The following is a 72,089-nucleotide window of genomic DNA, read 5'->3' as shown; positions in this document are numbered from 1 at the left end:
TATTAGGTGTTAAATAGATAAGAACTGTAAACTCAATTAACAGACTTTTCACTGCTTTTGTGTTTCTGCATAATAAAATATGGATAAGACAGCTCGCATATATTGCTTATGCGACTGCGGAATTTGTTTTGAAGAGTTATTTTTATATGTCGTTCAGTTAAAGCCAATTACAAACTGTTCACTTGCTGTCAAAGATACTAAAAATACTGCGTGATATAGCACTTGAACGCGTTTCATCAGTTTCTTTGTTAACGTTATTTTCAGTCATAATTCATCCATCACTCCTTACGTTTCGCTTGCTAAAATAACACTTTCAGGCGTATTTGTGTTGATAAACTCCTGGATATTTCGACCTTTCTAATACCTTCGTTTATCGCTACTCTTCAGTTATAAATCATCTTTTCAAAACTATAATTAACAAATTTATCCGAGCCTCTTAATTCTTTGGCTAGCCCGAGGTGCTGTAGACTATCAAGGTAGAAAACACTCCGCGAAAGGCGGTATGTGTTAGCCACAATTTTCCCAAGCATTAGACCAATATCAATATCAAGGCAATATCAAGAGATGTTTTTATGGACTGTTTCTTGACTGAGTTTCCGGTGAATAGACCTGACTTTATACTGTGAGACAAACGAAAGTCGCGGCGGCGAAAACGTTGGCGTGTGATTGATTACACCCTATCGAACTTTCGAATGTATGTATGAAAAAACTGAAACTTGAATGGGAACTATCAAAGTCAAACCTGAGCTTTCTTCTTCTGGCATTTTTTGTTATGAAGTTTTTTATCACCGTACTGTTAGGTTAGTTGGTAAAGCTCTTGGCTGCAGAGCGGGAGGTCGCGCGCTCGCTTCTTCATCGCACCAATACCTAGCAGGGGGGAATGTTGCGAGGGATTTTTAAGATAGATAGTAGAAGTTCCTGAAGTTCTAAAATATTGCCAGCTTTTGTAGCCGTAAAGCAAATCGTGTAAGGTTTTTTTCATCTTTTTTAGAACAAAACCTTCTGGAATATAAATGAGCTTAGGCTGTATAGGCGTGAAGATCCGCTTATTTAGAATTTCCTTTTTGTTAGTCTTACGCAAAGCAAATTGAGTTGCCTAAATACAATTGGCTGGAACTCGTATATGACAGTAGGTCTTTCTGAAAATTGTCTGAGCTCTGCCGGCAAACTAAATTAATGAAGAACACAAAAAGAAGGGAAAAACCGACATGTTGCTGAACAAAGTATTGATCAACCTGTTCTAAAGAGTAGCATACCACCTTTTGCTTAATTCCGGCATAAAACGGTTCCTTTTACAATACGTAGGGTTTGAGAAAACTACGCATGAATCCTGTAGCTGTCCTACAAACGGTCAGGGATCATCACGTTTCTGGGAAACTGCCCACCTACCCCTCCCCTAAGCCAACATTTTGCCGTAAGTGAGTAGTAAGTGTTAATTTTGGCTCTATAGGGGAGGGGCAGGTGGTCAGTTACCCAGAAACGTGTAATGATACATGGGACGGAACACCGAATGGGTGGACTTTCTACAATCGGCGATCCAGAGACTGTGTGTAAGATAATTATTTGCCTCTGAAACTTTAATATCTGTGAAGGAAATCCTATGATGTTCCATTCATTGCTATTGATTTCTTCAGATTTTTCTAAAAGATTATCTTTTTTTTATATCTGGAGTTTATTCTCTGCTCACCATAGGTTTAACGACGCATTAGTTGAAACCGTAAAGAGTCAACGCTACTGAGCAGTGCTTTCCTTGGTGTCTGTGCATATAATCATATATTTTGACATATACTTAATAAAAGCTACTGAGTTGTAGTTTCCTGGTGGCTATTTTTTATACTGCACAAGGTGGTTCTAACATTTGAGTGAATGGATGAAATTATGTGGTGTGATCATTCAAATGAAAGCTACTGAGCAGTACTTTTCTTTGGTACTGTTAATTATGTTGTACAAGGTGGTTCAAACTTTTGCGTCTGTGTATGAAATCCTATGGTGTGACCATTCAAATGAAAGCTACTGAGCAGTACTTTACTGTGGTACTGTTAATTATGTTGTACAAGGTGGTTCAAACTTTTGCGTCTGTGGATGAAATCCTATGGTGTGATCATTCAAATGAAAGCTACTGAGCAGTACTTTTCTTTGGTACTGTCCATTATATACTATGCAAAGTGGTTTTAAAGTGTTAGTTTGGGGATGAAATCCGGCCTAAATTGGGTGCATTCATGTGAAACTGCTGAGCAGTTTCATTTTCTGTTACCCTTTACGGATCATGCTACACAAGCTGGTTCTGCCTTTTGAGTGTCTTAAAAAGAATGTCCAACATACTCCACTGGATTCCAGACGTTACCTACTAGACCCTAGTGGAGTTATCAGAAGTCTTTTCGTGAAATGCCTCGTTCTTTAAGCTATGTTAATAATTAACCACTTCTGTGAATTTTAAATTCAAATTTTAGGTAGCCGTTAAAAGATATTTTCTTCTCGGTATAGTTCTGGCCCTTAGGAAGGCTAATATTGGCCGATAATATATCAGCCCTTTGCCGTAGTGCCAGCCTTGCATTCAGTTTTATTTTATGTGATTGATAGTTCAGGAGCGTGTATAACGGTATATCGGATGTATCAAAGGTTCGCTATTTCTTGTCAATCAGGAGAACTATATTTAACTGTTTCTGTTATTTCTGTGCCGAAGGATGTGACCTGAACAAAATATTTATTTGCATAGCATCAGGGGAAATGTTACTGTGTAAAATATCACCCACAAACTGAAAATAATTCATGAAGAAATAAATAAATCGAAGAGGGTTTGGGGCGAGCTGCGATTTTTGTTATTACAACATTTTGCAGACTTTTGCTTGGAGGTTCTGCACAAAGAACTTGTAAGAAGAGAACACCTTAATTCAGTGTTCATTTAGACAGAGTTATCAGCTATCCGGACACAAAGTTGGTTGAAAGATAGAGGCACACTTCTCGGTGTTAGGTTAGCAGATGAAACACTTCGGTGCTGTCACGAAACTCATCAAATTTCAAACAGTGGCAGTTTCCACTAAACTGAGTGAAACATAAAAATAACAGCTCAGAACATTAAAAGAAGGTGTAAATAACACTTCAAATATAAAAGAAGGCACGGATGGACAAACTTGATGAGGACTGAAACGGATTAAACATTGTGATTTTTGAAAACTTCATAGCCTAACTGTTTTTCAAAGTTTAGTTTTGTTCAGTGTCTGTAACGTTTGATTTAATGCTTGGGAGACACTTTCAGTTTGACATGAAGCTTTTATTTTATAATTTGCCAGTAATTTCGTCGCTATCGTTAAATTCCTTTCCAAATAAGGACTTGTATATAATTGGCAATATTAGCAAAATGAACTAGAAAGCCGTGTCAAAGCCCCTTTAAATTTGGGACCAACGTTCTTGCTGGCTTTAATTTGTTCTAATTGATTGAAATCTAGCTTATAAGAAAGCAACTGAAATGGACTAAAATTAGTCGTTGCACTTGATGCCGGATATTGACGTTTGGAATTCTAGTTGTTCGTTTCCTTAAACAAGATATAAGAAACTTGCTGCATTGAAAATTTTAAATTGCAGGCAATAACAAAATTCAAAATTCATTTGGTAAAAGTGCTGGAGAACAATTTTGTGAAAGTATTACTGACGAGATTTTCAGTACTGAAGTACTGAAGGATTTGGGTCACAGATTCAAAAGTTAGAATACAGTTCAAATAGACTTTTCAAGTTCAAAAAGAGAAAGAAATTTAGGGTGATGTTTCACCTCGTAGTCATGCAGTGGACGTCAAAGAAATGTACCAAGTTTATCAAGTTTAAAATGAGAAACGAAGTTAGGAAGATTTTTCGTGTCGTAGTCCTACAGTAGAGGTCAAAGAAATGTTCCAAGTGTCAGGGGCACCCAACGAGAATATAGTTCAAAACCACTTAAACATAGCATTGTTAAACGTATTTTAGTATTTAAACGGTAGATATAGGCATATTTTTATCTCCTAAAAATTTTTCATCTGTTCGGATTTCCTAGGTGAAAGTCTAGTGATCCGAAAGTTATAGGGATCAAAACTTACCTTTTCGAAAATTTCAGCCAGAAAAAAGGCTTCCGAAAATTCTAGGCGACCTTTTTAGGGTAAAAATCCGTTAAAAATAGGCAAATATACCATTTTTGGGTGTTCGAAAATCCTAGGAGAGGCAGGCAAGCAAGAAATTTTACAATAAATGTTTCGAAAATTCTAGATCTCAAATCGTCTTCCGAACAGATATTCTTCCGAAAATTGTCGTTGGGTGCCCCTGAAGTGTGATGCCCGTTCAGTAGTGTTGTTTTGCTCGTAAATCCAATTGCTTGCTTTGTTTTTGTTTTTGCTTTTTGTTCTGTTGTTGTTATTTTCCTTTTTTACGTTCTTGTTGTAACCAACGTCGTCTTGATAGGGGTTAAGCTTCCTAGTATCGTTCGTTATACAGGGGTTTTCGTTATAACGGGGTTCGTTTATCTCGGGTCAAATACCCCACTATTTTATGTCAATCAAGCCTTTAAATTCGTTGTCTAATTTTTTTTTTAGTTCATCTGTATTAAATGACTCTCAATAAGGATTACAATTAAATGTTGTTCAGTAATGTCAAGAATTTAAATACCTTCCTAAGTTTGCGTCACTGACTGTATCAAGAGATTTTAGTGTCATTCTATCATATTATGTTATTGTTTACTCGAATCAAGTAGCTTCATTCTTTTTGTTTTTGATATAAAATGCTTATGGGTATTACTCAAGTAGAAAACACTTGTAAGAGGTTATCGAATCCACATCAGTTAATAATATTTTTTCTATATTGCTACAAGCGGTTTTTTCTTTGCTGAAAATAAATGGTTATTTTCGATTTCTTTTTTTTTGTTATTAATAATGTGAGCTCTATAAAAAAACACGCATGCATGCATATGCAATACGAGTCATTTGTCTGTACAATATACTTAAAGAAATTACTTGCAAACGTCGTATTTTTAATATTTGCTGTCAACGGAAGAGATCAAAATATGTACCTTTAACACATATAGGAGCTTTTCACCGACAGGAAATGCCATTGCCTCGTTAACCCTTTCGTTTCTAGACCAGGTTATGGCGAGATTATCTGTCAATCCAACGTTAAATATGTGGAAGAAATCCTGTGGTATTGCCATTCAAATAAAACCTCTTTAGAATAAATTTTATTTGTTATGATTTTTAAAAAAAACTAAATAATTTTTTTGTTTATTGTTTCGTTTCTTTTAGTCACCATTGGAACTTAAAGGGTTAATCAATATCTGGATTTCCCGCACACTGTATTCCTACATAGTTGGACAAATTATTTCCTTTGTTCAAATTTTTACCTCCCAGAGTCAGCCAAGGGCTTGTCTTCATATATCCGGATATTTTTGAAAACGGATAATTTTTTTACTGCTATAGCGTTCCTTTCACACGTAAATGTAAACGATGTATTCGGGCACCCAAACGAATGTTTTTGACAACGCTTCCCAGAGTGGAGTCCTTTCGAAAGCGTCGGCTTATCGTTTTTGTGTGGACGGATGAAAACGGAGGTTTTCGAACATTTCATAAATCATACAGCGCATGCTCTGTAAGGGAAACTATCGTATTTCCATCTTTTTAGCACTTTTGAGTGAACACAGGTGAAGACCAGAATACGCTAAGAGTGGAACTTTTTTTTCATTTCATTTTTTTTAGACGGAGAAAAATAGTATCTGTTTTCGAAAGTATCTGGATTCGAGTCCAAAGAAGCCGAGTCTCTGGGTGAAAGCTTAATTATTGTGGGACCACTGATTCATATTAAACTTATTTGGCTGTATTCTCGCATTTTACTGTTATTTGTTTGAATTCTAATCGTAAAAGTGAACGTTCGTGAATTTTTATTTGGGGCTTTCATGGATTACGCCCTTCGAAGCGGGTTTCCTTAATTTGGCGTTGTGTTCCAAGGACTTAAGTTATACCTCGAGTGAACACATTGTTAGCAACTCCTTTCACTTCCCGATTTTAAAAATAAGAACATATAACGGCTCTTCTAACTCTAAGCCTGTGGACGAAATCGTATGGTATGACCATTTATATGAAAGACGGCTACTGAGCAATACTTTCCTGTGGTACTATTCCTTATATGCTGTACAAGGTGGTTCTAACTTTTGCGTCTGAGGATGAAATCATATAGTGTGACCATTCAAATGAAAGCTACTGACTGTGGTACTGTTTATTATGCTGTATACAAGGTGCTTCGTGCTTTCGTGTATGTGGATGAAATCCTATAGTCAAGTGTGACCATTCAATTGTGACCTCTTTAGTAGCACTCTTGCAAGGCACAATTTGCTGTTCTAGGATTTGACAGAGTAAAATTTATTGAATTTAAATTTAAGCCACTCGTACATGACAGGGTCAAACCGTTTCCTAGGATGTCAGGTATTTACTCAATTCCAGGATATCAAACGCGAAATCCATCTAAACTTGAGGATTCAAGACTAGATTACAAGTTCAACGCTCTTTCCCACAAGGACGTCGATTTTAGCGCTCTTCGAGCACTTCAGCAGGTGTAACAGTGGGTTCAGGAACGCTAAGCATCTGTGTAAAACCAAAGCTCACGTACAACATTAAGTAATGCTTAAAACAAACACAGGATTCGCGAAACCACTTGAACTCTACAACTAAATCTCATGGCCTCTCATAATGGGGGAGATATGTTTTGATATTACAGACATAATTGGGGGAATTATGTTTCGATGGGAAGAAATGTGCCTCGAAACGAAACTGAAAGTTTCCGTTAAGGTTATTTCAAGTGTTTTAATTATGTGGCATGATTAAACATCAGCATACGATAAGTTTGGCGTTTTCAGCAGTCATGACTTTCTTTCATTTCAGGTTCTGCAATTTAAGAATGTCTGCTGGAAATTCCTCTTTACCCCTTTAGAAAACAACAACCGAAGATTAAGCCTTCTAAATCGGATTAAAGCTATGAGGATTTTGCGTAGAAAATAGCTAATCTGCTTCATAAACTATGACAAAAATTGCAAGAAATTGGCAATCCAATTAAGGGAGCATTGTGACTGCCGATAAATCGTGTAACTTTGTAAAAAGGAGAAGGGAGAAAAATAGATTAAGACTCAACTGACAATAAATACTGCTTAAAAGTCCGAATCCAGCAAATTTGTTTCTTAATCGCCTTTTAGGAAATCAAAAATTGATAACTCGCTGTAATCTAACAGCACAACCCAACTTCTAACGTTTGAGTCTGTGGATGAAATCCTATGTTGTGACCATTCAAGTGAAAGCTACTGAGTAGTACTTTCCTGTGGTACTGTTTATTATGCTGTGCAAGGTGCTTCTAACTTTTGAGTCTCTGGATGGAATCCTATGGTGTGATCATCCAGATGAAAGCTCCTGAGCAGTACTTTACTTTGGTGCTGTTTATTATGTTTGCAAGAAAGTTCTAACTTTTGTGTCTGTGAATAAAACCATATGGTGTGATTATTTGAATTAGAGCTAATGACCAATACTTTTCTCTTCTGTGGTACTTTTCCCATTACACTGCACTGGGTGAGGGTGGTTCTAGTTTTATGGTGCACTTTTTTCTCAGTCAGAGGCTTAAGGTACAAGATTAGTTCAATATTTATTTGCCAAACTAGCGTGCAAATATGGAGAGCGATATTTTAGTACTTCCAGTAAGACGCTTTCCAACTACGTAATTCGTACCCCACTGCTGGGGCTCTGACGTAATTACTGAAAACAAATACCTATTAGTTTTGGCTAGGAGAACCGTGTAAGCCCGGCTTAGTGGTGATGTTATGTGTTTATGTACTAGAACTCTTACACCTTTTTTTAGAATACGGCCGGCTCCAAATTGCCCTCAGCGGGGGTTACGGGGGGTACTCCCTTTTATAAGCCATAGAGCTATGTCTCGCCCCATCCCAAAGGGTATGTTTTTTGCGCCGTTTTGGTCTTGAAAACGGGAATGGCTTTCGATGGAACAACGGGAGTGTATGAAGGTATTTGCCGTTTCAATTCCAAATGATTAAGAAAGAAAGAGTAATATGCGAATTCGAATGGATTTTAAGAAACCTTTTTGTTGGCATTTCTAAATAATAAATAAATAAATAATGATTTGGAGGTAGCACATCCACAAAGTGGTTCTTCGTCTACCTGATTCCTGGTCGAATTGGAATTGTTGGTTTTTGAGGAGAGGGAAAAACCCGGAGTACCCGGAGAAAAGCCTCTCGGAGCAAAGGAGAGAACCAACAACAAATTCAACCCACATATGGCCGTCGACGCCGGGATTTGAACCCGGGCCACATTGGTAGGAGGCGAGCGCTTTCACCACTACGCCATCCCTTTCTGATCTAAGTAATGAGGTTATAATTTCATAGAGGCCAGATCTAAAAACGAGTGTGGTTTTTAAAGCAAACGGGGTGTGAAAAATGTGGTCTGAAGTAGAGTCAGGAGACCTATAAAGTGCATATCTGTTTTTTTTTTTGTTTTTTTTTTTGTTTTTTTTTTAACTTTCTTAGCTTGATCAAAGAAATGGAGTGTCAGATGTAGAAATAGAGAGCTTTAGATTCGAGGACAAGGACGGCGACTACGAGTACGAGATTTGACTTGAAGTTTTTTCGCGTCGTCTCAAAATATAGACTTCCCGGAAAGTTTTGCCTGCGTCGCAGACGCTCTAAACCTTCTGGAAATGGTTTAGACGAGTGCGTGGGCCGGCTGCAACGCAGCCTAGGAAAGTTTCATTTTACCGCTTTTCACTAGAAAAGGTTACGCGCTTTCCCAAGCGCAAAATCATAAAACTTCCAACATTTTATGTCTTGTTTTTGCCATCACGACGTTCGCGCGAAAACTCGTGGTAGAATGACGACGGCTACAACGTTTTCCCGCTAAAATGACGCTGGCTCACGCGCCTACACTACTTAGTATTGAGAAAATCGCGTACTCGTGGTCGTGCTCATCTTAGAATCTAAAGGTCTCTAATGAGTCTCAGAAATGGTTCAGTTTTATTGATACACACGAAACACGAAACTTGAATTTCAAAATTTTTAAGCAGCCAGTCCCGGGCTCTGAGATAATCAAGACAAGATCCCTTTAGAGATGTTCCCTTCCCGCACCTATCTAGTAGAAATACCCATCACACAAACAATCACAGACAGCCATGATAATGTGTTGGTTCATTGGATTTCCTTTACTATGATAGTCGTGTTCTCTCGAAGGAAAACGTTTCCCCTGTAACTTGAGATGTTGACATTCAAGTATTAAACAGCTTAAATGATTTCAAAGGTTTTCTTTTTGTCTGACTATGAAACTCACACATGGAAAATCTCCTTTCTAGACTGGTGTTTGCATTGCGCCTTTAACCCTTCACTCCCACAAGTGACCAAAGTCAGAATATGACAAAATTTCTAAATTTTATTTTGCAAGGAGCTGAAAAACAACTAGTACCATGTGAAAGTACTGCGAAAGAGGTTTCATTTGAATGGTCACACCACAGGAATTCATCCACAGATTCAAAAGTTAGAACTACCTTGTACAGCATAATAAACAGTACCGCAGGAAAGTACTGCTCAGTAGCTTTTATTTGAATGGTCACAGCATAGATTCAAAAGTTAGAGCCACCTTACAAGTCTCCATCATTCAAAAGGTTTAAAAAGGTCTTTTTAATAAGGTCATGGTATTCTCAAAATACATATAACAACCCCTTAACGTTTAATACCATCCTAGGTTGTATGCCAGTGCAAAAAACTGATGTGTTGATTAGATTCGGGTTTTTGAGCACATATTGAGTTAAATGTAACCTTTATGCGTCCCTTCGTCTGCCCCTTGTCGTTTTTACTTAGAAACACTGTTAGTTTGACCTAAATCCAAACATGCAAGGTATTATCCCAGGGCATTAAAGATTTAGCTATCATTCAGTGACATAACTATAACAATGAATTATATGTAGACGTATACTTAACACTGTAGTCCGCCACTTTTTTACTGTGCACTGATAAATACTAATCTAAAAAAAGGCTGCTTTTTAGTGTTGTTTGCGGATATTTTACAAAATAGTTCTACTGCTATTGACTGTGGAAAGGTGCAACTCCATTTCTAAAGATCAAAATGTCTGACAAGTGTAAAGTGATATTCAATTAGGATCAGCCAACAGACAAACAGACAAACAAGGACAATTCTAAGCTGATAATGAGGCTTTAAGCTGATGTCCACCATACATAGAACTGTGAGGGAGTGCAGACACAGACAGGCAGACAAGTGAAACTCAGTTGAGAGAAATAGGGAGCTGAAAATACCACGGCGACGACTGCCACGAGAACGTAAAACAAACCGTGGAGTAATGAACAAAACACCATCTTTGCACGTGAAAAAGACTTGTTTTGTATATTTCTTTGACGTCCATTGCACGACTAGGCCCCAATGCGACGATTTTTGGAGGCCTTGAATAAAAGACGAGGACTTTTTCTTTTTCTTTTTCTGAATATCACTTTACACTTGTCAGACATTTTTTGGATTTGAATTTGACTCGGTAACTCTAGGAAAATTCAACCACATTTGACATATCTAGCAAGGTTAAATAAACGCTATTACAGCCTAACCTCGCTTTGCGAACGCCCGCTTAATACACTGAGACACCTCGTTTGATTAAGGACATTTTCTATGGTCCCCTTAGGGACGGACCATTAGAAAAGATATGGGGGGGGGTGGGGAATTTTCGCGGAATTTTTTTCGTTATCAGATTCCTTGTATGAATTTTTTTAGGCCGTAGCGTGAATATTTTTTAGGGTTAATTGGCGTGCAGGAATTTTTTTCATCTAATTTTCCCTTGCGCGAATATTTTTTTTGTACTTAGGCCGCCCCACCCCCGATAAGTTTTCTAATGATCCGTCCCTTAGAGTCCGTGCTAACGGGGTTTGACTGTAATTTGTACGAAAGCAAATTCATCTTTTTAGTGACGTATTCATTGCCCAGTCGTCGTCGTCATTGCTTAAGCTTTCGAATAACAAATAATACACTTCTCAGTCTACGGATTTCCATTGTATTTATGATATTTAACTGTACGCAATTAGACTAGCCAATCTCCCATGTTGGCCTCGGGGAGTTGCTTGTCCTATAGAAAGGTTTCCATCGAGTTGACTGCATACTGATAACTTTTGTACACCATATAACGCTGTCTCTCTAGCTTTATTATGCTAGTATCGGGCCTGTGCAGAGTGCACAGTTGACTTCATTAATTTTCAAACTAGTCGATGAGTTAAGACAAATAGAGACTAAAATTTAAACAGTTTATCATCATATTATCTTCATATTTTGATTCGACAAAAGCTTAAATCTTCTTTGGGCTAACGTTGACTAAGTCCACTTTTTATGAAACCGGCTTCTTTTAGTCCAATTTAGATCTCTTCGCACATACATTTTATTAGGGACCCGTAAAACATATATTCTATTATGGACTCAATAATTCATTCGCCTCTACATTATAACCTTATGCAACTGGTCAATGAGAAAACCCTTTAATAAAATGAGATGGTGTTACCATGTGGAATTGCTGGCAGCGACGTTTCTTTCGAATGGTCACACCATATGATTTCGTCCATAGACTCAAATGTTAGAAACCACCTCACACAGCATAACAAACAGTACCACTGGAAAGTACTGCTCAGAAGCTTTCATTTGAATGGTCACACCATAGGATTTCATCCACAGACTCAAAAGTTAGAACCACCTCACACAGCATAACAAACAGTACCACTGGAAAGTACTGCTCAGTGAAAGGTCACACTATAGGATTTCGTCCACAGACTGAAAAGCTAGAACCATTCTGTACAACATGATAAACAGTAAAAAAGGAAAGTAAAGCTCAGTAGCTTTCATGTTAATGGTCACACCATCAGATTTCATCCATAAACTCGAAAGACTGCATAATTCACCCTGGGAGTGAAGGGTTAATAGTTTGCTAAAACAGTTAACCACATTTGAAAGGATTATCATGGCCAATAAAAGCACTGCTCACTATAGCTGAAAAGGATCTTCTGAATCACTTATAAAATACTAAGCCTTCGAGTTTTTTTTTTAATTCTTGTTGTTTATTTACACTTTAAACTTTTTTGCGGGATTTTTATTTCTTGAAACAACTCCCATTTTATCGGGTTTGAAGGGCAATTTAAATCTGACAGAATCGCATTAAAATGTCTTGACCTTAATAAAAGAAGTTTATAAATTTTGCGCGTTTTCGGAATGCTTCGCTCAATCCTCAATCTGTGGCGAAAATTATGGCACACATCTTTCCGCTTTTTTTGCACATTCTGTGGTTTTGAGCTGGTGGAAAGAAGATAATCAGAGATCACCAAAAATATCTTCTACCCTTCTAGCAGAGGCTTCTTCCGGCGGCGTTGTTTTTACAATAGGGACCTCACGAAAACACAATTGTGACGGCAACGGGAACGTCAAGCAATAGGTTAAATGAGCAAAACAACAACTCTGCACGTGCAACACGCTTTTTTGTGCATTTCGTTGCTGTCCCTGCGCAACTACGACGTGAAATGACCAGATTTTAAGTTTATCTGAGTACGGGAACGGCAAGCCGATATATTCCATCATCTCTGTCTGAATTCGGTGGCGGTCCCCTCTTTTCATCTCCAACGTAAATGCCCTTTTTTTTTAAGTAACTGGGCGACTTGGGATAATGGCGAAAAAAAAAGTGAAAGGATGCGAAGTCTATGTTTCAGGGACGTTTTCATGGACCTCGCCGTTGTCGGATCGTAAGGTCCCTAGTAGGGAGTTAAGGCAACGACGTTTTTGATTTGAGCGACGTACGTTAACCGGAAGTGAGCCTTTTTCTCTTTGACGCCACCAACTTTGTATTGCTAAGTGTCTTTACTCTTATAGAGACGATTTGCCCAAGAATTTGTTTGAAATCACGGCTGAATAGTTCAAAAAGACCACTTCCGGTTGAAGTGCGTAGCTCAAAATCGTCTTTGCTTAAGCTCACTATTACGTCAGTGGCGAGAACGCCTTCGTACATGCTAAAAAAAACCCGTGACGTCGAAAAGAAAGCCCTACCGGTAGGGTTGAAACTTCAGATTATGTCCGTTAATAACTGCAATTTTGATCTGCCCTAACATGTATTAAAACAGCGGTCAGCTTACTTAGTATTTTAAACACAAGAAATGTGTGTTTCGTCTGATTATAGCACGGGCGCTACGAAGTGGGAAAAAAAATGAGAAGTCCGTCCAAAAAACAAGAGTCCAGACTCTCTTTGATATACAGTTAACTCTCTCTAAGACGGAGACCTTTGAACTGGTACAAGAAGTATCTGTCTTAGAGGGATGTCCGTCTTATAAAGAGTGAAATAAAGGATGTAAAGAAAGGCAGAGACCAACTCTAAGTGTCCGTTTTACAGAGGAGTCCGTCTTATACAGATACTACAACGTTTCCGTCGAGGCAGAAATGGATGGATTCGACTTGAATCCTTGCACTCTAGGATTTTCCTTACATCCGCAAATCTAACTCTTTGAAAAATTGACGAACAACACTAACCCAGACGATTAAAAGTGACACCTTGCTGAGCGGCCAAAACAAATGCCTCATGTTTTCTCGTAACTCATTACGAAGTGCGACGAATACCAGGCAAAATAGATAAATGAATTTTAAGGAGGCACAACCAAAGAGGTTACTATACAGAATTGTATGGATGGAATCACTTGAAGAAGAACTCTTTGGTTCATCTTGCATTGCTTTGGGCGACCGGCAGATGAACGCGGAGAAATGTAGATTGTCCCCTTGATCAACTGTTAATTTTCTTAAGGCTTATTACGACTCATTTTTTCGTGTTTGTTTTTGCGAATCATCTCCTTTGGTGTTATTTTATTCCTGTTACAAGAGGGCTTGGGGCATTCTCTTTGATGTTTAATCTTAAAAATCTATCCTTTTTATCTTTAATAGTGACCAAACTCTAAGTTCTAGAAAATCTTAAACCTATTTTATACAATACTAAAGCTCTGTTGTTAAAATGGTCTTTCCATCCATATCGAATGTAATCTCAAAAGTTAGAAACACCTTGCAACATGATACTGCTCAAAGGCTATCGTTCCGATGGTTCACATTTCTACTCCGGGCAAATTCAAAAGTTAAAGCGACCTTCTACAGTATAATAGACAACACCACAGTAGCTTTCATTTGAATGGTCACACCACAAGATTTCATCCAGACTCAAAAGTTAGAACCACCTTGTACAGCATGATAAAGAGTACCACTGGAAAGTACTACTCAATGGTTTTCATTTTGATGTGAAGTATATGAAATAATTCATTTCTGAACTGCGGTTGTAGATGAAAGTGAAGAATGATCATCGCAGTAATTTTTTTTTTTTTTTTTTTTCATTTTAATGGTCACACCATAGGATTTTATTCACAGGCTCAAAAGCCCGGAGCCACCGTATATAGCATAATAAACAGTACCACAGGAAAGTATTGCTCAGTGGCTTTCATTTGAATTGTCACTCTACAGGATTTCGTTCACAGACTCAAAAGTTAGTCGAACATTTTGTCTCCCGGAGTGAATGGTTTGCACGCAAAAAGATCATCAAAGAATGTCTATATCATAAGCTGTCAGTAATTATACCCAGACAGGTATTTCTCGACAAGTCAGTTCGGGGAGACACGTATTTGCCTTTCTGAATGGCCCTAGTCGAACTCTATCACCGAATTTTGAATCAAAACAAAGAGAAAGCCTTCCTATAAACTCCTAGCCTTCTAAGAAGATACATGCACCTTGTTATGTTTTCATGTTTGGATTTTCATTTGCGTGTGGCCCAACACAGCGGAAATGAACTTCCTTCATGATAGACTAATAAAACATCGACGATAAAAGAGAAATGTCGCTATAAAAGTCTAAAAAATTCATTAATGCCATCATGGTAATTGATATTGTTATGAGCCATTGCTTTGTGTTATCGACAGGGAAGACGCAGTTGTCTTGTTCTAGTTCTATTGCGTTTGTTCTGTCGTATATTGTCTGGACGTCCAAGCTGTCTAGTTTTTTAGGGTTTTAAGGCGACATTTCTCTTTTATCGTCGATGTTTTATTAGTCACGTTTTATTTCTTTGGAGGGTTGGGTATAAGGTTTGAGTGATCTTTTACCGTATAGATACGACACCTGAAGCTATTTTCCGAAAAAAAAAATTAGAGTTTTTTCTGAATCTTCAAGCGTATTTACAAAGGATTGAGAAATTGGTAGCGCGGGCATCGAAGGATAGAAAGAAATGACGGCCAATGAGAAAATGAGATAATCTTTTAGGTTTACTTATGTACTCGGTTATGTACTCGGTTGCTGTTTAAGGGGTATAATCAGGTTTTCACGAAGCACAAACAGAGATTTATTTCGTAAAGCGCAGCACCATATAGGACAATTATTCAACATTTCGATGATACAATCAAACTTTATTCTCAAACGACAAGTTCGCGATAGCGAAAGTTTTCTTGTTTCGACTGCATTGAAAACCTGTATTAAACAGTCGAGGTACCCCGTACCCGACTGTTGGTTCTTCGCTCCACAGAGGTGTCCATTACCTGCGAATGTTTAGGGTTTCTGCCCACCTACCCCTCCCCTAAGGTAACATTAACACCTACCTCTCACATAGGGCAAAATGTTGGCTTGGTGGAGGGGTAGGTGGGCAGTTTCTCAGAAACCTTAATTGATCCAATGTAGCTGCCTTCCATCGCTTCCTAGAGCAGGGGAAGTCCTCGGGTTTGTTTTTCAGAAAATATGTATAAGAAAATGTTAGCTTACTGACTGTTTTACTTTGTACGTTCTACAACTACAAACGTCGAGCCTGGGGTCTACTTTTTGTTTGTTTGTTTTTCGTTTGCTTTTGAATAAAAATCCTAAAAGAATACAAGAATTGCTGCTTCGGCACATAACTGAGGGGAAAAACTAAACTGAATCGGTGAGTAGCAGACTATCACATTCAGTGCTGAGTTGATTATTAGTTTGCTCCAACTCCGGCAAAGTTCTTCATCAGATTCAGTATCTTGAGAGCCGAGGTGATAAGAACAATTTTCTCCTTGTGGATTTTATCTATGCTTCATGAATCATAGCGGTCATGAGAGTTTAGGAATAGATTAAACAAGATGAAATGAGACTTTCTAGTGCCCGCAGGAAGTTGTAATTTATTATGGCTCTGGAGCATACCGGACCTTCTATAATATAAGAGTATCGTATATCGTCTGTAGTAACATCTGTAAACCTGAAGAAGGCTGGAACGGCCAGCCGAAATGTTGTTATGAAAAAACAATACACGTTGTTCTGAATCAGCTTTGCAGTAGTCTTTGGACTTCTCGTTTTTGATCGTCTATAGTGCATTGTTTCACATTTGCTCAAATGCGAACTGATACACTAGAAGGTAATCCTGGTGGATTCCAAGGCCAATGTGATGACGCCAAAGTGTGTTTCTTTTAGTGTCATTTGATCGGTACGCAAACTGTGGACGCGGACGTTAAAAAAAAATGCACATCGTAGAACGCGGCAAAAAAAAAGAAAACCAAGGATGTATTTACTTGGTCACTTGGCGACTTCCGTACCGGCGAGAGTTCACCCTGGTTCAATCTCGTTACACTTTCATTACGGAACGAGCCATACGGCTGAGAGGTCATCCCGGTGGGATGTTGTACCGGAGGGAGATTCTCATTCCGATACAAAATGGCGCAGTCGCATCATGAAATCTACCTCCCGGTGGACTGGAACGGGTATAGCGCATGCGTAATTTTTGTCAATCCAAGATGGCGTCGTCACATTGGACTTAGAATGCAGTGAAAACAGAAAAACACGTATAAAAGTGAAGCAAAATCAAGTACGGTAGTCATCCCTGTATCGAACCCGCGCCCTTGTGGGTTTTCTCACGTAAACATCTTCTTAAAGAAAATGAACTTTGATATTAGAACTTTTGTTAATTGATTTCACCTCTTTTTAAAATGTGTTTACTCTACCACGCTTAGGCCATTTGCTAGACAACGTTTTTCTCACCCCCGTAATCCTTCCTATATATAGTTATGGTAATTCCAATTTACTAATGTAAATACCAGCACCTTCATGTTTCCTCTATGTTTTCCTACACATTTTATAAATAGCAAACTCCGTTGTCAAATGTTCCGTTCGGCAGTCTACAGTGGAGACGAAAGATTTGCCGGGATTATTAACTAATTTTCAGTAATGGTAATGCGCTTAAGACAAAGATAGTCTATAGTTAATCGACTGGACAGTTTGACCATTAACATCTTTACCAGAAGTCTCTTTCACAAAGTGCGGCTTCCATGAAAGCGTTTCTGGATTAAATAACATAAAATTGAATTACTCTGAGCCTGACATCAAAACAGATTATTAATCGCTTATAATATTTGTTCTTTTCCGACGTGGTAAATTAATCAAGTAATTGATAATTTGTCGGAAGCCTTATCACTTGCTGTCTGTCAGTAGCGATCTATGTGGCTTAGCACTTTTGTCACGTCCACGAAGAAGTTGACACGCTTATCTGTGCAATATTTGCAATATTTCCCACCCTTGCTATCTGACATTGCTGTCTTTTTTTTTGTTGTTGTTATTGTTACAAAAGTGTCTCATTCCTTTTACATGACAACAAAGTCAGGGAGCCTTAATTAGACTACCGGTACATTCCAAAATTTTTATTTGGCCTTTGGGTGCGCTACAGCTACTTAGTTTAGCAACAATACGGTAAAATTTCGAAAATAAGCCCTGGGGATTATATTTCTCAAAGGCCCCTTTTGAGGGGCTTATTTTTGGAGGGTCTTATATTCGGAGGGGCTTATCTATGGAGGGAAATTTGCGTTTCAAAATCGATTGGGCTAGCCTTATACTTGGAAGGAAATTTACGGTTTTTGCTCTGTTTTACTTTGTATTTGAGGGCAATTTCCAAGTACAAGACGCCCCCCCCCCCCGGGGGGGGGGGGCTTATATTTGGAGGGGCGATTTAACGGAGGGATTTTTGCGTTACGAGTTTGGGGGCTTATATTTGGAGGGGCTTATTTTCGGAATTTTACGGTATTTTTTTTTAAAGAAAGTATAACAACCAACTTACAGCACTACAACTACTACTTAGTCGCTTTCATATGAATGGTCTCACCAAGAGTTTCATCCACATACTCAAAATTTAGAACCACCTTGTGCAGCATGATAAACAGTACCACAGGAAAGTACTGCTTAGTAGCTTTCATTTGAATGGTCATACTATTGGCGTTTGGTGTTTTATTCAAAGTCTTAGAACCACCTGGTCAAAGATATTCAGCACCAAAAGAAGGCATTGCTTAATTTTTCTAACTTGTACTATCGCACACAAGAATTCAATCAAAATAAGTTCAATCAGTTATCCTAAAATTACGAGTAGTAATTTTGCCGGGCTGTTTAACGACTGATGAACACCGAGTCCGGAGATCCTTTGATACTTGTTTTCCCGTGTGTTGTAAAATATGATTTATATTAGACACAAGATGACTGTTTCAGTCTGTTGATGTGTTCTAATGTTTAACCATTATGAATGAGTTCAGCTTTCCGTTGGTGTTGTTATTAATTAGGCCGTACGCGGTGCCTCTTCAAGTTTTTAATGTGTGCACGAAACCAAAGTTGCAAGCATCTTAATGTTGAAGCCATGCCACAATTTTATTTGTTAGATTTGTTCTCGGCTTTCGCCATTTTCGCTGGTCAATTTCTCTCGGATCAGTTAATTAAGATACCTGTACTCTCTTGCAATTTTTGGAGCAAAATATTCAAAAAATTTACCTTGGCAATCGTCTGACAAGTTTAATGGGTTAAATAGGAGACCGTTTGTCTTCGCAGATAACTATGCAGGTACCTTGCCTGCTTTCACGAAAAATTCTTATTTTTTTGGCAAAATCGTCGAGAACAAATTTCACGACCCAAAACCCCAAGAGAGGTTTCATATGAACGTTGACACCAAGGAAGCAGTCCATTGACTCAAAGGTTAGAAGCCAATTGGGGAGGGGGGGGGGGGGTCCTTCCTTATATAAGTCGCATAGATATGTGTCGCCTCAAAGGATATCATTGATTTACAAAATTTTTCTGTTGGCTTTCTAATCTAAGTAATAATGACATCATTGGTGCCTATGCCAGGTGTGAAAATGGGTGTGGAAGATTACGTTTTTTGGTCTGAAATAGGGTCAGGATTTGCAGGACCGCGGGCGGCGCAGTCCCACCAAGAATTCCCATGAGCATCCCCCCCTCCCCCCTGCCGCTTCTGGGCTAGAAGTATAATATATCTCATCATGGCGCGATTCAGGAAGGTTAAAATATGTAAACCAACTTTCCGTCTTTATGACGTCCGCAGACGGTTTATCTCACGAAAAAAAAGAAGAAAATACCTTTGCGTGGCTGATGTCACGAATTGTCAACCCGTGTAGTCTGACAATTGAGAATGAAGTAGAAAAGGTGTTGTAACATGTCAAATGTACTTAACCAGATAATTTTAACAGTCTGTTCCAAGTGCAGAAAGGTAATTCTAACTATAGAATCTCAAAACCTCGTCTATTGTTTTTAAAATCGCTCATAAGAAGTGAAAGAGGTCTTTGAAATAACGCTCTTTGAAAAATCCAATCAGAGTGGACGGACCATGTTTATTATGTCAGATAATTTTTCTTGTTCCTTTCTTTTCGCTGCGACATGGAGATTCGCGTGGAGAAAGCGGAAATTTCAATAAAAACAATGATAAATTCTCGCGCTATTTTGTTGAAAGCTTTAGAAAATATGGGCAGTTAGATATTGGGGAGGGCGAGGGCGCAGCGGAACACTGCGAAATGAGAAGCATGGTGTACTACTGGGCACGGCCCATCGCCGTTCTTTTCTCCTCCTTGCTTTCTTCTACTTTCCCGGCCCCACCTATATTTTGAATGCCTGCGAAAGACTGTCGTTTTTGGTGATGCGTTTTTCCTACTCTGTAATGTCAGGAGTGATTTGGCCTCACTAAATCAAACTGTTATGCACGATATTTTCACTCGGATGGTTTTGTGCAAACGGCAATTTAACCATCTTAGTTTGTAACTGGCTACTCATGCAACCGTTTTCTGTGCAGGCGACATATTGTCTTCTTACCTCTCACGCCGCCGCCCCCACCCCCTCAAAATTAACCCCTTTGTTTAATCCTTGTTATTCTAATCAAGCCCCTGTGCTAGACAAGTTGTTTTGTATTATTCACACAGCACTAAGAGTTCGTTTAATATTTCTCTATATTTTTTCCCAAATGGTAAATCAACGTGATATTTATCTCGGCAACCAGCTTTAGGAAGACAAGAGGATCTGTCCAAGTACAAATGGGTGTGCAGTCGACTCTGTCTGCTAAAAATTCGCTTTGTTAGAGAGACAGAACTCTCGAGATGTCTGGCGGGGATTTAGATGCTTTCTACAATAGAACCTTTAAGTAGCTAATGATCTGTTCTTCTATATGACACCACATGCCTTTTGTATCATATGTGTTTCAATTTGGTGCGTTTTACGTTGTGGGTGTGAATCGCGCATCATCATTTAAAGTACATCCATTTTTTTTTTTACATACAAACAGTTCAAACAAGATCGTTAATTCCACAGGCTCAAGCAAACCATGTGCTGTACACTTAAAAAAGAATGTGAGCAATTTCTGTTACAATGTTTTTGCTACACTTAAATCGGTGATTTATAGATATTTTTGGACTATGATTACACCCCAAAATAGGGCGAAGGATATTAAGTTATTAGAACTATAAATCTTACACAGACGTATCTCCAAGCGTATCATGGAAATTTTTTTCAGTGAAGTATTGTACAACTTGCGAAACAGTAGAAGACCTTGCAGCAAAAATTGATTAAATTAAAATAAAATAACATCATGTTGTAAGTGTAAACTGTATTTCACGTAAACTAAACTATGGAATGAAACTTTTAATACTGCATGGGATTATTGTAAAAAAATCCCAAAAATGAACCGCTCTTTTATCACAGAAGCATGTTCCATACTTCACACAACACAACTGAATTGTTGATGTATTTACTTAGAACGGGATCAACAAATTATTAGGGACGCTATCTGTAAACATTTACTCCCATTAACAATAATAGAGCTCTGCTACATCCCACATCCCATTATTTTGCTTCTTCTCTGGGCAGCTTTCTTTTGCGTACCGCGGACTCGGGTGCCGTCTATTGAACGCGCTTTCAAGTTCTGAAACTGTGCATAGATAAAACGTATTTAATTTGCTTTAACGTATACATTCTCAAAAAGTCCTGTATTTCTTTTTATAAGTAGTTATAATATTGGTTTTACTAGTGGGTAACTTCGAAAAATCCGGGGTAAAATTTTAGTGTTTGACTGGGAAGGGAAGATTTTTGGTGTTTCGAGTAATCAAAGGGGTTGGGGCTTTAGAAACCGATGACTTGCGATCAGGCTTTTTTTGTTTTTTCTTTTTGAGAAGAGAGGGGAAGTATAAAGAACGCCCTCCTTCCCACGACAGACGTGATGGAGTTGTAGGGAGAGCATGATGTCAGACTAAGAAAGCGAGGGATCGACTGACAAAACGCCTTATTTTGTAACCTTGTGTACGATAACCCAAAATATCACACCCTGTAAAGTACTACTGTAGGTATATTAACCCTTAGATGGGTAAGTGAACGCGCTGTGTGACAGGTTTTAACACTTTGTCTCGCGGTTTAGGTGAATCGGGTTTATAAACTCCACACTGATAGCCTATGTTAGTGAAAAACATTTGCCCTGTTAATGACGAAAGGCCTTGAAAACTATTTGGCGGCACATCTCTGTTTAGGCTGTAATCCCCCCAGGGTGCAACACACATTGACTATTGAGGTAAATGCTAGTGTTATAATATATAGATTTACCCAAGGCCAAAAGCGAAGCTCTCGTTAATGAATTTATAATTTTCTTTAAACAATAAACTTGTCACAATCTCAAAGAAATACACTCAGAGCTGAGCCTGGGATCAGTTGAAAACTGGTAACTTGTCAGCGGATAACTTTAAAACACACCTGAGCCTGCGATATGGTCATGTGATACCGGTCAGCGGATACCCTGTTTTGTCAGCTGTCAATTGACCACAACATCTATGTGCAGTATCAGGTCGCAGGCTCCCAAACTAGCTAGAAGGAATGACATTTTACAATAGCTTCCCTGTGGTGCAGGCGGACGGATGTACGGTCAGGTGACTACTAGTATTTCGCGGATGGATAAGTAACCAAATTTTCGTCGCTTTGAGACTGCGTTCCCGCGCGCGTGGAAATCGCAATAAGATGTGGTTGATTAAGCTATTAAGACGGCCTCGTGAGGACTTATTTGGTAAAATGTAGGCGAGCCTTTCACAGTGATAATGTACTTTGTTTTTTCTTCACATCGTGTTTGCAAAGATCATTTTTAGTTCTCGGCATGGAACTCCAGTTAACATTGCTGGATCACTTTAAAAACCTTTTTAAACAGAAGTTGCAGTTGCTGCCTGGAGATGTTGGTTACGTTTTTCCATTTGGGTCCCTAGAGTGATCAACATCAATTTCCTCTTAACGATATCAATACATAATCAAGAGAAAAGCTTATGAGAATCAATAATGTGATCACCTAAGGAAACCTTCCTATGATCTCTAGGCAAATTCTCTCAAATATTTCACTAAGACATGTAAGAAGATAAGTTCGGAGACTTTTTATTTGGATTAACTGATTAAATTTTAAAGCTGGCCTAAACAGGTCCATAAGTATCAAACACGTTTTACAGAATATTAGCCTGTACAAAGACGTTGGGTATTTTTTTTCTTTTCCACAATTGGCAAACGCGCGAGCGAGAATGACTCGGGGCACCTTCTTGCACTCGTGGTTAATCAATCCCCGCAAATTTACATTTTATGCACCACTCGACGGTTCCTTAAGAGAAAATAGAGGGTCTGTGAACAGGCTAACTGTATACTCCCCTTGTTCGTTTCCTGTGAGCTCCCCACCATATATGAGATTAACCGAAGATAATGTTACATAAATAGGTTGGAATACGCGTTGTTATGATGTACACAGATCACAGTAACTTATTCAGAAATGAATAAATGTTTGAAATAAGCCTTAGTTTGGTTTCATTATTTGTCAATACCTAATCAAGGGAAAAAAATCTGTAGGCCCACACCCAAATTAAAAAAACCATAATGGCTCAATATGGGGCTGAATCGGCTACTTTTGGAGGGGTAGTTTTTAAGAGGGCCAAAATTTGAGGGGGCTGTTTTGGCTACTGGAAAATCCAAAGTGGCCCTAGCGTTTTCCATATTGACCCTTTACATGGTCTAATTTGGCACCGATGCAAGGGTCAATTTAGCCCCAAATTTTGGTACCAAAACAGCCCCATCTCAGTGGGCCTGAATTGGCCCCCAAAACAGTACCATTCTGGACTCACCCGTTTCGACCCCATTTTTGGGGTCAAATTGGCTCTTTTCAGTTTACTGTGTAACAATCCCAATTTCTCTCAAACCTTATATGTTGATTATTACAACCTTATCTGCGTGTCTTGCGTGGTCAGTTAATGAATAAGTTTTTCTGTTTTCAGTATTCGCGTATGCGTGATACAGACAGTCCAAGGACAGAAACACCGTCCGGTAAATGCCCAAGAGAAAAAGGACACCCAGCACGTATTCAGCTACTTCATTGTTGCCAGAATCGTCCAGGGTAATTGCTATGGCCTGTATTATCGCCCTCGAGAGAACACAGGATGCTGCGTTGAAGAGGACGAGATGAAGGTAGGAGTTTCGCTTGGGTGAGCTGAATTTTGATAGGTCTGTGTTGATTTGGATTATGGCGAGGTTCAGAATGAAAATGCCTGTGAAGAAGAGATCACTGTTACCTTAAATTGTTTGTTTAGTTTTGGGGAAGTGGTAGAGTACATTTGTAGCATTCCTGTCGCTTCAAGTCGACCTAACAAAATCTTAGAGATGGAAAATATCTTCCATTTCTCCTTTTTCTTTTATCAGTTAGTGGCAAAAAATGTTTTAAACATCGGTGTGAAAATAATTCTTTTCCCCACCAAACACCTCGATAGCCCTTCTACCGAGTCGTTCAAACACGTGTTCGAAAGTTCCAAATCGAATTGGAGTTTGGAAATGTTAGTTTTTGGGAGAAAGGTTGGCCAAAAATCCCAGAGAAAAACCTATCGGAGCAGGAACGACGAAATTTAACTATAAAGAATTCCACCCGCAAATGGCGTCGATTCTGGGTTATCAACTCGGACCATGCTGCTGGGAGGTTCAACGCGGTCAAAAGGGAAAACATTGCTAGAGTTAAGCAAAGAACTTCAAAGTTAAGATTATCACTTTCAGTGTTTGAGAAGTTTCGAATTTGCTATTAACTTACTAAACTTTTCGAAAGTTTACAAAAACAAAAGTTCTTCTAACCAAGACTGGTTAGTTCAGTTGGGAGAGAGCCGGTCTGCTGAGCGGGAGGTCACGGGTTCAAATCCCGGCCGGACCAACACTCAGAGTCGTTTTCAGAAAAGGGAACTTAAGCAACAGCGTTTTTGAGCGACGGACGTCAACCGGAAGTGGACTTTCTGAATCATAGCATGGCCAATGGTTTGGTTTAAACTCTCAGGCAAATCATCTTTTTAAAGGTGGATTTGCACAGTCGCGTAATTTTAACTTCTTACTTATATTGTATTGTTTTTAGTTCGGAGTTTTTTGTAATCCCAAATTGTCCTTTAACTTTTGATTACAATCGAATATGGCTTAAAACCAGAAGAAGTGTTTCGGCGTTTCGACTTCTGAAAGACTAGAAGAAATCACATTAGCGACAAATAAACTGAATCACTTTGAGTTCATTTTCGAAATCTGATTCGGAATCAACAGTGCAACGTTTAAAAAATCTTCTGTGCGAAATGCGTTACATAGTTAGTGTACGCAAAAACAAGAACTTCTACAATTTTCCGATAAACAAACTTTGTATTGCTAAAATACTTAAGGGAGCACCTTTCTATTGTAACTGATAACGGCCTGGTAGTCGCCCGCTGATCGTTATTAATCCACTCCTGAAATATGGCTAAATCAGCTATCCACAAATTATTGACAGAAATTCTCTACGGCATCGAGAAACTAATTGACATCCGATTTATAGACAAACACTAAATAAAGAACATTTTTTTCAATATCTACCCATCAACAATGTATTCTATGCCAAACTTTGCGGTTCGTGAAGGGGAATCAAGACACGAGTCGAGCGCCAAACAACAACAAGCAGCCATGTTCGTATCAGCCATCCTTGAGAAACTTACTCTTTCACCTCGTTCAGCGCATCAGTTTCCACTTTAAATCACCAGATCTTTACTTATTTTGTACAAAGAAGGTCTTTTTTAAGTTCCTGCTACCATTTGAATCTTAAGCAAGCTTTCAAAGAGAGGAATTTGGTTCCTATGACTATTTACCACGGTCGCTGTCACTGGTCGCTTGCTCTTTATCAAGTCTTAGTGCGCATGCTCATACAAAAAAAGAACCTTGTTTGAAAAATGTAAAAAAGAATGCAATATGCTTTAAATTATTCTGGTACAAGGTTTTTGTCCACTGAAAATTAAAATTACTCAATTTCCTGGTGGATTCTGTCTTAAGGCTTTCGCGGCCGTTTTTCCGTAAATGGAACTGATTTGAACAATGGTGAACGCGATTCCGGGAAGAAATTTACCTCTCTTGAATTTCGCTTACCATTTATCTAAACCGTGACTTGCAGTTTGCGCATGTAAATGATAAACAACCCATTTTACCTGTTTGAAGCAAAACCTGAGGTTGTTCGCACACGCAGGCAGCAGCTGACCACAGGTTTATGTCGTGAGTAAGAGTGGTGAGCGTTCTACTGAAGACCGACAACCAGTCACTCAAGGCCAAGACAAGCAGGACACTCGACTTTAGATCCTTGTATTCACGACGAAGGCAAAAAACACTTGTAAAGGTGCAGTTTATAATGAAGATCGCGTTATCTGTATCGCTGTTGACGAACATGGTTAACGCCTCGCTGCACGGTCAGTGATTTTTTTGGACAGTTAAAAAGAACATTTGGTCCAAGGAATGAGCGTTACGCAAATGGAACTTTAAAGTCTTTTGATTTTTAGCCGAGCCGTAACTACCTGTACCAGTAAGATGTAATTAAGCTTACGTGGAACAATAAAATACTTTGAGGAAAGATATCGTTGCTATGGTGTACCTAAGATAAAATTGGCGTTTATGTCTTTTGTGAACCTCAATATCAAAATTTATGCCCCTATTCATTTCCCAGACAAATAGGTAGGAGAATTTGTTTAAATATCAAATAAATAATTCGTCTTGTACGATTGTTTGCTTAATTCTCGTGACCACTTTGTTTTATAAGGCATTGTTATTGAAAGGGGAAATTTGATGCTTATCAGTGTTAGGGCTTATGGAGTCAATCGCCTTCTCTCACCAACCAAAACGTTTGCTACAAAATTAACAGCGTAGATTTTCTTTGAAAATTATTGACCACTGTCGAGTTTATTTACAATTCCACATAACAAATAAACGAACTGAGAAGGTTATTTTTCAAAAAGTTATAATAGAAAACTCAGAGGCAATTACTGCCGTCAATTCGATTAAAATTTTCAGTCGTAATTGATATAAAATATTTGGAACTTTGTTTTGAGGAATTACCGATTATTAGCTGATAGGTATGTCGAAAAACTCGAAAGAGAGAGAGAGTGTGTTTGTGTATGTTAACAAAACACTTCAAAGATGGGCAATAAAACCCCGATCAACCCAATTTTTATCGAGCCATTAATTTCTCGATTTATGCGTTTTCGATTAAAGCTATACTAGTCGCCTTTCTTTATCAATCCCATCCTATTTTCTCGGGTCATTTACGTAACTCGTCGTACATTTTAGAATACACAAAATTTAATTTCGATTTTTACGTATGAAAGTCTCTGGTTAAAGTGGACGGCGGCGGTACCGGTAAATTTTAAAATACATCGACACTTTGAGTATATTATCCTCTTTTTAAGCGAAAAGACACCCGGTTTGGTGCACAGGAGGCAAACACTGCTATAGAAAGAACTTCGACGGTAGGAATATGAATCAGAATGAGAGAGAATGTTACTACTTGGACACGAGATCCAAAAAACTTCTATTCACCCATTCATACCAACCGAGAATATACTAAGAGAAATCCTGGTTTGTTTTCATGCACCATGACAACTGAAACTGCCTTCGTAAAATATCTGTATTTGTTTGCTTAGTTTTTGTTTGACAAGTACATGCAGCTGCCCTAAATTTCTCAACATATTTTCAACATACAACTGTTGCAATAGTAACCTTTCCTATTTAGGCAAGAAAACTTTCAGCTTACAACCTTCCTATCGATTTTTTGTTTCGAATTACCAAGACGTCAAACAGTACTCGAGCATATTTTTGGAAAGAAGAAATACAAAAGGGATGGAAAAGCAACAGTTTATAAACACTGGGATTAAGCGGTATATCGTAGATATTTTTGTTTTTTGGCCATCTTAGCTTAAGAAGAAACAAAAGGCAAACTGCGGTGATAAACGTAAGGAGATATGAACGCATTTCGGGAAAAGTTTTAAAGTCTTTATTCTTTTCAAAAATGCCCGTTCATATTGCTTTATGTTGACCATCGCAGTTTTCTTTTTGTTTCTTTTCAAGGTGAAATATATATTTCCCAAGTCTCATATGCTTCCTTTACCAATATCAACCTGTCAATACTTTGGCAAACAGGCAGTGCCGGATCCAGACCTTTAGACAAGGGGGGGGGGGGCCGGTCATCCAGACCCTTAGATAAGGGGGAGGGGGGTTGGGTCTCCAAAACAAATCTTTTCGACCCTTCGGGCCTCAATTTGGTCTGCAAATAAGGGGGGCGCCCCCCCCCCCCCCGGATCCGCCACTGAACAAGGCACCAATACCCAGTGTTTGCCCCATATAAGGGAATCAGTCAGGAATGTGGGAAATTTGACTTGTGGAATCGGGAATCATGGGCTTTGGAATCCGTAATAAACCTCATGGAATCTGGAATCCCACTGATAACTGGAATCCGGAATCCAAGTTCCACTAACAATGTATCCGGCATCCAGTACCTAGAATATTTATTCGCCTCAAAAACTTGCAGCCGAGAGCTGAATTGCGATAAGGTTTACAAATACAATAATAAACTGTACAAAATTACAACTAATTAATAAAAGCGCTTTACAACTAATAAAAGAAAGATGATCCCTCATAATTTACGATTTTAAAACTGTTATAAAATCACAAATTCAAAAGCATGCTTCGAGTTCCTATATTCAATAAGAAACAAAATTATATCTAGTTCTCAACTACTGTAAACATAACTTAAAAGAAAACTATTCTTAAATCTTTCAGTTTTGCACTTTGAACGAATAAATTTTTTTTGTTCTCTCAGAGAGTAGCTTGGCTGGTACATGTACTTATTTGGAAGTAGTTTGTGGAGACTGTGAGATTGATTAACACACATTTCATCGAACACCTTTGCCGCAATTGCCTCTCTTCTATCTTACAGTGTTAAAGTTAAAGTTTTCCAAGGCGTGGAATCCAGAATCCAAGACTGTCCGGGATTCCCTTACTTGGGACATCAGTGTGACGTGACGAAAACCAACTTTTACTGCAAGAACGCACGTGTGAGTCTCGGATGTGTCACGTCATTCACCATCCCTCCAGTCTCCCCACGAAAGAAAAACTGGTACCCGCAGTCCTAAATACCTCTCTTACACCAAGGAAAAAGAGCTTATTATCATACTTTATTATTATTATTACCATTTGACTCGCATTTATGTTAGCACTCGAGAACTAACGGCAGCGTGGCCGAGTGGTTAGAGCGTTGAACTTGCAAATCGGAGGCCCCGAGTTCAAGTCTCGCTTTGACTGCTAGCTGGATTTGTTCACGGTAGTCCCGAGTTCAAATCCTCGGCCATGCTTGTAAATAGCCCGGTGGTTTGCCTGCGGCCATTTTGGATGCTTTACCCTGTTTAAAAGTTCAATTTGAATTATTTGTTTCAGGGAGTGTGCTCGGCCCCACTAGCATTAGTGCTATAAATGCTGCCAAGGGTAAATAACGGAATTATTATTATTATTATTATTATTATTATTATTATTATTATTATTATTATTATTGTTATTATTATTATCATTATAACCCAGTTTAGTGAAATTAACTCGATTTTATCAAGGCACCTATAGCACTTTATGTCGTCCGACATATGTGACAATGTGAAATTTGTCATATATTTATATACTGATACATTGTTCTGCTTTAATTGTACATGTACCTTTTACCTACTTTTGTATAAATTACCGTATGATTTGTATATTTTACAAGCAGATCGACAAATTATAAATAAAAAGATTGCACTAATTTTATTCCGTGTTTAACAACTTCGAAAGCGCACGAGGCAAATATTGCTCTTAATATTTTGTACGGAACAAAAATTCTAACATCAAGAAATAAATTATGGTGAATGGTTTTTAGTGCGATAACATCTCATTCACCAATAGTTGGCCAGCCGGCAAACCCTAGAAAATTAACATTCGTTTTCTTTTCCCGGTTTTTTAATTCATTCCGCAATTTCTTAGTTTTCCTTGTGTTTGAGCTGCTGGAAATACCGTAGACTTACCCTAGTTGGAAAGATAACGGTCCTAAAAAGTCTGGTTGCCTCTCAGCTCGTTTATGTGTTCTCACCTTTACATACAAATGTGAAAATTATCAAAGAAGTAAACAAGTTATTTTTTTCATTCCTCTGGAATGGAAAAGGAGATAAAATCAAACGAGACATTATAACAAATGATTATGCTAATGGAGGACTTAAAATGATAGACATACAGTCTTTTAACAAGTCCCTGAAAGCTACATGGATTAAAAAATATCTGGATGAAGAGAACCAGGGAAAATGGAAATATTTTTTTGATATAGAGTTAGAGCGATTTGGAGGCACAATAGTCCTCACTAGTAATTTAAACAAGAAAGATACCATTGAGAATCTCAAGATTAAGAATAACTTTATAAAAGAGATACTTTCAATCTGGGCGGAAGTCAATTTTGATGAAAACATAACGTCCGAGAAACAATTTCTTGAACAAACTTTATGGTACAACTCACTTATTAGAATCGATAACTGCCCCGTCTTCTATCGTGAATGGTTTGATCGAGGCGTTACGAAAGTGAAACATTTGAAAGATGAACATAACAAATTTTTATCACTAGCTGAGCTGCAGCAAAAATACAGCCTCAAAGTTTGTCTTTTAAAGTATTTCGGACTAGTGTCTGCTCTAAAATCTCTTTGGACTACATGTAAAACAAACTGTATCAAAAACTGCAACAATTATGAAACCTTTGTAGTAAGATTAACAGAATGCCAAAGTGCGAGCAAACTTGTATACACCAAGTTGCTTTCTACAAAATGCAAGTTACCATCCCATAATCAACAGAAATGGCTAAAAGACTGCAACGAAAATGATGTGGAGGCGATTAATTGGCGGGAAGCCTACCAGTTGGCCGCTAAATATACTAAAAGTACAAGAATTATTGAATTCCAATATAAATTTTTACATAGACGAATATCAACGAACGACTTCTTAACAAAAATTGGCGTAAAAGACAACCCAAATTGTTCTTTTTGTAATAATGAACCGGAGAAACTTCTTCGTCTTTTTTGGTCTTGTCCTAAAGTGGCCTTTTTCTGGCATAGTTTATCTCTTAAGCTGACTTTGCTCCACATTACACCGGAACATTACACATTAGATATATTTGTTGCACTTGGTCTAAAGCCGGATTCTTCAAAAAACTGCCAGCAAATTAATTTCCTTTTCCTTCTAGCCAGAAATTACATCTGGATTAGCAAAAGAAGGGAAACCTCGCCAAAGATAGCAGGCTTCCTGCAATACCTCAAATCATTCTACCACATAGAGACCACTGCAGGTCCCATTTTACCAAAAAAATGGGAAAATGTGAGCTCCTTATTTCAGTAAGCCTTTGATTTTGTATACATTTGTATATCTCGATCCTCTGCTCATTTTCTCCAGCATTAACCTGGTGTATCTTTTGCTTCACAATCGCTGTCTCTTTAAGACACTTAAGATATAAGTGCGTTTACCGTGAATGTTTGGTTTTGTAAATAGTGGTTTTGAAGTTCAATTACTAATTAGAACTGCTTGTAAATAGTGCATTGTAGTGCGAGTAGTGAGTAGGTAGTGTTGAAAGTACTGAGTATTGTAAGTCTTTACATTGTAAACAGAGTAAGTACCTTAGTCTATTGTATTCTAAATATTGTATTGTAAGTAGTGTAAGTATCGTAGTGTTTGTAAGTATTTTTGATTGTTGTTTGTCGATTGAATAAATGTTATTAAAGATAAAAAAAAAAAAAGTTTTCCTTGTGTGAACTCAGTGAGAAGTTAGAAGTTCAACTCTTGTTTTTCCCAGTACGCTCGAAAATGTCGGGCAAACAGGGTACATACATCAAAAACTACCCTTAAAAAAGAAGAATTGCATGAAACGGTTCCTCCTTCCGACAGAACGCGTCTTTTCAACAAAATTTTTCACGAACACAATTCGTTGAATCGAATGGCGCGCTTGGATAATTATGGCAAGATTTGTTTTACCGTGAAGAGTCCACCACAGTGGCTGCAAAAATTGCATTCGGTCTTGCTGTTTATATTTGTAAAATAAAAACGATGTGACTACTCTGGCACAGTCCAATAAAAGAGTCAGGTGAGCACTCCAAGTTAGTTCGCGGGCACCTTGAGGGTTTCAACCTTGGGGAAGCAACTGAGCGCCAAGCGAGACACAAATGACTTCTGATTGGTAGATAAAATTGTCGTTAGCGTTTGTAAGCGGTCAATGAGCAAAACCAACGCAACCGCAATTTTTTTCTCAATGTATTTTAAGCCACAACATTATCACTTATTACAGTCCCAGAATAGAAGAGTAATTTCGGCCTTTTCATCTAGAAAGTCAACAGAAGGATACCCCCGTCGAAACGGCACGGGGAGCAAAGAGAATCTCCGAGTCCGCTTTCTTGAGGGCTGTCTCTACCGCAAAGCAAGCTTGTGGTTCTTTTGTGTGATCTCCCGAGATATAAGAGGGTTCACCTGTAGTCTTCAACAGTTTCTGTGGATATACTGATTAATTTTATTAGATAATCAGCTATACGAAAAACAATCATAGTTTACAAGCTTTTATTTCTCCTCAATTAAGATTGCTTATCGTTCAGCTTCGTGGAGCGGATAAGCAACCTTCATCAAATCACTGAACTGTACTCAGAACCACTGAACAAAGATCGAATTCATTTAATTCGAACGAATAGCAAATTCGTCTTTGACTTGAGACGGAAGGAAAAACCTACCGTTTGACGCTTATGTCAAAGTTGCGTGAATTATCCCTGGAGAGAAATATTTCTCCTCTTTCCTCATTAATCGGTATAGATTTCGCTCGTAAAAAATTGAATAGTACTCCTTAAAAGTCCGAAGATTTTCCTTATTAGCTTATCGACCAAGAATGTTTCCACCCGGAAGAAAGGAAATCGCCGGGCATGAAGACAATAAAAATACTGCGTTGTGATTGGCCGATTGCCTTAAACACTTGTCGCTCTACAAAAATAACCTGAAAATTACGTAATGTCGATTTCCATCCTTTCCAGCGCGGGAAATTGAGAACTCGAGGATCTTTTCAAGTTTTAGCGAACATTGCTCAAAATTGTTGGATATTCAAGTGCTATTATGGTGAAGCGTAGCGAGGGCGTCGGATAATATGGTGACAGGGTGTTTTGTTTTGCTTGTGTAACTGGAAAAGCCTCCAACAGGCGTTATCTATACACTTCATAAATGCTCTATGGTGAAATTCACACGAATGACACAACATGCTGTCAACTTTCATAGATGGATTTTCGTGTTAGCGATTCTTTTCTCCGCGGCAGTCACCAACGGTAAATCTCTTAAAGAAGCCCGTTGATATTTCTTTGAGGGATTTCTCTTCCATTTGTTTTTGGTGCCCATTAATCTTGCAAGATCGAGCTTTAAACGTGATGAATTGTGATTCTGTGATTCTTTGGAGCAAATCCATAAGTGTGGCCGCGCGAATGAAGAGCGTTGAGCTGCTCTTTCAAGCGGTTTGGCATTTTTTTATCACTATCTTGCAAATCGATTTTCTGACCGACTAATTGTGGACACTATTGGATATGAAAGAGTTCACTTGACCAACATGTGTTTGTTTTTGTTTTTGACTAGTAGGTACCCAACTTCAATCAAAGTCATGCACGAACCAGCAAGCCTCCAAAAACAGGAATGCTTTTAGTTTCCGCACATTTGGAAATGTTTCTAGCCTTGAGGACTGCGTGGATCTTTGCTGCGGAGATGAAACTTGTGAGCTGGCGATTCTCTCCAAAGGATTCCACTGTTTTGGTGTGTCCTGCTTCGAACCTAAAGTTTGTCATAGAATTTTGGATCGCTTGTTAATGGACGATGAAAGGGAAATTGGACGAAGCTCGAGAAATACAGGTAAAATATAGTACTTTTAAAATAGTAGAGTTTCTTTCTCGAATGTTCTGTCGATCTTTGGAGTTTGTTGTTGAAATCTTTAAATGTAACAGTTGATTAATTCCAAGTGAAAGAGAGAGAGCTGTACTTTCCTTTGCTGTTGCTGATTATGCTGTTCCAGGTAGTTCTTACTTGTCTTTCTGTCTAACTCTAACCATTCAAATGGAAGCTACTGTTGGCCTTTTTATTTTGCTGTACAAGGTAGTTTTAACTTTTGTTTCTATTGATGAAATCCTATGGTGTGACCATTCATATGAAAGCTATTGTGCAATACTTTCCTCAGTTGCTGTTTATTGCGCTGTCAAATTTTCAGCTTTATGCGTTGATAAAATTTTTCTTTGAAGTATTAGTCTTTGTGATGATAACCATGGTGTAAAAATTATTGTATTTTATTTTCATTGATTTAACATTTTTGAAAAGAAAATACGTGGGAATGTATGGTTTTTATACGGCACATCTGAAGTGAAGTGAGGACCTTCAATTTTACAAAAATTCTCCATTCTTTCTTAGAGAGGCTGCGTCACCGCTGTCTAGTGTATTTTGTTTTTAGAGAGTTAAAATCAAACGGCAAACGCGAATTTGTACCAAGTGACCAAGTTTTCCCTTTACTTGTCGTTTACTGTTCGTTATTTCTACACATAAATAAGTAGCTTCACGCAATGTTTTATCCATAAGAATTGTTTTTTTATCTGCTCATTTTCTATTTTGAGAAATTCTCAACTTGAATCTTACGTTTGTCCTTTGCCGTATACGTGAAGCTCAAACTGTCTGTTAATGCCGATTACGCGGCCTTATTCGCAATGGAACTTGAAAATTACTTGTAAATAGCAAAATCGCAGCTTCGTGTCAAACAAATATATCTCCCAAGCAGTATATTTAACAATTATTCCTCGAGCCCGAATGGGCTGTTGACTCAGAGGCCATGAGGGTGAGAGGAATAATTGTTTTAGTAAAGTTGGTCAAAAATATCGAGACAAAACAACTTTAGCTTTAGCTCTAGCAACTTTAGTCGCCATTGTTTTGGTTTGCAAAGCCGGTGCTTTTCGCTAATAGTGGGCTATAACATATAGCCTAGTAGTAGCTCAACCAATCAGAAGGCAACGTTGATAATAGACCACTACTTGGAGTTTAGCAATAAACGTTAAAACCTCAAAATAACAGGGTGTCAAAAAACACCATTGCAATTTCACGTTTGTCCGTCCGTTCCTCCTTCCGTATTTGCTGTGTTATCTTTTCATTTTCTGAGCTGTTATTTATATGGTATACTCAGTTTGGTGGCGGTTTCCACAGCTGTTTAAATTTTCTTAAATTTCGTTTCTTTTATTGCTTCAGATGAATTCTGTTAAATCTATCACTCTGCACAGGCAACAATGATGGGCATTGTGCCTTTTACTTACAGATAGACACCTTTCAAGTTAACATAATGATGAGTAACAATGATAGTTCCTTTTTTACATGGTGCCTAAAACGGCAGCTCTACAGTGAATTCTTTATGTGAGAGATTTGGCTCTGAAATTAAAATTTCTTGATTTCTGAAAGAGTCCGTTTGAAGCTATGTTGCTTTCTTTCCTCTCAGGAGAAAAAATTTCTCTGGAAGAAACTTAACTCTGGTAGGTCGGTACTTCGTCAAATGTGCAATCTCAGGGTTACGCGTGCGTATTTTGTTAGCTGAAATGTTGTTTAGTGTAGAAAGGTGATTTTGGGGGGTGTCTGCAACAGGTGGGGGTGTTCTGGAAATTGTTTTTAGACTTTTCAATTTGATGTTGTGAATCATGTGAATTGGCAAATTGTGCGCTCTCTGTGCCTGTCTTGCTTCCAGAGTTACCAAAAAAAGTATCAAAATGTAGTTTGCTAAAGTTCTTTTTCAACTACTATCAATCTAAACATTATCGATGACCAGCCTGCTTAGGATATATCCATGCTAAAGGACTTTATTCTTAAGGGTCTAATTAAAGTTAACAGTCGTTTATTCCAACTCAGTGTGTAAAAATCAACCCGAAACATAAGCGTTTTTGCATGAAGATAGGCTTTTAGGCACTTAACATGAAATTGCGCCTTAAAGCCATCATATGCAATTTGTACAACCGTTTCATTTTGTTAGAGTGTAAAAATTTAAGAGGTGCTAACTAAGAAGCGTAAAATGCTTTGAAAGTTCCTGGTGGTTCAAGCGGGTGGCTGTATAGAACTGAGTGATAAAATTATTAGAACTTGTTATTTTGATGTAGCCAACCAAGCAAATAAAAGTCCAACTTTGAATTCAAAAACAAAATTGTTTGGAACGACCCATATGTGGTTAATTTGAATCATTATTTACAACTCCTGTATTGATTTATTATTATAACTCAATGAAAAACGGATAAGAACAAGATGGTCGCTGCAATTACCATATACATCCAACTAATTAGTCAATTTGGAGAGATTTAATTAATTAACAGGGCTGTGTTCTTAAGAAAAGTAGCACAACAGCGAAATAAATCTCTCCCTTAAGCAGGAAAATGTCTGCATAGATTCGTATGAAAACCGCCAATACTAATTACAAAATAGTTTCTAATTTCTTCTTTTGGTACGTGATGATGGCGCAGTAGAGAAAGCAGTCGCCTGTTATCAATTTACCCCGAATTTTAAACTCGAAGGCAAAGCGATTGTGGTTTGAATCTGTTCTCCCTTACTCTGAGAAGAGCGAAATCAAAACGAACAAAGATGAACATGAACAGCTTCCCTTTTGACGGATAAATATCTTGACTTGGGAGCTGTTTTCTTGGAGGCAAGAAGATCCTAGAAGGCGGAACAACTTTTCGTTGGTACCCAGTAGAGAGGGAATTAGAGATGGTGGGCGACAAAAACAAAATGCATTTTTGGCCCTTCTGCACTTTTAACTAGCGTTAATAACTGACTACCTTTGAGCAGAATTATCACAATAATCAGCTCGTAGTAACCCCAAACGAAATGACTGGCCTTTATCGCCGTGATTACCCACTGAACGACCCGCCGCCATTTTTGTCTGGTTTGTCCCAAGTACTATAATCTTCCTAGCGAAGGTAGTTACATGGTGCAAGGATCTTCCTAGAACAAGCATCTTACTACCTCTCAGCGAACGAAAGAAGATCCTAACGCTAGCGACAGGTAAAACACTTTGCTCGTAAACTGAATACGGAAAAAAATATGGCGCTAGGACAATCCGCCTTCTAGGATCTTCCTCCGTCCTAGTAACCAGCCCCTTAGTATATCAATGTTTGGTACATCGCCTATACCATTTTATGGGGTCAATACGTTCTCTTCAAATGTCTCGTTCTCCAAATTTCTTCTTGGTTTCATTCAATCCAAACTCCTGGTTTCCATACTAATCTTTCACTTACTATGTTTTTTTCTTGTCAGTACAGTCGACTCCCGATAACTCCAACCCTCCCTAACTCGAACCGCGCGCTAACTCGAACCAAAATCGATTTCCCCTGGATTTCCGTCATACATTCACTGATATTTTACACTCGATAACTCGAACCCTCGATAATTGGAACTCCCTCTAACTCGAACCAATTTTCGTTTCCCCTCAGGTCATTTTCTATATAGTTTTACCCTCGATAACTCGAACCATATTTTGAGCCCTTAAAAAGTCGGGAAAAAAACCGTCTACGGGCGTCCGAATCATTAAATTTTGGATTTCCTATTGATGTGTTGTAGGAGTATAGTTTACTGGTGGAGGCTGATGTTGATTGTCAGAGGCTAACGTGAAGCAGTTTTTCTTCCCAAAACAGTAAATTTAGGCTATGTTTTGTCACGTTACGTTCTTATTTATATCTGGAAGGCTCTTTTAATTTTCACTTGACATTTCTACAATTAAATGTGATTAAAATGTTCACTGTGCAGTAAAAACTGTTTTTTACTTTACTCTCGGCTATTTTCTTCGAACTCCAGGTAACTCGAGCTCCCGATAACTCGAACCTTTTTTCGATCTCCCTTGAAGGTTCGAGTTATCGGGAGTCGACTGTACATTATAATTCCCCTTTTTACTTCCAGGAAGGAAAGATTTTATCAGACACACTTCTCAAATAGCGAACCCAAAGTGCCCGCAACGATTTGTACCTAGTTTCCAGGTCCTTCTCCTGGGAAGGAGAAGTCCACGTGATGTTTATAAACTGCGTGCGCAGCCAACAGATGCCAGCCAATGCAGCGCTCAGTGCTGTAGGTCACGTGACTGCTCGCTATCCTTCATCGAAGATGACGAGTGCTTTGGCGTTACCGGTGCCATTGGTAACGGTACAAATTCAGAACAAGGATCAAGAATTGGTTTGCAAATTGCCATAATTGACAGAAACAAAGGTTGGTCAGTTTCGTTGAATTTTAAGAAGGATCAATTCTTCAACACCGGCTTAGATATATGACTACGTCCGTAGCACTCTAATCATAGCCTCCCTTAGCATTCACCTAAACTAAGGTGTGCTAGTAAATGGTTTGTAGGTCGCATTTTGTAGGTCGCATTTTCATTTTCAGTTTGTAAGTGATTTTCAAAGTAATAGATGGCCTTGCTTTACCTTGCTAAAAAGTCTCGCTCGACAGTCTTAACCCATGAGAAGGTGGAGTAATCCCAAGCAAGAACTAAACGCAGTATGCTCGCAAGCCTTAAGCTTTCTCGGTACTTGAATCCAGCCGCCTTGATGTTCTTTAAGGCGATATCTTACCGGTCTCTTTATGTGTTATATGACTGACCAGAAAATGAAAGCCAGGTTCTAGTTAGACAAAAGCATAAACACAAGCCCGAGCATACGAAGCTTGTGCTGCTACTGTGAGGACTACCGCAACATAGGCTTTTGCATAATAGTGTGAAACTTTGTCAATGTTCTTTTTGTGCTGAAATAATGCTGACGCATAGGTTGATGTTATTCCTAGAGAGAAATTTGCGACATTTTTTTCTTCTTCTTCTCTACTGTCATTTATCTAAACGTGGCGGTGTCCAATCTTGCCGCTACTTTGGACACTCCACACATATGTACGTTATCTCTTCGTAGCCTAATGATTACTCATTACCCATTTTTTCTTCTTCTATTTGTATATAACTTGCGTAAATGCCCTAAAAAGAAGTGTAAAATGAGTTGAATTGAATAGCATAAGAGCAAGCTGTTTTGTAAATATATGAAATAACTGCTTTTTGTCATTATTTTCACAGAGGTATCCAGAAGCCTGGACGACGATGACGAAGATCCCGATGAACTGGGTTCCGATGATGCAGACAAAGACACGCCTACTACCAAGCCGGTGGTCTCCACTATAACATCTAAATCAAAGCTTAGACATTTCACCGATATTCCTAAGAAAGGAAAAACGCACAAGTTGGCAGCGGGTAAAATTGCGTCAAGCTCAGCCAAAGAAACTAAACGAACGTTCTTATCTGGTGCGCATATCGCTGCCAAATCAGATGTAACATATTCCAGGGTTCCGTTGAGGAAAATGGGTGCCACAGAAAAACGTAAACAAATATTATCATCGGGCAAAGACAGTTTTTCTCACGTAATAAGTAAAACCAGAGCGTTAAACGTAAATGGAGCTGACAAACAGGCCTCAGAAGTGTCTAACATGGTGACACCCCCTGATTCACCTGCCAGAAAAGAAACGACAATCCATGGACGTACACGGGGAAACGAAACACCCAAACATGAGGGACATTCTAGTCCCACTTTAGTTGGTAATCGTCAGTATCAAGCCAGTGATCTTTGGAACTTCAAAGGGTCGAAATTTGACCCAAAGAGCCGGAAGGTTCGTGTTGAAAGTTTTGCCAGTCATTCTGCAGAGAAGAGCTTTTTGGAAGATGACGAAATAGGAAGTTCTCAAAACTTTGATAGCAGCAGTTATGAAAAGGAGGGTTTAAGCGCTGACGGGGAAATGAGTGGAGATGATGTCGTAAGTGGAGATGTTGACTCAAGTGGGGATGGTGATTTGGGTCGATATGGTTACTTAAGCGGGCACAGGCTTCCAATTAGAGCCGTTAAAGATTCCAGTAAAGGTTATAACGATGTAAGTGGAGAAGGAGAAGGCCAGAACGACTCTGAGGACGAATCAGGTTATGATTCAAGTGGAGAAGATAAACATTTTAGTGGAAACGATGATGATTTTAGTGGAGACAGCGTTGACACGATGACCTATAATCCAATGCGACACAAAGTATCTGCCGGGGAACGCGAGGAATACGAGACAACCAGAAAAACGGTTGACGTAAACTTTTCTGGTTCCGGTGACGGGGAAAGTGATGAAGGTTCTGGAGATAACAGTGAAATTCAGAAGAAAACGTCCTTGAATAAGAACAATAAAAAACGTAAAATGGATCTTGTTGAAGCTTTAGATGACCTTGACGAAGGCACCACTAGAAAATCAGGAAGCGTTGTTCCTTTACCTCAACGCGGAAGTGCGACGATGAAAAGCAAAGTTAAAGCAAACAGCAGTCATCCAAATTCCCAAGAAGATGTCAAAGAGATAAAGAGAAGTAAAATTATCGAGCATCTGAATGATCTCGGGTCTGGGGACGCCGATAGCGAAAAATCTTCTAAAGAAGTTGCAAAATTGCATCAAGAAGCAAACAATTCAAGAGAGGAAGGCGAAAAGAAGGTAAACAAGAAACTCCGAAAACTTAAACACAGAGACAATACCAGAGAGAAAAGTGACCTTATGGAAGAAGCAGACGCTCTCGGATCAGATGATGATGGTAATGAGAAAATATCGGAAAGCGTTGAACATTTGCTGCACGAAACTACCAATTCGGCAAAGAAACGGGAAAAGGTAGACAACAAGCAGATCAGTCCTAAACAAAAAGACAGCCTAAGAAGGAAGAGTGAACTTGTCAATGATCCGGATGATCTTGGATCAGACGATGATGATGAGAAAAAAGCAAGAAAAGCTACACATTTGCTTCAAGAAACTAGAACTTCGAAAACAGCAAAGAAGTTGCAAAAGACAGGCAAGGAGACCATAAAATTGAAAGAGGACAGTATTAGTAAGAAAAGTACCATAGCTGAAGTTCCGAATAGTCCTACATCAGATGAAGGTGATGATGGAAGCAATCGGAAAGTTTTTATCGCGCATAAACAATCTAGCATTTCAGAGGCTGAAAACCAAAATAAAAAGTTCCTGGGAAAACAAGTGATTGTTAAATCCCAAAAAGAAGGATCCAAACGGGAGGAAATTGAGCACGCTGAAGATCCAGATGAACTTGGGTCAGATAACGATGACGAGGAGAAGGTATCAAAAGCGCTTTCGAGATTGTCTTACCAAATAAGCACTCCAAAAGTGTCAAAAAACAGAAAAAATCATCTGGCTCTCAAAAAAGAAGGCATTGTTAAAGAGAAAGTGAATCTTGTCGAGGATGTACATGAGCTTGGGTCGGATGACAGTGATCCGTTGTCGGCCAATCAAGACACTTCAAGGAAAATGGCGACGAGATTACCTTCGCAAACTCAAGTTTCAAGGACAGGTAGAAAGCAACAGAAATTCAATAGGTCAAGTTCGACAAAAGAAAAAATAGATTTTGTTCAAGACTTAAACGATCTCGGCTTGCATGACGACAAGAGTGGTATAAGTAAGTTAAGAAAACACGACGCCTTGACGCCAACAAAAGTTACCAAACTATCGAAAACATCAAACCGTTCGATATCGGGCGAGAAAAATAAGACTGTCAAATATCTGAAATCAAGCGACGGACAAACTGCGAGTAATCTTAACCTTGCTGAAGATTTGGACGATCTCGGAGCAGACGACGATTACGTTGATGAAACTAAACCAGAACAACCCGCTTTAAGTTTGCCTGTGAGAACTAATGACAGAACAGGACAGATACCTAGTGCGCAGCGGACGTCCAGTGGTGGCCACATGGGCTCACCACCACGGAACAAGGATACAAAACAGGCGTCCACTACTTTTGGGCTATCAGTAGGTGATGGTAATAAATCGCACATTGTGTCAAGACAGTCAGAACACAGTGTTTCAGGTGGTTTAACTCATCATGGTATAAGTCGTAAAGGAGGTCATGTGTTGGGCCCAATTCAGGTCAAAGGCAAGAGTGATCTGACAAAGGCGAGTCGTGTGAAAGACGAAAAACAGAAACAAGAAACTATGCACATCAAGGAAAAGGAACCTGGACAAGCTGCTAGCCTAAAACAAGTGAAAGAGCCTTCACCCTCGATAAAGACAGAAAATATTCTGAATTCTAAGAGCCGAGAAGCAATTGTTCAAAATAAAGGAACAAAAGGAAACAGCACAAACCCTCATCAAGCAAAGCTGACAATCACAGAACCTACAAAACCCAAAAAGGTCCCTACATCTAGTGAGACGCTAAAGACGATACCTAAGAATCGCTCAGATGGTGTTCCACTCAACAATCAAGCAACTTTAACAAGGACCAAGACAGTAATGGCACCCATAGCATCTAATGACAAACTAAAAGTCAGTGTGAAAACTCATATAGCCAACAAAAATCATCTCAATGTAACATCTAAAGAAAGGGCAGAAAAATCAACTTTGAGAGATGAGAACAAGAGCGCGATAAAAGCAAACAAGCCCAAGGAAAGCGTTGCCTTAAAAAGGAAAGACACTGCAAAACAGAGGAAAACACCATCCATAGATGGCCACAAAAATCGGACGAAGGGACGAAAAGGGACGAAAAAGTTCTCTAAGGTGTCTTCAAAATTCGAGGTCATAGATGACCTTATGAAGTTTGCCCATCGCAAAAAATCAGTAAAAAATAAAGTTGAACACTCTGTTGCGTCGGGAAAGAAAACTTCTTCTGGTAAAACGATTCCTCAGCAACAAGGTCGTGAGAAGGGTTTGACAAATGACAATGGTACAATAAGAGGGAAACAACCGATGACTCTTCATTCTACTAAAACTAAGACAATTTATCCTGTGCATCGAAAAAAGGTAATTATCAACCATCTGCAATCTTCTGGTAAGCTGGCAGCCAAAAAATCACAGACAACGGCAAGTCCCCCAGTTTCACGTCATTTTCCACTTACAACGCAATTCCATGCATCATCAAAAAAGAACGGTTCTTCGTCGTCTACTCTTCCCTCCAAAGCTCATCTCCGAACGCAGGAAACAAATCCTCCAGAAAGAAATCAAAACACCTATAACAGAGCATTTCTTTCATTAAAACAACGCAGTAACGAGCAAGTGTTGGATAACAAGAGTGAACTCTTGGCTCATTTCCGTAATGTGAACGGTAGTGATGGTGTTGAGTTTTCATTTAAAACTAGTGGTAGCCACCACAAAGAAAAACACTCGAAGCACGATTTGTCCTTTGACCTGGATGATATAGGAGATGCTGATTTCGACATAATGATGTCAAATGATATCCCGCACAAACATTTACCTGAAAAGAAAAAGGTTATACAATCGAGGGAGAAGCACACGAAGAGTTCTGACGAAAAGCAGCATGACCATAGTCCAGATAGCCTTAAAAAGAAAAGAAAGAACAGTGATGGAGAACTGAGAAATAAGGGAGAGGACAAAAGTGAAGAATCAGAGCCGGATTCTGAAACACACCACTCGCATCACAAACACAAGGAAATAACTAACGATGTCATCACCCGCAAACGTCATCATCATCATCATCATCTCCCCCTCAAAGAAACTGATAATAATGTTGACAGTAACGATCGCGATGAAACCCATTTTTCCAAAAAGGATGAGAAAGGTAGGAGCCATGATGAGAAGAAATCACACCATCATGACAGACACGATACATCTAACAGTGCTGATGAGAAGGACAGTGAACGCGTGCATCACCATCATAAGAAGCACAGGCATCGAGCCACGGCAGCTAGAAAGGATGACTTTAGCGATGATAAGGACAATGGTGAAGACTCTAAAGTTAAAAGTGACCATAAAAAGAGAAGGAAAGAACGTGATAAGGCCAAAAACGATGATAAATCAGAGAAAGGTGAAAAGGTTGAACATCATAACCATCGCAGTCACAAAGCACATTCGAAGAAGTATGATAACAATGACTGGGAAGGGAATATCATTCCTGGAAAAGTAAAGCTTGTTTATGAAAAAGATAGTGACAGAAAACGACATCATAAACATAAGACTCGAAACGAAGAGGAAATAAATCCCCACAAACGAAAACATGTTTTCGAGGCAAAGAAAAGTCGCGAAGATTCTGAAAATAACAAAGACGATCATTCTCATCAAGAACATCATACTGAAAGTGATGATTATAACCAGCACAAAAAGTATGCCAAAGACCACGAAGCTGTGAAAAAAGATGATTCAGAAGAAAAACTAAAGATTAAAAATGACAATGAAGAAGAACACGCAGAGAAAAAGAAGGAAGTGAATTACGAAGCGATTAAAACCGGACGGCATAGGTTTGTTCAACACGAAGACGATAATGAAGGAGAGACCCATCAGGGAGATGATTATGACAGTGATCGTGAAGACGGTAGTTCGTGGACAAGTAAAAAAGATGACAAAGACGATGAAAATGAAAAGAGCAACGACAATGATAACAACAGCGATGAACGTGGTAAGAGCGACGACAGTGAAGATGCGAATGAGAATGGTGCTGATGACGATGATAAAGAAGAACGTCCTAGTAAAGAAACCAAGAAGAATATGGTTGTTTTAGGCGAGGATTCTGACAGTGACAATGATGATGATGATGATGATGAGGCGAAACATTCCAGAAAAGTTCATGAAAGACGTCATGGTCACAGGCACGTGACCGAACATAACATCGATGAACAGGAAAACGAAAAGGATTATTTGGAACATAAATACCACGAGGAAAATCATAAATCTGCTCTTCATCATAGGCGTAGACATAAATATCATAGGCATTTGAAAGCAAAACATAGACATCACGAATTTGACTATGAGAATAAGGAAGATGATTTTAACGGTGAAAATGATGACGATGATGAGGCAGTAGGAAAGGCAGACAGGAAAGAAAAAGAGGATGAAATACGAAGAGATCACTACGACAAGAAGAGAAATAGAAAGAAGCAACGTTATCATGACACAGCCGAGAGCTCTGAAGAAAACAAGGACTATCGCGCCAGAAAATTTCACAGGTCACATCATCGTCATCATCATTTAAGACCAGTTGTTGACATTGATAGAATCAAGGAAAGGCCTGCAGACGGATACGAACCAGATGACGAAAAAGATCATGTCGTGAACGACGAAGAACACGATGAAGAGGAGAAATTTCCAAGGCGTCATCGTACTCATGAACACGGACCCGCTGAAGAAGAGAACAATGACGAAAATTTTCAACGGGAAAAAGAAGGCTCTGATGATCATTTTGCCCCACCTGAACATGACAGAGGAAGGTGGAAGTTCAAGCCAGAAGAGTATCACAGAGAATTTAAAGGCGCTTCTCATCAACTCGATAATCAAGATTTTTCCGTTAATCGCTTTATGGGAGAAGAAAATCATAAAGGTTATCATCACAACCGTCGTCCGGAATATAACTTACGACCCAAATTTAAGCCGAGAAAGAGAAAAAAGGAAAGATGGAAGAGTCGTTTTTACTATAATGATAATGAAGATCCGGATTATGAGGATTCAGGTGGATTATTTGACTCGTCTTCATGGACACCCAATGAGAATTACGATGATGACGATTTTTATGGTGGGGAGGGTAATCATGAAAGGAGGCATCATCGAAAAAAACACGGCAAATACAAGAACCGCAAAGACAGGCAAAGCTATGAATACTGGGCTTACGGCAACCAGTATCCGTACTACTACGGTTACAAGTACCACAGGGTTCGATCCAGGTACCAGAATAACCAGCGGCAACCGAATCCATATTATGACTGGCATAACAGATACAGAAATTACAATGGATGGAAATCAACGCCCTCACATTGGTATTCGAACAAACAACCGTGGGATGGGACCCGGTCATGGCGACATCATCCAAAATGGACACAACGATTTGACGATTACAAGCCAACAGGTTACCAGTGGCACAAGTTTTACGATAACAACGATGATTATCGTAATAGAAATCAACCCAGACCCACTGCATACCCAAGAGAGGCGTCCACCTTTCTGCCACCCACGAGCTCAATATGGCAAAAACAGCTTGATGCTACTCATAGAGGGTTTATAGGAGATAAGGGGCTGTCTCAAAATCGGGAACCTGGTAATAATTATCAAGACTGGAGTAGATATAAACCGTCTGCTTCTTTAAATCAGGCTTCAAGTAGGTACGGTCCACAGCAGCGTCCGCTAGCCGGTTTTCAGCCGCGACCTAATCCAGACGCTGTGAAGCCAGCGGACCAAACTCAACCGTTGGGAATAGTGTCAAATTATGTTCCTCCCGCTTCTCAACAAGGACCAGGTCGGATCGACAATCAGACGAAGTTTCGTCCAACGGTTAGGCGGCAGTATGCAGGCACCCCACCTCTCAAGGTCTTAACACCAACAAATGATTTTATAAAAATAAAGAATCTTATGGATACGTTGAACACTTCGTCCTCTGCTACCAATATCCAGCCACCTAGCAGCGTCACAAGTAATGTTCAGAACAACGCTAACATAAAGAACGGTCTCCCCAAGGTAAATGTTTCCAGCAGTAGTCAGGATGAAGATCAAAAGCGTCTGAATGGCTTCTTCAATGAAGAAAATGGAGGAAAGAAGTCAGACATTTTACGGCCAAAGAACAACAGTCAAGGACAGGCTGCAACGAATGTCTTGGGTAAGTGATGTGTCATGCGTATTCATTTAAGAGGAGAAAATTGTGGTTTTAATCATTTCACATGTATCTTTTGGTAAAAACTTGAGAGGCTTCGTAACAATTTTTAATAGGAGATTTAATCTCTTTCTATTCTCATTCTTTACATAGAGATTTGCCTGGAAATGGGGTTATACCAATATTCATAAAAGGGATGCTAACAATCGTTGTGACGGTCCAAGGTTCCAGTTGCTATAAGGCGGAACGAACGTTAACTTAGGGTTAAATTGCTCACTTACGATTGGAATTATTGTCACTTGTCTCCTCTCATCCATGACGTTGCATTAAATTAGCAAACCGTCTAACGCCCCAGCCTGCGTCACAGACGTAATTTAACCTTGTTTAGTAACGTCTGCGAAGCAGCGCCGAGATCCTTGTTCTGGGCCCCCAACTCGAACTTCCTTTCATCTTGATTGGAAGATCGACAATGGCCTTTAAACAGGCCAATCATGGCGCGTACTCAAATCCTGGTACTCAGGCGGGGGGATAGAACACGGATTTAAGCGCTGCTTCGCAGGCAGACTTATCAAACCAGAGTTTAGTCTCGTCTGTAAAGCAGGCTGTCTAACGCTTGAAATGAAAGAGTTCTCTTGCAATCTCCGTTGCAGGTAAGAATAATCAAACGGAACAACATACCGTACCCAAGACTACCAGCACCCCTGCTCCTGCTAAGTTAGCACCCCAGCCCACCAAAGCTGCTGATAAAACCAGCATAACTCATACCATCCCGATAGATACCACAACAAACAACCACACCAACACAACAAGCACACCGAAACAGGATGCGCAGACAAGCTCGACAACAGCTGCACCGACGCAAAAGAGTACAACGGAACAAAGCACCGTTGCCCCGAACATTGGAGACGTCTCCCAATCGGACGATTCGTCAGGTACAGTGAAAGTTAATGCTGAATACCACACGGTATTTATAGAAGTAGACGAGAATGTTCTTTATTATGTGGCCCAAACTGCAAGCGGGCAAAATGAAGCGAATGCTGTGTCCTGTTGGCTTACCCTCTCGGAATTTTCTGCTTTGATTCCGCTAGGAAAAGTTCTGTTCCTAGCCATATGTTAAATCCTTTATTGACCAGGCTGACTTGGTCAAGGTGGCTGGAAATTGCCCTCGTTCGTTTTTGCGTTGTTATTGACCTGGACTTGGCCTCGTCCATTAAAACGCCAAATAAAGGAATTTGGCCGATATCCAGCAATCTTAATCTCAAGCTTGAACATGAAAATTCAGCGTTGAACTTGAAGAGGTGCGAATTTTTTTGATAGTCATTACAAAGTGTCCTCGTGAAAAGTTCCTTCTCTTCTTCCTAGAAACAGGAAAGAAGCATCGCAAACATCGAGCTCCCGTATGCATTGCGGGAAAAACCACAGATGACGTTACTCTGCTACGAGGAAAAAAGGCGGGAAATTTTACGAACATTGGTGACGTGGGCGATTTCGGTATGTGCATTAAGCGTTGCTGTCAGCAAAAAAATTGTGACCTGGCATTCAAATCGTCAGAGACCTGCTTCCTGGTCAGTTGTTTTAGTAAGGAGTCGTGCAAGACCTCGCCTTCCCTGGATGATATATTTAGTCCCCGGATGTGTTTCGTCAGGAGGCATTTGCTGCAGAGTGAGAGAGGTAATGAATAACATTAAGCGCTGTGTAAGTTGCAAAGCCCGACTTCCATAGCTGAAAAAGAAGAAAGGAAACAAAAAAACACAATATAACTGGAATGAATGTCTTTCACCCAGATCCTCATACAGTATACATCAACACACGACTTAACGTCGGAATGATTGTTTGTAGTTTCGAGAATGTATGAATCCCCAGACTGTGAAAACTAAACACAATACACAAGCTCTATTTTCGAACGCCTACGAACACCTCTCTATGGCGCAAAGTTCTCCTTTTCCTGAAAGTGCCAATCACTTTTCCTGCAAAAATTATGCCCCGACATCCTCTTTGAGTATTCTTCAATTGCCCTTATCTATGTTTACGTCAGTCTCGAGTACATGCATTTGACTACCAGGCCCAGGTTGTTCAAAAGTTGGATAGCGCTATCCAGAGGATACGTATCACGAAAAACAATTGTGCTATCGATCCTTTGGATAGTAATTTATCCAGTGGACAGCGCTATCCACCTTTCGAACAACTGGGGCCTGGGGCGCGTTTCTCGAAAGGCCCGATAACTTTGCGGGCCCGAAAATTTAAAAATTTTAAAATCAAAATGTGTTGAATAGTCGCACAGTTCCTAACTCACAAACCAGTCTATTTTGTTTCGTTATTGGATAGTTTCATTTGATCTTTTTTAAACCCATTGATACATTGATCTTGAATGTAAACACGGCAAACAAAAACAGCTTTCCGGGCCCAAAAAGTTACCAGGACCTTGGAGAAACGGGTCCCCGGCCTTGTTTCGAACCTGCAAATTTGCAAAGTTTTACATAAACGAGCTCCCAAGGCAATAGAGTTGAAAACAATACCCATGCACAAAGTTTAAAAGTGCAAAACATTTTCTTTAGAAGGTGAACAAACGCATTCGGTGTATGGTTACAGCATTTATTGACGTTTTGACCCTATCCATTGCCATCTGACAGCATTCGTTGCCTTTTGATAGCATTTATTGCCAGTTGGAAGTATTTATTGCCCTTTCAAAGTATTTATCGCGCCATTCGCTGTCATTGCCTTTAAAAAGGCCCATTGTTAACTCAGTGATAGAAATCAAATTTATTATTTTTCAGGGAGAGGTCATGACGATGACGATGATGATGAATGGAACGATAAAGTTTCTCCATCGGGTATGTAATTATATATAGTACTTTGAGTATAAGAAATACGGGATATTAGAGAAGGTTAAGTTCAAGGGAGCTGTCGATTCCGTCTAAAAAGAAAAGGCCCAAAAACTTGCTACTCAACTATGCGAAGAAAGAAAGCTTTTACAAGTCATCATTAAAAAGCGCTTCGCACACTCTGAGCCAATCCTGGTGGACATTGGGCATGAGATAGAAAAGGAACGATTGATCGCTCATGATCACATCATTCTATTACTACGGTAGCTAGAGGAAAGCTTTAGTCATCTGAGGACTGTTGCCTTCTCTGCACGAGACTGAAGCTAACGGAACAATTTTACACTTGTGTACTGAGTATCCTGGCCTTGAATGGAAGCGAGGCTGATGGTGACCTTGTTATGATAAGCCCTCAGTGCTTTTTAATTGTAAATCACGTTCCTAAGGCTTCTATCAAAACGTGATTACTCCCAGCCTCGTTTTCACTCAAATAAGGCTTGGTTACTGGCCATACAACTGGGAATTAGGGTTTGCAACTTGTATTATATTACTTTGATTTTTTTAGGAATTCAGGAGGAGTGTGAGGCCGAAAGAGCTTTAGGGATAATGTGGACGAAAACAGGAGCCGGGCATTATTCAAGACACCCGTGTCCACGTGAAGCTAAAGGTAGGGGAGACCCCTGGGGGAGACCGCTACGTAGGGCTCGGGGTCAGGGTCACAAGGAGGAAACCAAACACCTGGGGAGTACTTTAAAATATTTAGGTGAGGCTTTTCTCAGGGCCTTGGAACCCCTACCCCGCCTTAGACTAATCAAAGCTCAAAATTAATTTGATACCATATCTCAGACCATAGTTAGTAGAGGAGACTGGTCTTGGAGGGTGAAAACGTCAAAGATGAATACAACGGAGCTGCAGTTTATATTGAGCGCTACCTGGCTGCACAATCGTTGTTTCATTCCTGACAAACTTTGACTTAATAAATTAATTCGACATTTCTATCGGTCACTGAGTTAGATCAAAATGATAAGAATTACGTGCATGGTTAACTTCCTCAAAAAACAAGTAGATATAATAACATCGTGTATTGGGCTTCATTATAACTGCAGTTTATTAAATATGCTAGAAATTAAGAGTTTGAATTGTAACAGGCTCCATCTCAAACCCATGGAGAAAAGAATTACTTCAACATCGTTTGTACTTTCGCGTATTCAAAGTAACCTGATTTGGATAAGCTGAAATTCATAAAATAACTAACGGGCATAAGAAAATTACGTCTTTACCCAGATATTAAAACTGAGTTTGAACGGTATTTAACCAAATGACATTGTAAGCAGTTTTCAGTCTTGCCAACCGTGCCTTCTAAACATTTTTTGTTGTTAACAGTATATTGAAAGCTTACAACCTTGATAGGAATTTTTTTTATCCACTTACAAATACGCTACTATTGTGGAAAACCTTTTGGGACCACTGATTTTCCTTTTTCTTTTCTTTTTTTTTTTTGCCAACTCAAATTCCTCTTTTTTTCTTTTAACTAGGTTTCGTTAAGCGACGTTGTGAGGCTGATTCAAGATGGCTGCCGCCAAATTTTAGTGATTGTGTTTCTAATGATTATCAAGCGCTATTTGAAAAGGTAAAACAAAATAACCTTTCAAATTTTCAGCGGACTGAACATAAAGCAAACGGGTAAAGGAGAAAAGTATTTTTAGATTAAAAGCATTACATTGAAGTACAAAGTCAATGGAGCGTTTTCACATGACGTCACCGACATATTGGTGTCCCAAAACAATTTAACGGCGCCCATATTGGTGTCCCAAAACAATATAACGGCGGCCATGTCGCTGTCCCAAACTAGTGCTGTGGGAGTTGAACCCTTTTCTTGTAAATACTTTCTTTTGTCACATAGATGCTGGTCACGTGAGTGTAAACGTTCTATAAACTCCATCAGGGGTTAATTTGGTGAAACTTTTACAATTATAATTTACAAGTGTAGCTATTATTTTAAGGTCTGAAAACAATAGCTACATTTGTAAATTACACTTGTAAAAGTTTTATTAAATTTACTCCTGGTTTAAATTTCACTTAGAACAATACAATAGCTTAAAGCAATTGGATTAACAGTTCCCAAGAGGGGACTGCCAGTTACAATGTTTTAAGAATTTTCATCACAGGTTCACCCTTAATTAAAAATACAACTCTGTCTTAGCAACAAAACGAATCTTGTATTTTTTCGAACGTACAAAATTTAATAATAACATAACATACACCCAATGCAACAATGGCTGTTGGATTATTTTGTTTTGATTAAAATTAGCCTGACTAGCATCGCTTGAGATAAGCTATTCTTTTGAATTTTGTACTTAAGAATGAGGCCGGTAAGGCTGACTTGAATATAGTACAAAAGAACATGAACTGCTCTTGCCATTTTTAAATTGGGTTTATTGGTTTATTGTTCACTTCGGGTATGTATACTCTCATCAGTCTAGAAAGCTTGCCGGTGGTGCCGACCCCAGTCCCCTCATCCGGGAGCTCTCGCTGCTGACCACTCAAAACATCGATAACTCATTGATCTTTGGGGGAGACCTGGACCGAGCTTCAGATATCATGGCAGCCATTGTTCAACACAATGGTCAAACTGATTCTCTGGACATGACACGAGAGGACTTAGAGGTAACAATTATTGTGGTGGAAAGACGTTCATACCATAAATGATCTAATTGACGCCCACTCTTAGATAAACGTCTCTTGTATAACGGCCGCCCCCCTACCTCTAGTGTTAAATTTGTACAGGAACCCCCTGTCCAATAGACGACCTCCCGTGACAATTACACCACAATATAAAAAAGGAGACAAATGAGAAAAAGTATCTTCAATTTATTCAGTTACTTGCTTGATTAGCCTGTTCAATGTCAAGTTCAAAGAAGTTTAAAGATAACAACACAAAAATGACCCTGAATTAGGTTTCTGACGTACCTCTTTAAATCAGAACTGTTAGTCACGGACTGGGTGGATTTATAGCCCAAACGCGAAAAGCACGAGCCCATGAAACAGGGGTGGGGCTGGAGGGTCTAAAGAGGCAGTTATGTAGTTGTTCATGCATATCCACAATAGTGCGTAAGGAATTTTTCTCACCGCAGGGAGACTAAAGGCAGGATAAAACGGGCAAAAAAAACTTGCAACTTGTTGGGCAACATTGCTGCAAAACGAGTTGAATAACGATAATACACGTTTTACGCCCACGTTCAAACTTGTCTTGCATCAAATCAGGTTGTTGCAGAAAATAAAGAGTACTTCTACTTTTTACAATAAAATCTGTGTATATTGCGCGTTTTTACCGGCCCAAGGCAAACTTGTTTTGCAGCAAGTGACGTAACTTTCGTGTATGACGTTACTCCCTCGTAGTTTATCCAATCAGAAGTCAGTATTCACACTACTTGCAGCAAACGCGTAACATCGTTTTTTAACTCGTTTTGGGACAATGTTGCAAAATAAGTCACACTTTTTTGTCCGTTTTACCATAGCTTAAGATACGTGTGCCAAAACTTGCCACGCGGAAGGAAGACTTACACCGAAGGAAGGCTATGGTACATGCACCAAAACTTTAGTCTGGAAATGAAGAAATCCATTAGTTTTTTTGTATATTTGAACAGAATTTTGTCCGGGCAAGCAGCAATCTCCTGGATATGACTAATCAACAAGAATGGTTCAACATCCAGAAGGTATGACAAATACGCAAAGAATCTAAAGAAAAAGGTCTATTTCGCTATAAAGGAGCATCTAAAGCCAAAGTTCTAAAAACTCTTAAGAACCATGCCTCCAAGTTTTGTCTGAAAAATAGGAGATTTATAGTGCGTAAAAAGCTCTGTAATATATGGCAATAAGTTATAATTTCCACATTATAAATGCTGGAAATTGTTTCTTGTGATCCGAAATGCCTTGTTTTATTACAACTGCTTATTAGTTACTCCCATTCGTTTTTTTATTGATTTACTTAGTTATTTATATTTTTTTTGCTTCATATTCCTGTATATTTAAATTCTAATTGATGCCAGATATTATTAAAAACGAGCGGCAGTGTTTCATTAGAAACATAAACCCCGGAAAAAAGGCTAGCAAAAGCGAGGCACCTATTAGTTTTTCAATCGGTTAAAAATTGAGTTTTATATTAAAATAATCAATTATTCTTTACGCAAAGCGAAATTTTATGGTTACGAAAGTGATTTTCCCCGTTTTTCTCTCATGAATTATTTACGACTTTTTGTATTCGAGTCAACTTAGAAGTTATATCGCGTTTAATTCTCAGAATAAACCAGGAAGTGCAGGTGTGCTTCGATTAATGGAAATGTTCGCACTTCAGGCTGCGAGAAGACTTCCTCGGGAAGATATGGCAGATCCAGCCATCACCAATAACATCAGTGAGTTACAGTTAATGATACTCCTAAGGTTTTCTATTGAAGTGTTCTTGTGTCAAATGTCAGCAATAGCGATTGATATTTTGCCTGAATAAGTCCGACGCGCAGCGTAGGCAAACAGATGACTTACCGTAGACTGGCACACATGCATGATATCCTAAACTGATAGTGTAAAACTTTGCAGCATTACCGACTGAAGCAAGGCTTATCCCATGAGCTTGTGTAGCACACACTGTGTAGCTTCAGTGAAGCATCCTTCACAAGAAAAACTTTGCTACCGGATTTGACAAATACAGATCTTTTTCATTTTGGTTTTTTTATATGCCTGCCTAAGCTATCGTCAAAGTTTGCTTGTACGAGGTTGCTAATTTATTTTTCAACTCAGCCTATCGTTTCGTGACGTGTATTTTTTGCCGTAGTCATCAAGCTGGACCGGAAGTCGCCTGGTGAAGGCGGTCTGACCTTCCCAGACTTCTCCAATCCAAGAATTGACCGCTGGGATGCAAGGCATGACGTCATCGCCCTACCTTCGTCTGTGTTTGATCAGGGTATGTAGCTGTATGTAACAAAATTCATTATGTGAAAGGTTTGAACCCAGGAGTCATTGCAAAAGTAGGTTGAGTTTGATCGTCCGCGTGAACGTAGTCCTGAATAGGACTGTTGTTGTTGACAGTGACTGACGTTTCGACAACCTGTGCGGTAGTCATCTTCAGAGGCAAAGTGAAGACCCACCGTGGAAGAGATCTGGAGGTCCAAAGATTCGTTAAACCGCGGCTTAAGTTATTCTTCGTTTAAATAACTGACCCTTGGACTTTTAAGTGAAACACTCCCTTGAGTGTTTGATATGGCCTCTCGAGCTATTGTGTGCCGCGAGTTTTAATAAGACACGTCCGTTATTATAAGAATCCCTTCACTGCAGGACGTGTTGAAAAATCTTTTATTTCTTACTGCTTTTTTTTTTCCTTAGGCGAAGTAAGTACAGCCAGCATCAACTTCAAAAGTTTACCTTATTTACTTCCCGACACGAATGTTAGGTACGTTAACACGCCTTCTTCTTGTTTCACATGTTTACTAGAAACGTCGTGAGTTATCTCGTATAAATAGTCAAGAATCATTGCTGTTGCTAATGGATACATTTTTTCAGAATCACGTCAACTGCCAACCATAAACTTCAGATTCAATTAGACAATTTAATATTAGAAAATCAGTGGATAAAAACTATCAAAACTAATTCTTATTGATAAATCTCGGATGAGACTATTAATATTTGAGTACCATTAGTAATGAGTAGTAATCTACAAGTAAAAGGAAAACTTGCGATGTGGTACAAATGAGCGTTTCGGCTTTTTGTTGTAAACATAGTTCTAAATCTCTCTAACTATCTACTCTTATAACTTCCCGGATTGAGTAAACACTGATTCTGGAGGGGAAATAGAAAGTGCACTACAAATTTATGAGGCCGGCGTGGAGCAGCCATAGCTTTGGGAATATTATTGTACCAACCTTCACCTATGAAGTCCAACGATAAATACGTAGACCACACCACCCCTCAAAGGGATAAATCACATTTCAGGAACTTACTCTCTAAGGGCCTGTTTGCGTGGAGGTATGTGACCCCAGATCGGTGAGGTAAAATGTGGCGGGTCACCCCACCTATCATGTAAACGTGATCAAATTAAAATGAGAGATTATATGGACAGACGGGTTACCCCACCTAAGCGGGTTACCTCACCTACCTGGGATCCCCCACCTCCATGTAAACAAGCCCTAAAAAGTATCCTTTTTTCACAGTTCCGGTCTTGGTCCTAATTCCAAAGTGATATCCATAGTGATGCACCCCCACCCGCAGGGGAAGATCACCCCTCCCGTGACAGTAGTTCTTACCCATATCAAGGTATTGTACGCCATAAAACTTGGCCTCGGTACTGCATGTCTCAAAATGCGGTAAATTATAAATAAGTACTCCTCACATTGTTTTAAGCAAAAAGGTAATGGACACTTTCAACCACTCTTTCGGTACATTTTTTTCTATGATATTCTTCAATTGTTAATCCGTTAATTCTTCAATTATGGTTTCAAACAATACCCAGTTATTGTTAAAAGGAACTCGAGAAAACCTATTTTTCTTCTTGGCCAATTATACTTTTCCAAAAGTAATGGAATGCCTGAGGCTATTTTTCTCGTACACTTTTTGCTTTTCTTTATTCAATTGTTTGTTTTTACTACTGGATGCGATTATCTTGTTCGAGAAATCTTTTGACCTCAGGTGTTTTATCATTATCATTCTTACTTTCTTCATCTTCATCTCATCGCATTTGCATTTGCACAATCATTATCATAAAAAATTATCATCAACATCGGCATAATTTTTTTTTACAGAGGAGAAGAGGAAATCCTAAATGCGTTTTTTGGGATTACACATTGAGGTAAGAAATATTATATATGCTGTAATTTTTTTTTTTGGTGGTAGGGCAAATTCGATTAATTACAGACGTTTTATTATTTTCATCTAAAAACAATAAAGAAGGATATGTGGATAGTAATCTTCAACTCTTCGCTAGATCTCATCAGAAAACCAGAGAAATTCAAGAACTTGAATAAGTAGATGCAGAGGCAAAGTTAACTTTGCGAAAAATAACAGTGGGTTTCTTCTGTAAGTACCGAGACGGTACCTGCAGAATGACCCTGACAATGTTTATTTCATCACCAGTCCCCATAGAGGCGGGGCGTGGTCGTCACGTGGTTGTTGGTTGGCGTTCAATAATCATTCTCACTCGATCTGTCAGTGCAGCCATCTTTCAAACTTTGCAGTTCTTATGGATCTCTCATCGGACGAGGTAAGACTTGTCACTGGCTAGTCCAATCAAATAATCAAACTGATGATAAAAATCCTCCTCACTGAGAAAATTTAAGGAGCTGTGTAGCGACGCACGTCAACCGGAAGTTAAGCTTTCTCCCTTTTTATATGCCTTGACGCTAACAAATTTGTATTGCTAAGTTTCTTTTCCATTTTTAAGACGATTTACCAGAGAGTTTAAACCAAACCACTTCCCAATGATGCAAAAAGTCCACCTCCGGTTGACGTCCGTCGCTCAAAAACGCTGTTGCTTAAGCTCCCTAAAAGCTGCCTAATAATGGCTCAAAACATGTTTAAAAGGTATAAATAGCACAGCAAATACAAAAGGAGGCACAGGTGGTCAAACGTGAAGAAAACTTGTTAGCTTCACAGTTTTTCCGGCAAAGTTCATTCTTTTTGTCTTCAACGTTTAATAAAATGCTTGGGAGACACTATAAAGTGTTTAACATGAAGAAGTGAGCTTGTCATTTGCAAGTAATTTCTTTGCTAACGTTAAATTCCAACTCCAAACTGACTGCTCAAAACGTTAAAAGTAGGATTCACATTCAGATTGTTTATTTTTTACTACAAAAATTACAATACATTACAAAAGTTGGAAAATATAAACAACAAATTACATAAAACATCAAAGGTGTGATGCGCGCAGTGACCAAAGGAACTCAGGCTTTCGAGTCGGTCACTGTCACTGACTAACTGGCATAGACATTTACATAAATATTACAAGTAACTTATAAAGGAGGAAGGAAAATTAAAAGTGCATAAAGTCTTACTTACAGTTTTATATGAAAACAAGTGTTAACATGTGTAACATAAGCATGAAATTACATACTAGGACCTACCGTCCACGGGTAAGATGAGACGTTTGGTCCTTGTGGTTGTGATGCAACTCACTAGGATCAAAAGTCTTGCGTTCTAATACCTCCTTAGCCATTGCATTTCTTTTTTTTTTTTTGCAATATCGATTTATTATTGACTTAAAATTGAACCAATCGAAACCTCGCTGAAATTTAATGGCCAAGAGGAATGCTATTAAAGAAGATCTAAAATCAGGGAGTCGTTTTCGCTTTAGAAAGCTTTTAAGGGCCTGTTTACATGAAGGTGGGGGACCCCAGATAGGTGAGGTAAAATTTGGCGGGTCACCCCACCTATCATGTAAACATAATCAGATTAAAATAAGAGATTATATGGACAGGCGGGTTATCTCACCTAAGTGGGTTACCTCACCTACCTGGGGTCTCCCACCTCCATGTAAACAGGCCCTAAAAGAATCTGTCATCTCCAAATATTGATTGGTGTACTTAATATGCAGCTAATTGTGTTCACAGCCGTCGTTTTGTCTGGCTTCTTTGTTCATTCGTTGGTGTATTTGTTTATTTATTACAGCTTATATATTTCTTCTTTGTGTGCATTTGTTTATTTATAACAACTTTGATATCTAGTTACTTTTCCGCATGACCCAGCCACTCAGTGCGATTAGCTTTTGCTATTTCTGAGTGGCGGTGCTCTCTTTTTTTCACAATTATTTCCTTTTAATGTCTTTACACTTTTTGTATCAAGAGCATAATAAAGATTGTTGTTGTTGTTGTTAAAATATAGTCTACGGATAGTTGTAATACATCATAAAATTACGGTGTTATAGTAATGCAGAAAATACGGCAGCAGGCGCTTGAATTTGTCCATCTCGCTTTTGGGTAGAAATAGGTGCTATAAGTTCAAATTAACAGCAGCACTACTTAGAGGTTTTCAACGGAATGAATACTTTACCGTAAATTTAATACAATCACTTCTTTTTACATAGAGTTTGCAAAAGGAACAAAAGAGAGAACGGACCATGGCTCTCATGTGGATTGGTATCCCCGTGCTGATCGTCGGAGTCATTGGAGGATTGTACATGTCCTTTAGTTGGTAAGATTCCGTAATGTAGAGGACAAATAAGACGCTTAAAACACCGTTTCTTATTTAACATAGCTAGATGTCAACCCTTTCTAAATATATTTTTTTGAATTACTAGGAATAGAAAATCTGGAATACCCAGCACTGTAACAAGGCCTTCTACTTCGTGTAAGTATATTGTTTGGCCATTTAGATTGTGTAGTTTCAAACTACACATGTAATATAAACCTCAATTAACCGTAATAAAAGTTGTCGGTTAGTTGGCTGTGCAATTAATTCTGAACTTTGATGTCTTTTTTTAGCAATTCAAAAGATAATAGTAGCGAACTAGAATTTGGACTTGGATTTTCTTTGCACCGCCAAAGGATTGTACACGCCTTCATAAATTAGATAGCCATTCAAAGAGAAACTGTAACTATGAAACTATGCCACGTTATTCACCGTTCACCAAATCTATAAATAAATCCTTTTTTTCAATTGGGTATTTCAAGTAGCTTCGGGCAAGTCAAGTCCAATAGATCGTATCACTCACGAGGATACCAGCCATGTAAATTTCTTGGAACAAAAGGAAGTTTTTACTCGCAAAATAGTTCAATCCCCACAGGATCTTTTTTGTAGCACCGATTTGGCCGCCGTTTCATTGTTTAGGTGCACCAATATGTCCGCCGTTTCATTGCTTAGCTGCACCAATATGGGCGCCGTTTAATTGTTTAGGTGCACCAATATGGGCGCCGTTTCATTGCTTAGCTGCACCAATATGGGCGCCGTTTCATTGTTTAGGTGCACCAATATGGGCGCCATTTCATTGTTTAGGTGCACCAATATGGCTGCCATTTCATTGTTTAGGTGCACCAATATGGCCGCCGTTTCATTCGTGAGGTGTACCAATATGGCCGCCGTTTCATTGTTTTGGTGCACCAATATTCACTCACTAGTTAACTCTGGCTCATGATAAATTTTATTTATTTTACGTTATTCTATTATTTTATTGTAGTAAATGAAAAAACTGGTTTGCTCGGACAAAGAGTTGTAACCAGCCAAGTTCGTGAGGAATTTCCAGCATCTCCAACACGTGACTTGTATCGCGCGCTGTCTCCTGGGTATTCACCGACCGGTGACCTTGAATGGCAGGACGAATTTGATTTTGATGTTGAGTCTGGTGACCAGAGATTCAAACAAATGCTTCTACCGAAGCTTCAGTTGTTGCAGAATCAGCTGATTAATGAGTTCTGCGATGCCGGCAAATTCGAGACGAAAAAGAGGATTTTAAATTCCAAGGTAAACGCGATTCCTGTGCTGTTTCCAAATCAGCCTTGTAAAAGTTCTGATATAAAGGACCACTATAAATAATTAAGTGAAATCCTCAAGAAATATCGAGGAAAACTTGAGTGTCTAATCTTTGAAATGTTAATTATAGGAGATAAATTCTCATAAGATACATCCGAGGGTCACATGCATTATTGATAGTCCGCGGAGACTATCAACAGATACCCTTGAAAAACAAAGAATCGATTGATTGATTGATTGATTGGTTGGTTGGTTGGTTGGTTGAACGACTGATTGCGCTTCACAGTGTCTCCTTCTACCCTACTGCGTGCATGTGTACTGTTGTTGTTGTTGTTGTTGTAGTTTTTGTTTTTGTTTTTTCGATTACGTCCCAACCGACTGGTTATCCTGTTTTTTGCTATCGTATGTGTGATTAGAGCGGTTTTCACTTGACTGTCGAAAGGGATTGGTTTTGGTTTTGGTTTTGGTTTTACTACGCCCTTTGGTTGGCTAGTGTATTTACTTTGGTTTTGGTTTTACGACAGTCAAGTGAAAACCGCTCTATACCTACTGACATTACACATGGTGAGTTTTGATCTAAACACTGTATTTAGAAATATTGCGCTGTTCTGTATTTCGTAAATAGCTTGAAGAAAAGACAGAAATGGAGGAACATAGTCCAAATCAGAAAGAAACCGATACAGTAGTTGAGCAACAAAAGGTAACATTAACATTATGTTTATGGAGTTTATAAATTTAAAGTGATGAGTCGTGTTTTATTTAAAGGCTAGTTGTTGTGTTTGTATGACTGTAATAAAAAACGAATAATTCATCATCGACAACAAGAATGTTTTATTGGTGACTCTTACGTTTAAAGTAAACTCTTTTCCAAACAGGCCCAACTAAAGCCAACCAAAATGAGGAATTCAATTGAACGTGAACCGTCTCGAAAAAGGATAAGACAATCGGTAAGAGAATGTTCTCTTTTTAACTATAAAAAACCTTAGAGCAATAAAATTGTGATATTTTAGGAGCGAAAAATCTGTCCTCAAGTCTGTAGATCAAAACTAGATCTCGGATCAACATTAAACTAGGGCTCAGTTTAATTCTGGCCGGCGATGCCCCACTCTCCATCCAGGAGAGGGGTTACGGGTGGTGGGGAAGGGCCAATTCCATGATTTTCACTGCTACGAGACCTTAAATAACAAAACTACTTGGAAATAGATTTCTGTTGGTCAAAAGATGAAATCAGCGCCGGTATTTTACATGGTAACTTGTCTGCTAAGACGCGGTTTCATATTCACAACAAACATTTCGGGTAACCTATCCGTGAGAATTTGTTCACGTCCATGTAGATGAAAAGACGTGAATAGTGAACTATCATCATTAATAGTAGCCTACGTGTTGCCACACCCTCTCCGTTTTTCCTTTGTCGGGAGAAGGGTGCGGCTACACGTAGGCTACATTGGTAATAACACAATGGTAAAACTATCCTAATGTGACACTACGTCTCCTATTTTCTAAAGCTGTATTTATGTTATTGGAACTTAGTCAATATGCGCGAACCTTTAAACACAATGTTATCTCTTGTAGAGAACTTCCTCGAGCGCGAAACTTCGAGTACGGTTTGCAGATGAAAGTCCTCCAAGTAAAAATCGAACCGATGAAGATAAAGAACGCTTTAAAAGGCTTCAACAAATGGAAAGAAGGTAATATTACGCGTGCGGTTGTTTGTTGTGGTCGACGTTTCTCTGTTTCTATGCCTTTGTTTTTGTTGTTTTTGTAGTTTTCTGTTGTTGTTGGTGTTAAAGATAATTCCTTGTGATGCTATTAAAACATACTGACGTCAACTTGTAAGAAACTTCAACTTCAACTTTATTTAGTAAAAACGGTTTCACAATCGACTGCATGGCCCGCAAAGTAGCAATTGCTAATTTAGGCGGCCCAGTTGAAAAAAAGAAAAAAAAATGAAGGGAAGGAAGATATTTTAAACTACAATAATTCTTATTTCTGTCATTGTTTTATTATTATTATTACAACTAAGAGGAACGAAAAGGAATTGACGATAAGAAACTCGGCTGTTTTCAGGATGTTACTAAAGCTTTGAACGAGATCGCGAAACGGAAAAATCAAAAAAGGGAAGCAATCCTAATTTAAACCCTGGCGCCATCAGTAACTTTACCACCCATGCTCCATTTTATTCCCTTTTTTCCTTTTTTCGGTTCCCTGTGGTCGTTACCCCTTCCCCGTTCCTAGTCTTATGAATATCTGCCATTTTAAATGTTGTATAGGTAATAGCATCATTTGTAGTGATATTTGGCATAAATACCACGAGTGATATTTCAAAATTGTTATACGTAATTTCACGAGCCGTTAGGCGAGTGAAATTTGACACAATTTTGAAATATCACGAGTGGTATTTATGCCAAATATCACGTACAAATCATGCTATTATTTGTTTATACATGTACTACTACCCGCAAGAGGTTTGTAATTTTCACATGTAGGTATTTCAAATTAAGCTGAAATACCACTGCTCTATATTTCAGATTGCATCAAATTGCAGAAAAATGTCATGTAGTAGTATAAATGATGAAAGCTCTCTCACTTTATCTTCAAATCGCGTATCGTCATGTACATGGCATTCAACAACGACACGTTCTTCTGATGACTTTATTACACAGCATATAGAGTATAACTTTTCATGGAATGCTTGGTTATTCCTCCGATTTATTAAGATATTTTTAAAATAATAATATTTTGTTACACATAACCAGTTTTTAATTGTTTTTATGTTTTCATAACCAATGAGGCAGCTCACTAATTCGCTGCCTTTCATTTATTTTCCAGAGTTTTCGCTCAATATCTTAGCAGATGGACAGGCAACAGCCATCTTAACTTATCAGAATAGTTTTACAAACTGTAATTATTGTTAATACATATAAATACACCTGGGCACGCCACAATTTAAATTACCACTGTAGTAAATATTTTATACTGCTTTTTAAGTAACACTTGATATAAAAAAAGTATACCATAGACCACCATGTTTGCAATATACACTGAGATAATATACACTAAGTACGTTCTTTTTGAGTAGAATTCATCGTTAAGGATGAGCCAGAGGAAAAACCCAAAATATAGTTCAGGCTGAAGTACAGTCAAGAAAATAGGCCATTTCCGAGTTCCAAAAATTCTCACTCTCAAAACGAGGGTAAGTGCAAAACCATTCTTGTGAAGAGGAGTTTTATTTGCATGAGAATATATATAATAGATCATTTTCATCAATAGCTTCGCACCTAGCCTCGCTTTGAAACAGAGGCTTGGAGCATCACGGAAGTGGTCTATTGTATACCACCAGCTCAGTTCAAAAGGAGCAACGTAAAGATACTGCCATAAGGAATGCATGTGCAGTAAGCGTTTGGATGATAGTATACATTTGGTATGCAACTGCTATGAAGCTCAATCGAATCCAATAGTCTTCTAATTGCAGTCAATAATTGATAATAACATATGAGCAATTTCATTCCAAGAGTAATGCAGTTTTCGCCATAACGCGTCTAAGAGAATCAAATCTTCTGTTTGAAAAACATCTCTTATAATGAACGTTTTGACGTTCACATCTCACCAATTATAAAAGCCGTCAGTTCTGGCTCAGTCTCAATGAAAAATTAGGTTATAAAAGAGAGAGTGTTAAAATTGTAGGCTTTCACACCAATTTTTTTTAATATTTGATATCATTTCATATTTATAAACGTTCCGTGAATGAAAGAAACTTTTAATGCATGCAATTTTTGCGAACATTGAGTCGAAGCAATAAGGTTAATTGTTTCATATTTGACTGCGATCAAAATAGACCGCGAAAAAGGTTGCAAAACCACTCCACGAATCTGCGCTCACAGGAAAGTTACTCCCCAATAACGTTTCTTTGAATAGTCACGCTCTTGGATTTCATTCAAGGAAGCAAACCGGCAGGACCATCGTAAACTGCAACAAAGGAAAGTACTGCTCAGTAGCTTTTATGTGAATGGTTATCCCATAGGATTTCAGTTGTCCACAGACAAAATACCACAACCATATTGTACATGATAAAGAATGTCACAGGAAAGTACTGCTCAGTAGCTTTCATTTGAATAGTCACACCATAGGATTCGTTCGCAGACTCAAAAGTTAGAACCACCTTGTACAGCATAATAAACAGTACCACAAGAAAGTACTACTCACTAGCTTCCATTTCTATAGTCATACGATGCAAAGTTGCGACAGGCAAAGAAGAATAACGGAAAACTAGTTGCTTTTAAAATGTTATTTACAGATTTGAGTAAAAACCATATTGTACAGCATGGTAAACAGCATCCTAGCAGCCGAGTACCACCCTTCAATCTTGAATACTACCATTAACCATAAGTATTTCATCTTCTGATGTAAAATGTTTGCTTGACGACCCCACGTCTACCTTTTTAGCTTTGTCGTCGAATTACAAAGTCAAAACTAATGAAAAATATAAATTTTTACGAGGCTTTGGTAATTATTTTAGCACCATAGTAAATAGTTTAATTTGTAAATTCATCGTGATGGTTTTATACAGCCTATTTTATACAAATACGTTGATCGCGAATAAACTGTTGTAAAACTCACGGACATTTTTTTCTTTCTTTTCATTTCTTTTTTTTTCTGTTTTACCATAGTGCAGATGATGAACCTTGGTCCGAGTTAAACGTCGAACTTTTGGTCTGGCCACAGGGCTGGGGGCATTGTTTGTGACCTTGATTGCAATTTTAAAATCGTGCAGTTGATATAGATATTGTGATTCGCCTTTGTTCACTATAGAATCGAAGATATGAACTCCTTTACGTCTGCGAAATAAATGTAACGAAATTACAGCGTGATCGGAATAGCCATTGTGGAGGGGTTTTTTTTACAAGAGGGGTGGTTTTTAAGAGTTTTGGATGTTCCCACGACAAACTGAACTCCTCGGGAGCCTGTTGGTTCACTCATTAGCATTAGGCTAATCTTATGTGAAGTTCGACGTTTGATCAAAGGCGTTTGACCCTGGCCAGATCTTTGTAGTCTTACGATACTCTATCATCCAGTGTCTCTGTTTTTTTCTTTATCTTTCTTTTGTCCTTTTGCCTCTTCCCTTGTAGCATCCGCCCAGACCAGACAGACGATAGTAGGGAGTTTTAGCATAATTAACGACGGCCATGTCTGCAAAAACGTCTTGTTTATTGTTTATTGTTTTGTTTGCCAAAAAATTATACAAATCAAATGAAATCTAATTACTTAAACTCTCATGGCGAGGAAGCCCAAGAGAAGCCACCGGGCTTATAAGGAATGGGCTCCCTCAGTTAGATAAATAGAACAAAACATTATCATAATTACACATGGGAAAATCAATGGCAGAGCTACAGTAAATCTTAAAATAAGTATATTAGATAGTCGTACTAATCATAGTTCTAGGCTAAAAAAAGTGAAATGACAAAAAGAAAAAACAAAACAAAACAAATGAAAATAAAAGAGCAAAGGAAGAAAAAAAAATACATATATATATATATATAAATTACTATTTATGATAAGAGGGATGCTTTCAGCTTACAGCAAAAGGAAGCGGTACTTGTTGCATTTCGAATTTCAAAACTAAGAGAGTTAAAAATTTAGGACCTTGGAAACTGATTGAGAACTTTCTTATATTAGTCCTGCATTGCGGTAAATAAAAATGCTCCGAACTTCTAGTGCCATAAGAATGCACCTGGCGTGTCACCAGAAACATGTTATTGAAGCTATAAGGAAGTAAGCCAGATCTGTATTGATACATAAATTTTCCTATTTGAAGTTTGTAGATACTCTCAAGATTCAGAATTTTTAAATTTTTAAATAAGGGGTCAGTGTGAGCATCGAAAGCACTCCTCGACATTATTCTTACGACCCGTTTTTGAAGTGTGATTAATCTTCTGAGGTTTGATGGGTAGGTCGATGCCCAGACTCTCACACAGTAGAATAAGTATGGGTAGATAAGGCTAAAATAAAGCATTCGTAAGGAGGAATTATTAAGGCAAAAACTTGATTTATAAATTATACCTATGGCTTTAGACACTTTCCTAGCAACATTATGTATATGTGATTTCCATGTTAAATGTTCATCCAAAATTACACCAAGAAAAGTAGCTTCCTTAACACGGTCAATCGAATAATTGCTAATATTAAAAGCTAAATCAAGTGTTTGCCTGTTTTGTCATTATTAAAATGAATTTTTTGAAAAAGAAAAAGGATCTTTTGCAGTTGTAAGGCATTTTTCCGGAGTTGAATTCTTGGGAAACAAGCTCAATTTTAGGAGGAGAAAGAAAAAAGTCTTCGTCGTGGGTTTCTCCGTAACACGTCACATAAGGGAATTTCACTTCCTATCCGTGCAGTGACAGCAAAGAAATACACATGCAGAGTTATTGCTTATTTTAAGAAAACCTTCTGAATCTTTGACTTTCTCGTTTTTTATGCCGTCGTCGTTGCTTGCTCTCTAATATTAGGCAGCTTAAGCAACGACGACGGCGAAGTCTACGAAAATGTCGTTTGAAAAGTGAATTCGTGCTGCTTCAAACTTAATCGCGCTTTTTTCATCTCGTTCAATTCGTCAAATGTTGGCAGATTTTTCTGGCTTTTAATTACAAAGGACTGCATCGAAGTTCAAGAAAAGGAAAAGAGAGTCGTCTTGTGTCCACGTCCTTTAAAAAACGTGAAACTAGGAAATTTCACGTCGTAGTCGTGCAGTGACGGCAAGGAAATGTGCAAACTGCACGTGCAAAATTTTTGTTTTGCCAATCTAAACCTATTGCTATTTTACCGTTCTCGTTGCCGTCGCCGTTCTCGTTGCTTAAGCTCCCGAATATACTAGACTAGCCAAGTCCCAATTTTAAGTGGTGATAAGTTTGGCCTTTCTTAACGCCGCTACACTAATATGAAATCCATGGACATTATATTAACAAGACAAAGAAAAGAAAAAGCGACCGCCCTTGAAATTATTAAACAGACATCGGTTAAAAAGGCTATAGTTCTCCTTCCCATCATACCCCGCGGGCTTTCTTTTTTTCGTCTCCCCAGCCTCCCTCCTAAGTGGCCCAGCGAGACCTTGGCGGAAGAGTGTGTTAGGCTGCGTTAAGGTTTCAAGCGCCCTGGAGGTTTTGTTCCACGATTTATGCCCGCATGATAACAAGGTATGTACCATATGATTTCATGAAGCAGAAACTTTCTTTGTTTTTATCAATTAGCGCGCAAATTCTACCTTGTTTGCGGAAGAGTCGGCGGGCGTGAGCTGCTTATACATTTAAACTGTTAGTATTTCAGCCGCGTTGCGATGAATTTTACAAACGTGGAAGACGTTGCCAGACATAAAAATAGCTCAAAACTGCATATATCGAGACTATATCAAGAAAGTCAAGAATACCGTTCACGGTAAACATCCTTTTACCTATTTATTTCGCCTCAAGTTGATTTATTTCTTGAATTCCGTATGTAAAAATCACAATTAAATGCCAGGATATGGATATTGTTGTTGATATGCAAATGATTCCCGGGCGCAATCAAAAAGTGACTTCACGCTGTTTCAAACTTCATCGCTTAAATTCCATCTCATTCAGTTTGTCAAACGTTGGCGAATTTTTCTGGAGTTGAATTCGGAAAGACTGTCTCTAGGTTCAGGAAAGGAGGAGTAAAATCGTTGTCCTTTGTTCACCTTCATAAAACGTAAAATTATGAAGTTACGAGCTCGTAGTCGCGCAACGACGGCAAACAAAGAAATGTACAAACAAGCGTGATGCACGTGCAGTTTTTGTTTCGCTAATCTTTCCTCTTGCCTTTTTGCCGTTCTCGTTGCCGCAGTGCACAACAAAGTAAAAATGAATATGCGAAAAAAAAAACACACACACACACAAGATAGTCGGGTATTTTATTGCCTCCTGTATGCGCTAATTACCTGGAGGAAGAAAGACGTGGAGCTGACGGTGTTTTTAAGCTTCCCATAACTCAAATTAACTGCTCGTTGGCACTTAATTTCATAGCATCTCTTTAGAATGCCAATATACCTATTTTTTTTTCAGTCCCGAGGATAACTTAGATTCAATGACCTCTTTTGCAGCTTGAGAGAAAATCGGAACTTCTATACGCATTTGAAGGATACGCCACACGACACTGGGACGAATTTTTGACCAGCTGAAAATTCGTGAGTTTAGGTGATTGGGTTCACACGGAGCCATCCTAACCGCGCGAAAATTTCAGACGCCTAGCCAATCAAAGTTCTGTGTGAACAGAGCAAAAATATTGAACGGTTCTATGTGAACGAAGCGGCCGGTCAAATTTTTTAGCCGGTCGAAAATTCAACCAGTGGCTTAAGTGAACGTGGCCGAAGATATATAGTTAATGGTTGTGGTATACTCGTTGTCGATTTAAGAGTATAGAGTATCTCTTTGGAGGGACTAGAAAGCAGTTTATTGCTGCCATAGTTTCCCTCATCCGCGAAATCCTATAGACCCATATATGTCATGATCACGTCCTCACTTATCGTTTTGGAATCGTTTTCGCCTGACCACACCTTTCTGTGTTTCTTTCAAAACGGATAATTTTGATGCAAATGGAAATATGAATCTTGAATCAATCTTGCGACAAAAATGTCAGGTTTTGACTCTCCCTCACCAAGTTCTTTCCAATGAAAAATATTTCCTTCTAATTCGGACGCCACAAGAAAAAAAAAAAAAAAGACAACCACGGCATATATAAGTTGTGTAGCTTGTTTTAGCCGAGCCTTTTTAAAAAACTCAGAACAGATCCAAGATCTTGCTTGTGAACGTCACTTTGAGTCCTTTAACGCTACGTTATTCGAGAATAGTGTTAAAAGTAGCCGTACTGAGTCGTATTCTGAAATTGCAACATTTTATCTGAAAGATAAAATTTAGTAATAAGTGACACTATGCCACATGTCTTGAACTGGAAAGAAGCAAGTTGCCGGCGAAACATTCTTAGCCAGAGTCAAACGACAAACCACACGTGTGACGAAACAAACGCTAATTTTGCTGATTTTAGCGCCAGGTTCGGCACATTTTAAGGTCGACTGGTATGTCATCAATTTGAATATTTATGTGTTCATCCGTCCTCAACTCTGAAGAGTTATTCATCGTGATTATTATGTTTTTCAAAAAAAATTGGTCGTCTAAAAGCGGCTTAAGAAATTTCAATTTAAAAGCAATATTACGCAATAAAAGCATGGCACAATTCATTAGCTAGTCTGAGTCAAGTACTATTTGTGGCAAGTAGTAGATTATTATGTTGATTTCTCAGGTATATCAATTTCTTCCAAGCTTGTTTCTTCTCAATGTGGCTTATTTCAATACTAAGACTTAAATATATAGTTAAGGAAGCTGGGTTCACCAGCCGCTACCGACCGGCTATTGTGATACTATTGCATGCAAGAGGCAATATTTTCACGACACAACTGAAGTTGCGTAACAATTCTTGAAAAAGATCTCTGTTAAATGCGGAAATACCATTGTGTACAAGCGTTTTCGTGATAAAGAAGGTTTATTTAATAGGTTGGTCTTCATTCCTTCTTTCGGCAATAAGAAGTTTTTGTGCGTGGGTGGTAATAATAAAATCGCGAAAACAAATTTAAACTTTCAGAGTACCCTTGCAATTTTCGCGACACTTTTATTTAGTTGGTCTCTGTTTTTCACTTTTACACGCAAAATTTTAGTGTTGCAAAATTTCAAAACCTCAGATATGGGAAACTTCAAGGAAATTATGCGTCCAAATCTAAGAACCGCGAAAAATTCAAGATGTAAAATAATACCTAAAGTTGTTTTTTTTTTTTATGTGCAGTTTGAGTTTAAATTGAGACTATTTTGGCGAGGATCTTTCCATATGTTGTTAAATTTAAGAATAAAACCTGTAATCACACAGGTATAAAACTATACACATCAACGATGTTTTGATTGAGTACGACCACATTTCTTCCTCTAATTTCTTTAATCCTTCCTCGGCTAAAACTCTGCGCACGCAAGCTATCGAATGTCTTTAAACGTTCATTTTTTCTTGTTAACAGTACATAATTTTGCACAGAAATGTAGCTTTCCAAGTTAAATAAAACTTAAAAACAGAAAGGCACGGTAAACACGTTCTTGACGACCAGAAAATTCAAAAAGAATTAATTTTTCTTTTATCCCCAGCTGATGAATTAACAATTTGCATTTTAAAGTTTAGACGAGTTTTCTATCAATTAGGCAGTTTTTGCTGTCGCATCCAATAACAGCATACTATATCTAGATGGTAAGTGCATCGTAAGTGTCAGGTAGATTTGTCAATACATTTATTGTGGTATCAGTAATGGCCAAAAAAGGTTCATAAATTGGGCCAGCTAGATGAACGTTTCAAACCACTTTTGCTAATTATACACTGATCAACGTCATTGTTATTGTTTTCTTGTCACGGCGTAATATTCTGCCATACTAGTCTATAGAGTTGATTGCTTTCTGAAAAGTAAAGCACTCTCACAACACTCTACCCTGTTTAGGACCAAGCCGCTGCCTTGAGAGAATCACAACAATGGAAAATGGAAGTCCACAGAAGTGACGATTAAGGGTAAGTTTATGTCATTGAATGCAAAGAAAAAACGATGGTTTCCATACGCAACGTTTCGCGATCACCGTGCAAGAGAAAAATAATGACGAACTAAAATATATTTATGTGATAATTGGGTCCTTTGCTCGTATCTCTTAATGACTGATTTTGCCCTTCATATCTGCCTCCGCTTTTTATGGCTGTTTAATTTTGGTGTTATATACAATTTTACCGACCTTTTATCAGCCAGCCGATTTCTTTTTGTTAGCGAGCATTTTCTTTTTGCCAGCTTGCACTATGTTTTTCTCTCTTTCTTGTTATATTCCCATTGTTCTTCTTGTTGTCCCTCTAGCTATTTCAAAAGAAAATTTATTGTTAAAAACGTCTCTTTTATAAATGTCATGTAACGTTTTTTATCTTTAACTTCTCTTCTCTTAAAATGTTTATCGAAATCGATTCTTGGCAGCTCTTGGCATTCATTTACAATATACTGCTGTAAATTTATTGTAGTATTGTCTTTCCGCTTTGTGCTATCGAAGTGTATTTTTTTTTTCAAAGATAAAAAATCCTACAATTAATTCATTAGCAGTTCATTGGTCAATATTATGATCAACGGAGAAAACTAGTTCTTTTAAATAATTAAGAGACCTATACCAACAAAAAAAATCGTGAACTAGCTTAAACGTATCTTTTTTTTTTTCCTTTATCAAGTCCTTGGGTCTCTGTTACTTGAAAAATTAACAAATAATTAATAAGCTTTAGCCTCACTCACAGACAAAAGAGCCGTTCTGCACTCACCTTTCAGTTAATTGTGTAGTTCAAGAAAATATACCATCCCCCCCACCCCTACCCCCAACTGAGGGCACTTCCGTCTTAGACCCCTCGCCTTCTTGGAATTTCCATTCTAGGGGGTGCTTGTCATACCCCCACCCCCTGGAATTTCCGTGATTTTCCCACACGGCTAGGCCCCCCGGTAAAGAATATTTCCTTCAAAATGCTATTGCACTTAACTTCTTTGCGAAAGAATTTTTGTTGCCAGAAAATGAGACAAAAGATTTCTATTCACATTAATGCAGTGTCTAATAGACATTTCGTCATTGGACTCTTCCCTCGTGCCTCGTATTTTATGCTTAATATGGAATTGGAAAAGCAATCCCAAATATATGGGTTTATATATTGTACAGGTCTTTCTTAGGACTCTTAGCACTTAGCTAATATCGGTAGGTCCTTGAATTCATTGGCGCGGATATCAATATGTCTCAAATTAAATTTTGTTAAACACTAATAAGAATAAGAATTGGCGAAAAGAGTGAACATGACATTTTGATAAACAATACAGTTGGGCTAAAAACACAACCTGTTAACTAAAAATTCAGCCAAACCGAAGTAAAACGTTAAGCAGTGTTTCAGGATCACTGAGCTACACGCGTTTACCCACGAGCAAAAAAATTGCCTCTGGTCACCTTGGACTTTATGAGGTCAAGGACAAACCTCACATGGTAGGCTCAACGCCAAAGAGGCCACAGTGACAGTCAAAGAAGTCAACTTTGCGGTGGGTTAGGCGTTTTTCAGTGAACACGTGTGTTGATGTCTAATTCGGACATCCGAAATGATGTTTTCGTCAATGTGGCATAGTAGCGCACGCTGTAGTAAGTCTTTACATATTCTGACCTAATTATGCAAATTAGCGAGAACAATAGATTTTGCTCATAGGCATTTGGTTTCGCGCGTGTGAAGTTCGACGTTGGACCGGGGTTCCTATGGTCCATATCATCTGTTTGAACTTTTCTGCCAAGCAGTCCATTTAGCTTCAGGTTTGCGGTTGACTATTGATATTTCGACAACGAAAACTAGCTATAAATATGATTAAAACACTGTGTCGTCCGCATGACTCACTGTCGACAGACGCCGAAAGCAAACCTTTTATACTGAAACTATAGAAGAAAAAGAATAGAGTTCCCCACTAGAGTGTTCAAACAAGTC

The 72,089-nt window shown here is 38.6% G+C and overlaps 2 protein-coding genes across 2 annotated transcripts; one reads left to right on the top strand and one right to left on the bottom strand.

Moving 5' to 3' along the window:
* Positions 1-22,433: 22,433 nt before the first annotated feature.
* Positions 22,434-26,077, bottom strand: LOC140924408 (uncharacterized). The gene is made up of 2 exons (XM_073374439.1): positions 25,784-26,077; positions 22,434-23,857 (listed from the first exon to the last, which is right to left on the bottom strand). The coding sequence occupies exons 1-2, from the start codon at positions 26,016-26,018 to the stop codon at positions 23,514-23,516; spliced, it is 579 nt and encodes a 192-aa protein (XP_073230540.1). The 5' UTR covers positions 26,019-26,077; the 3' UTR covers positions 22,434-23,513.
* Positions 26,078-32,695: 6,618 nt separating this feature from the next.
* Positions 32,696-62,507, top strand: LOC140925061 (uncharacterized). Its single transcript, XM_073375017.1, has 24 exons — positions 32,696-32,971; positions 33,276-33,542; positions 37,596-37,898; positions 38,743-46,272; positions 46,917-47,198; positions 47,629-47,937; positions 49,041-49,097; positions 49,651-49,752; positions 50,621-50,715; positions 51,564-51,752; positions 52,733-52,801; positions 53,386-53,497; positions 53,914-54,042; positions 54,462-54,528; positions 55,286-55,388; positions 55,874-55,920; positions 56,205-56,331; positions 58,150-58,256; positions 58,363-58,412; positions 59,239-59,522; positions 60,157-60,231; positions 60,407-60,478; positions 61,104-61,219; positions 62,361-62,507. The coding sequence occupies exons 1-24, from the start codon at positions 32,878-32,880 to the stop codon at positions 62,419-62,421; spliced, it is 10,647 nt and encodes a 3,548-aa protein (XP_073231118.1). The 5' UTR covers positions 32,696-32,877; the 3' UTR covers positions 62,422-62,507.
* The last annotated feature ends 9,582 nt before the right edge of the window (positions 62,508-72,089 follow it).

The sequence above is a fragment of the Porites lutea genome, chromosome 14, assembly GCF_958299795.1.
Source record: "Porites lutea chromosome 14, jaPorLute2.1, whole genome shotgun sequence".
Lineage (NCBI taxonomy): Eukaryota > Metazoa > Cnidaria > Anthozoa > Scleractinia > Poritidae > Porites > Porites lutea.
The sequence above is the reverse complement of the archived record's forward strand: the minus strand, read 5'-3'. Positions and strand labels throughout refer to the sequence as shown.

What these genes read in the sequence shown, in the direction of transcription:
- LOC140924408 (XM_073374439.1), bottom strand. Translation starts at nt 26,018, where the DNA reads ATGTTCGTCAACAGCGATACAGATAACGCGATCTTCATTATAAACTGC. An exon ending in TCAGGTTTTGCTTCAAACAG is followed by an intron (nt 23,858 to 25,783) that starts GTAAAATGGGTT and finishes TCTTCTTCACAG; the next exon opens with GCATTTTCATTCTGAACCTC.
- LOC140925061 (XM_073375017.1), top strand. Translation starts at nt 32,878, where the DNA reads ATGGTGAAATTCACACGAATGACACAACATGCTGTCAACTTTCATAGA. An exon ending in GGCTGCAACGAATGTCTTGG is followed by an intron (nt 46,273 to 46,916) that starts GTAAGTGATGTG and finishes TCTCCGTTGCAG; the next exon opens with GTAAGAATAATCAAACGGAA. An exon ending in CAGTAGTTGAGCAACAAAAG is followed by an intron (nt 60,232 to 60,406) that starts GTAACATTAACA and finishes TTTTCCAAACAG; the next exon opens with GCCCAACTAAAGCCAACCAA.